The sequence below is a fragment of the Catharus ustulatus genome, chromosome 3, assembly GCF_009819885.2.
Source record: "Catharus ustulatus isolate bCatUst1 chromosome 3, bCatUst1.pri.v2, whole genome shotgun sequence".
Lineage (NCBI taxonomy): Eukaryota > Metazoa > Chordata > Aves > Passeriformes > Turdidae > Catharus > Catharus ustulatus.
This window is the reverse complement of record NC_046223.1, coordinates 66,056,519-66,128,607: the sequence shown is the minus strand read 5'-3', so window position 1 is coordinate 66,128,607 and position 72,089 is coordinate 66,056,519. Positions and strand designations below refer to the sequence as shown.

General features: G+C 38.7%; 1 protein-coding gene across 1 annotated transcript; it reads left to right on the top strand.

Moving 5' to 3' along the window:
• The first annotated feature begins 13,187 nt into the window (after positions 1-13,187).
• GJA1 (gap junction protein alpha 1) lies at positions 13,188-22,492 on the top strand. The gene is made up of 2 exons (XM_033055720.1): positions 13,188-13,442; positions 19,409-22,492. The coding sequence occupies exon 2, from the start codon at positions 19,425-19,427 to the stop codon at positions 20,568-20,570; it is 1,146 nt and encodes a 381-aa protein (XP_032911611.1). The 5' UTR covers positions 13,188-13,442; positions 19,409-19,424; the 3' UTR covers positions 20,571-22,492.
• Positions 22,493-72,089: the final 49,597 nt, after the last annotated feature.

Here is a 72,089-nt window from a genome sequence, read left to right as displayed (position 1 = left end):
TTTCTCCACATCATCACTGGACCTCCGGAGGGGAACTGCACCTTGTACAGGAGCACTGCTCCGACTGAATCACATCTGTCACTGCAGGAGGATGCAGCCACCATTTAATGGGACTGCTACCAACACCCTGCCTGACGGGGTGTCAGGTTGTACTCTGACTTTGCCAGGGTTTGGGGATTGTTTCTTTGTAGTACTGTATTTCTATTTTCATTTCCCTAATAAAGAACTGTTATTCCTAATTCCCATATCTTTGCCTGAGAGCCGCTTGATTTCAAAATTATAATAATTTGGAGGGAGGGGGTTTACATTCTCCATTTTCCAAGAGAGGCTCCTGCCTTTCTTAGCAGACACCTGTCCTCCAAACTAGAACACAGGAAAATCCTAAACATTACCACTATCTTTCATTTCTATGTGTATTACTGGTTTGGAGTTTAGACTGCACTGTTTTGTCTAGTATCTTATGCTTTATTCTACATTTCCTTCAGGACATACATACAGGATAAGTCCTATTATCAGTTTGGGGTTTTTTTTCTGAAAACCAAATAATAGAAACAAATTTATATGGGTGTGTACATGTCTTTTTTTCAGGGGTGAACAAGCAGAGTACACATTCTGGAAGGTCCTTTGTGGGTTTAAGAAGTCTATCAATATAGCAACCACAAACTGTAGTTTACAAATAAGTCATGCTGGAAATAAAGAGCTGGAATTACATGTTACAGGAGCATTCCCAAGCTATTCCTAAGATACATTAAATATATTAATGTAAATATTTAAATCGAGAGTGTTGAGCAATGGATACTTTTGCAATTGTCAAACTTTGCCTGGAAATATCATATACATATCTAAACAAATTGCCTAAATTAATTAGATATTCAATTTACTATGTTTATAATTTACTATTTCGTGACTGCTACAACAACTTAAGACTAATGGAAGTGTTAATTTTTTGTGGAATTCTTGACTTTTTGTTAATTTATTTACTGCAAAATTAACTTGTATCTGCAGTACAAGTGGAGGGCCTCCTGTGCTTTGATTATTCTATAAAGAGCAATAAGAAAGCATTTAAACTCCTGCTGCTTACATCCACCAGTGACTCCACATGTTACCTAAGATTATTTACCTTTGAGCTTGATTTGGCTTTTTTCTCCCAAATGCATTTAGTGCACTTTCTAGAAGTGACATCAGGTGGGAACCTGTCCTCAAGTATCATTACCAGTTGACATTTTTTAATATTAACTTACTGTAAAGGAATTTCAATGCTTCTAGAGATAATTAGATCTCGAGTGATCTAAGTACTCTTTTTTCTGCAGGTAAACATAATCTCAAGAGCAAAACACAAAGGCTTGACATAAAGTCTCTGAAATAGAAATTGTTGTTAAAACAATTGCTCTATCATATTTCCCAGAAGGAATTGACAAAATCAATTACTAGTGATCACTCACTTTCTGTGCAACTGACTGACACTTCTAATGACAAATGTTTGTGTTGTAGGTTTATTGACGGAAGTATTCAACGTATTGTTCCCAGAAGAACCAGAACATTTTAATAGAGTAATATGAATGACAGGAAAGAACCAAGAAAACAATTAATGACAGTTAATTAGTTGTACTAATAGACCTTGAAAACCCTGGGATACTAGCCAAATCACTACACCATGTAAATGGTAAATGTGTTCTGGGGTGCACCAGGCACAGCATCACCAGCCAGGCAAGGAGGGGATTGTCCTGCTCTTCTCTGCACTGGGGCAGCCTCACCTCCAGTGCTGGGGGCAGTCTGGGGTGACGTAATATAAAAAAGAGATTAATTCATTATATAGCATCCTTGAGGGCAGCTGCATGAGGAGCAGCTGAGGTTACTTGTTCTGTTCAGCTAGGAGAAGAAGGGACTGAGGGGAGACCTCACTGCAGTTGCAACATCCTTGTGAGGGGAAGAGGAAAGGCAAGCACTGATCTCTCCTCTGTGGTGACAGTGACAGGACCAAAGAGAATGGATTCGAGTTGTGTCAGGGAAGATTTAGGTTGGATATTAGAAAAGGTTCTTCACCCAGAGGGTTTCTGGGCACTGGGACAGATTCCCCAGGGAAGTGCTCACAGCACCAAGCCTGACAGAACTCAAAAAGTGTTTGGATAGCACTCTCAGGCACATGGTGTGACTCTTGGGGTGTCCTGTGCAGGGTTGGGAGCTAGACTCAAATGCTTGAGGATCCCTTCCAACTCAACTTATTCTATGATTCTGTGACACGAGTTAAAAACAAGGACTAACTTTCTGAGATGTATTCTCTTTGTTGAAAGGGAATTGATTCTGCAGATAATCCACGATGATAGATAGCCAAGCAAGCATTCTGTCAACTTATCTTGGCTTTTACGGGAAAACCAGAACCAAACACAACATTGTTGGCCAGTTTTGCCAAACCTGCCCCGTTCCCACCCATTCCCGAGCCGGCCGCAGGGCTCCCTGTCTCACACCGCCCCCTGGCGGCACCTGCCGGAAACGCCGAGTCCTTCCTCATTCTAAACCCTTAGTCTCGCATAAATCAAAATGCCCATCTTTAAATTATTTAGTGCCACAATATAGACATTAAAAAATCCTTTAAAATGTATTTTGAAATCTTTATTTCGATCGCTGTGGTTTTATGTATATTTTATTTTTATGAATATTTATTATATATTTTTTATGTATATTTTTCCCCTAAGTATAGAGCTTATTTTATAGTTAGATTAAGGGCAGATCTCAATAGTAAATGTAAAATGTAAAAACTCATATGTTATGTCCTTCAATGTCTTCGAGGCTAATTTGCTGTATTGGCAGATTATGCCTCTTTCTAGCCACCAAAACTTCAAACCCTGGTTAGGATTGGGATGTCAGAACAGTCCTTTGGGCTTTTTGCCCAGCAGCAGTTATTCTTCTTGGCACAATGTGAAAATTGTGTCTTAATATCTCTTTGCAACCTTGGTCTGCAGAGCTGCTTAGAAATGTGAGCTTGTTGTAAAACCAGTAACTAACAGGGACAGAAAGAAAGATTACGTCTCAGCATAACATTTGGAATTAAGTAGAAGATTTTTGGATTAAAGACACACAATGTTTCTGATGCTGAATTATATTTTAGGCGTTTCTTTCCTGCTGTAGTAGCCTGGAAGCTCCAAGCCAGCAACTGCCATGTCTGGAGGCACCTCATTTTCTGAGAAGTCATTAATTGCTTCCTGCTGAGACTGCTGAGGGGCATGCTGGTCTCCAGAGAACAAAGCTTTGTGGTGCCTCAGTCTGTGTAAGGAGAGCACCTTTCTGAGCAAAAGCAGGGCTTTGAATAGGTTCTGTTTGTGGTGGTCAGCAATGTGGCCATACAGACCAGTCCTGGGGGGTAAGGGTCCCTTTCATGGATTTAATCTGCAAAGATTCTTGCTATGCCTCTTTCCTGAATAGCCTTAGTATCTTCAAGAGGGAAAAAAAAAGGGCAATGATGTTATAATTTTTGTTCATGCTTTTGTTGCTTTTGTTGCTATTTTTTTCATCCCTAAGTTGAAAACACTGGCAAGCACTCATAATTTTACGGGAATAAACCTTCCTCAGGGCAATTTATAGGACAAAAGAAGTAATATTCTTTTCCCTATCAGTCCTGCTCTCAGAAGTTCATAAAGGAGCCAAAAGATGTTTCACACATTTTTAAGTGCATATTGTTGCCTTAATGTGTTTACCTAAATTACATGAATATTCAGAATAATTGCACTCAATAAATACTTATTTCCCAGATGGCTGTCTTATAATAAATCTACACATATCTACATCATCAGAGCAAAACACTTCTTTTAAAACTCATGGTGAGTTGTTACAGCAGACACCAGTGGTAGTGAGCTGTTTTATGGAGGTATATACAGCAGCAGGGTTCCCAACACATGCACTTCTCAGATGCAGTCTGCAAGTCAAGCAGATTGCATATCAAGGACTTTTACAATTTCACACTGAGACTTTTACATTTCCATTTCAAAGGCTGCTAGAGACCCTATTTGTTCTTGATGTAGAATTCCTTCTTGAAATCAAATGGTATTGAGGGCAGGGAACAAAGGCTGAATAGGTAGCGAAGAGCTGTTTATGAGCCATTGAAGAGCAAAAAATTTGTGCAAGTGCATCTGTATCACTTTAATGAATTCATAAAAGCATCTGTGTTTTATATAGTCATTCATGAACTAGTCCAGTGAGATTTCACTTCTGTTTTAGCATTTAACTTGCAGTTTATGATGTATTTATCTGTCCTGTACCCAAGATTAGCCCTTCTTTTCTGGCTCACTTGGCTAATCAGCAGGATCTTCCTTCATCAGTAAACATTTTCAGCAGTATCTTCTACAGATATCACCTTAACTGGCTTCATACCCATGAGTGCTTTCCAGGTTTAAGAATTTACTCAGAGGAGTATAAACAGTGAATAAAGAAGTTCATCTAAATAAAGAAGTTCATTCAAAATGTAGTAGTCACAATTTCCACAGAATAGTGTGCAGTGGGTGACCCAAGGGGTTCTCAGGTTTATGTAGATAGTACTTACTTTGTGCTGTGATAGACAGAATAAATTTACTTTTGTTAACACTGTGTTATGAATTCTTATCCCATTTTTGGGACTATTTTTGAAAAAGGTGTTTCGAAAAAATGGGAGGTTTTCTCAATTATTTCTCATGTTATTGAACTTTTCAATTCTTTTTCTTATATTCATTGAATGGTTTGGGCTGGAAGGGATAATAAAAATCATCTAGTTCCAACCTCATACAATTATTAAGGTTGGAAGACATCTTTATTGAGTCCAACAATAAATCCAGCATGGGCAAGCTCACTGCTAAACCACAGTTTTCCTTCAGTTGTCCTCAGTTTTTATATTTAGAGCAGTGGCTTTGAAAGCTAAATATATAGTTTTGAACTTTACAGTCTCAGAAGGGCTTGCAAGTAAGTTTATCACTTTGGGAGCAAGTGTTCTGATCACAAAATAATTAGCAAAATCTCAGCAGCTGCAGCAGCAGCAGCAGAATCACAAACAGCCTCATCCAGAGAGAACAGGAAGGTGCAAGGAGTCCCACATGGCAGCTCATCCTGAGCTGCTTCAGATAATATGAGACCAAACAGGGCCTTTCTGGGGAGGGAGGTGGGAGCACCTCTGGTATTTTGGGGTTTCTGGCCAGAGAAAGGATGGGAGGGCGCTCTGGGCAGCACAGTGTGGGGTGGTTGTGGGCATATCGAGCACCATGGGTACTTCCTGAGCTCTGCAGCAATCTCTGCTTTTCCAGAGCTTGGTGACCACTGAAGAAAGGCAGCTGGACCAGAAACTAGGACTTGTGTGCCTCAGTTCTCCATGGCTGTACTAGGACCTAAATTCTGTGTTCATTCTCGTCCTCACTGCTGACAGCCCTAGGTCACCATTAACATGCTATTGTATAAGAACTTTTTTTTCCATAGGAGATAACATCTTACAGGCATTGTCTACCATTTTTCACTTAGATTTTAGACAGAATTTGCCACGTATAACCTTGGTTGTGAGAATTCTGATTTAATTCTTACATTCCATCTTCTAAAAATATCTTGTACAAATGGAAAAGTCTGATATTATTAGTAACCATTTGGAGTTTTATTGTGATCAAGTGTACAAGAACCACAGTTTTTTATAATGCACCGGTGTCAGTTTTTAGGGCAGGTAATTGAGAGTTGTTTATTTTGAATACAGCCTCAGAAAGTTGTAAAGCTGCTGGGTTTTACTATTCAAATTTGACATGTAAAAGAAAACCCTTAGTTTAATACTCAGTACATTACAACTACTTTTTCTCACATTAGTGAACATGATTTTAGCATATTTTTGATACAATGTACTTTGTATTGAAGTTTAATAGCTGAAAGCTATTGTTATCTTTTATGTGATGTTTTCCCTTATGCACCTATGTTCATGTTTGCTGAACAGTGTTGGCAATAACTAATGAGTAATTCCCAGCCTAAACTGTGGAGTCAGGGATTCTTATGTTCTTTATTCATCATTTGTACATGTCATTAGATTACTGATAGACTGTGTGACTTGACTACATTTCTTTTTCAGTTCAGTTAATCCAAAAATTTCTGAGAAATTAAATTAATGAATGTACACACATTTAAATTCAAAGCAGATTTCTGGGCTTGATGTTCATTACTGCCTAAGAAAATGACTCATGGATTATACCAAAAGATCCCCTTCTGGGAAAATCTTATAACAGAAACTGCTAATTCCAGTAGATTAATTTTCCAGTTGTTTTCCCAAAACTGTTCTTATGGGAACCCCTTAATAAGTAGTATATTTTAAATCAATTTTTACCAGCAGTCTACCCTATTAATAATTTTTACTTTCCTTTTGTGTAGAATTTCTTGACGTTTAGTTCTTTGCAGACCCTTTCATGTCCACACCACCATTAATCCTGCAGTCTGCCAAAAGAAAGAAGCAGTTATGCTCCTCAAGTGATTCTGTCCAACATATATGCAGCTGTACAGCAAATGGCAACAGAGTGGTGTAGGGCAGATGAGTGAGAAGCCTTGAAATGTTAATGTCCTCAAACAACCCTGTGGTGCTATCAAGAAACCCAGTGAGTGCGCCTCTCTTTCAGCCAGGAGCATCTCACTCACTCTGCCTCTGATTTTCAGATTTTTTTTAAATAGTGTGCTTCAGGTCCATTCTCTTAGATGACATTAAATTTCTCTTTTCTGCAAGCAAAAACCCTCTTAAAGTGAGAGGAAAGATAAACCTCTTTGTTTCCTTGGCAGTCACGTGGGGAGAAGAATTTAAAATATGGTCTATCTGAAGGTGAGTCAGCAGAGGCAGACAGTGAAATGTGAATGAAGCCATATGTCAGACTAAAAATAATTGTATCTACAGGAAAAGGCTTCCCAAAAGCATTCTTTAATCTTGTGAGGAATAAAAAAAACCCCAAACAGTCACAATTACAATGTGATTAACACATTTTATTCTAATGCATGACGTAGTAAGACAGCCTATAAAATAGTTTCTTTCTATGTAGGAATTGATCAAAAAATGAACTTTTTTCCTAAATATCAATGTGTAGGCAAACGATAAAATATGTTCATTTTGATGTTCTAGAAAAAATTCCTTTTAGTTGGATATCAATGCTTATTCAAATATTGAATTCGCTGTAACCAATTATATTGCCTAGCTAAATGTAAAAATAATGTTCTGACAGTAAAACACAGTGACTCTCATTAATAAATTTACTCACATGGTGGTGAATCTGGAATTATTTAAATAAGATAAAAAAGTCAAAATTAGATAAAACTCGAGGATATTCCGAAAACAGGATTGAAAAGGCTTGGTTTCTTGAGGGGAAAGAAGCTCACCCATTTCCTCTTTGCTCCTCTAAAAGTAGCCAAACTTTCTGCCCCTCAGTTCAGCCACATGTGGAAAACTCATCAATCTCTATAAGATTTCTAAGGAACAGTTTCTGTTTGCAAATCCTGGATAAAAAGTATTAGAATTATGTCAAAACAACTCACTTATTTTAAACATCCAAAGCCCAACGATTATTGCACAGCTTTTTTTTTTTTTATAATAAAGTATTTTTTTGTCAATAAAGGTACAAAAGTATTTTCAACTGGGTATTAATTTTGGGGACTTACCTACTCTGATTTTTTTTCATTTGTGAAGATTGCTATTTTGTAGTTTGGTTGTACAACCTTTATTTATATTGCTGGATAATATTTTATGTGTGCAAATTTATTGTCTTCTGTGACATTTCCCATAAGACTAAGTAGTAAATAATGTCAAAAACAATGTCAATACTTATCCTTACATTTTCTTTTATTTCACTGTTAATATATTTCATCATTCCCAGGCCTCCTGAAGAATATAAAGACAGTTTTGTGAAAGACAATGTTACACTTAGTCTATGTTACTCTATGGTTTGAAAAAATGAAATGGCCATATTTGTTTTTAAATCCCCCATTCTTTGGGACCAAAGTACTTGGAAGTCTCACCACCATCAATAGGGAGAAACAAAAGCTCACAAAATACTGTAAGACCATCTCACTGCTGCATTTTTTAATGTGAAATGAAAAATAAAATAAACAAAAAGATTACCTGGCATTCAAGATCCAATATAATTCATGTTTATTTTCACTGTGTACAGAAGGTGGAGCCAAATTCATAAGGATCTGTGAACTCATACTTCAGTCTTTGTTTGAATACCTTTTTAATGTCTTTCTGGAGGGGCAACTAGTTTGGAGGGTGTATTGATCGTAATCAGTCACAATCTTGGGATAAATCCTTTTCAGACCAACTTTTCTGATATTTAAGCTGTGTTTAATGAGGTTTAGAAGTTTCTTGGCACAGCTGAAGAGCATCTGAGCCTTCATGTATTATCCTTCTCCCTTTCTCTGTCAGTGACACAGGAGTGAATTCATATTTCTAAACGTAGCATGTGAAAGTGAGCAAGCTGAGTATCTCCATGAAGTTGTGGTGAGACCTTAGTGGTATCAAGTGGCAAGTACCAACCAGCACAAAGAACAGAAAGGAAACAATCACCCTGAGTTTTGAGCACTTTATTTTCCTTCTCTGTGATCCTCATAAATTTTAAAAAGAAACTCACACTTAGTTGTTTGTCTGGGTAGCTGGTATTCCAAAATGCAACTAGAGAACAAATCAGAGTAATTTGAGGCGTAAAAGATGGATCCTGGCATTAAGAAATTTTGCTTCTCATTCTGGTTGTGCCGTGAGCTGTCTATGACTCAGAAGAGCTGCTGATATTCTCCATGACAAATTTTCCAAGTCCATAAAAGTTACTGTAACGTAACTTCCCCTATGATAATATTTATAAAGCACTCTGAGATTGCAGACAGATGACTGTACAACAGTGCAATGTATTTCCAGAGAATGGTGACCATTCCTTAGGGTGGGCTCTGAAGTTTCATAGGAAACTTCTCACTTCAATTTTGGGTGCTTCAGTCTGGTGTTTTTTCCAGCAGGGTCTCTTTTAAAGCAGCAATTACTTTCTTTTGCAGGCAGTAAGAGCAGAATCTGTCTTATGCTGACTAAGACTCCCTTTCCCCTGAGGAATATCTAGCTTTGAATTAAATGAATCTGACAGACCTGTTTCAACGAGGAATGGAAAGTGAACTCACTAAGAGGCAGTCTTGTGATTATCCTCTTTTTATTATTGCTTTCCTTAAAATTATTAGAAAATATGCTTATAGACTATGCACTGTGCCACTCAAGTGGGACCAGATACCGCCCTGAAGGATGGCAATTGACTTTAACTGTCTCTTTTGAACAAGCAATGACCCTTTGAAACTTGGGGCAGGGCTGTGTTTCTCAGACTCAAGGGTGTGCTGAGTGCATCAGTGGGCTCCAACCCAGTCATCCCAGCTGAAAGAGTGTGCAAACACTGTGGTCAGCTACTTCAAAAGGGAGTTGGATTTCTATGTGACGTAAATTCCTTAAATAAGCAAAAAAAAAAAAAAAAAAAAAGCATTAGTCTGCACATTTATGTGCTTAGGTAATCATGAAATACTATATTATTGTTCCTTGGATGTCCTGAAAAGCTTTACTTCCACAGGCCATGAAACAAGGCCATGCATTATTCACAAGTTTGTCTTCAAAACCGAATGTGTGAGAAGGGATATTAGTGAAAATCTGCCAAAACTTATGTGCCATCCAGGGACATCCCAGACTGCACAGCTACCTTGAAAGCACCCAAGAGAATCTACACTGCCTGTGTATATTAATCTCCATTTACTGTATATTCAGCTTATGTTACTTGGTCTGTGGATTTCTCTCCCAAGCCGCACAGGACGAGGACAGTGCCATGCATGGAAGCACTGGGAAGGGAATTTTGCAAGCAAATTGAAAACAAGTGAAGGCTTGTGATTCACTTTAAGAGCTCCACAAACTACAGACATGCTTAATTGAAAGTAGACCATGAACCCTGCTGTTATCCATGGGAGATTTGGTAATGGTCAGAAGACTGGATGGTCTTCTAAATGTAGTATTCACTAGGGTTTTTCTAGTGAATCAGGTTGCTCAAATATTATGGAGGGATTATTCAGAAGAAATATAAGGAACAAAAGGTTTTTCATAAAATGTTGCAGTGTGTTAAGGTAATAACTACAAAGAAAATAGTGGAGTGAGTTCTGTATTAAGCATGAATATGTGCCAAAAGCTGGAAATAGTAAATAATCCAAATTTTGGTTCCCTTTGATAAATCCGCATAGAAAAGCAGCAGCAGTGGGCAGTGTGGACTCTGAATTATTTCATGATTTAGCTGAGGGTCCAGCAGAGAGTGGACAGAAGAACTGTGGAAGTCATTGCGAGGTTCAGCCTTAGAGATGCACTCGGCAGAGGCTGGGCTCCCACACTGTACATGGGTCACAGTGCGACTGTGCCCTTGCAGACTGTGCTACTAAAACAAAGGCAAGCAGGTTCTGGACTCCTTGCACTGACAAGATGGTGCTGTTTGCTCCAAAAGGCAAAGTGACAATGGATGGCAAGAGAGTTCCAAGACAGTTCAATGCCCCAAAATATTTCTTTTTTTAATGTGAAATTTTTTCTACAATGTATGACTTCAAAATTAACTGTGATCTTCTTACCCCTCTCTTAGTGCATAATTATGAACAGATTTACAAATATTTCTCATCTGACAGCCCTGTGCTTTCCTGTTGAACAGAATTTCTGCTGAAGAAGGGTTGTGTGTGAGGACATTTGCTCCATCTGAAACAATTGTTTCCATTGCAAGGCAAACGAATGGCAGATTTTCTCGTAACCTTATGAGGGGGTAGATCATTGCACCACCTGAAGCTGGTAATAGGCTGTAAAATGTGATCATGGAGACATATTTCCTAACTCTAAGAGACATTTCCAAGTAGTTCTTACTGGGACAGATAATAGTCCTTCCTAATTCTACACAGTATCGTGGTGGAGACTTGTCAAACTTGCCCTTTTGCATGTAGATAATACCTTAGCAAACCAAGTTATATGCTTAATATGGCTTCAAAACCATTCTTCCGTTGTTGTAATATACACATTTTCCAAAGTGGGCTTTAAGATTACTGGGCTTCTCACAAATACTGGAGTTTTTTATTTCAGTAGAGAAATACTTCTTCTTCCTTGCTTCCAAACCATAATGTTTGAAAAATTGGAAAGCTTATACTGTAAGATAATGTGAAAATGCAAGATCAGGCAAGCTGGACCCTGTGATCTTGTGATCTTGCAATCTTGCCAGCTTCAACAGGGAATGATAGCTTTGTATTCTTGCATATTATAATTCAAGGGTTTATTCCTGGCATAATTCTGCTTTCCTAAGGAGCGATTTTTTCAGGACTAACATATACAACACCCAAAATGTCCTCAATGTCTCAACATTGCCACACATAGTCACGTTGACAGAGTTTCATACTTTGCTCCAGAACAGTCAGTGTTTTACAGACAGTAGCAGGAGCCTTAAGTATGCTCTGCTCACTGTCGATACCACAGTCATGAAGACAGTGAAACACTAGGATTTGTATATTGCAATTTATCCTTTTATCCAATTTATGTTGCAATTTATCCATTCTCAAGAAGAAGGACCCACAGCCTGTGCAGCACAAAGCTCCAATTCTCCCTTAATGTGATGAGAAAAGGCAACCTGAAAACTACCTTCAGAAAACATGAAGTTTCTTTCTGCCATATGGCTTGGACAACTGTAAAAACAAGAGTGGGGGGAAAGAAAAGTCAAAGCTAACAAACTAACAGCCACTATCAAAGGAAGGAGAGGAAACTGAGCAAACCAGTTGTCTCCGTCTGCAACTGGAAGAAGGGGAATGGAAGGTGTGCATTGTAGTGTACTAGCTCTTTTTGTCAAACAGGAGGCAGTGTGGGCTGCTATTCATTGCTCCAGAGCAAGAACCAGGATGGGTGTGTTCAGCTTCTCACTTCAAAGCTCCCTGCTGAGTATATTTCTACAAAGGTCTTGTCTTACATCTCTTCTCTGGAGAGAACTGGGTGAAAAACACTAGGGAAGAACTGTGAAAAAATAAGCAGTAATCCCTAGGTTGTGTTGCAGAGTGTAACTTCCATTATTTCAAAAATAAACTGTAAATGTGACCTTTACCTAGGAATAGTTCCATACCCATTACTGAACTTCTCCCCTTCAAAGAGCAAAAAACGCTTATCCATGCTAGTGAGCCCAGAAATAACTCTTGAGAATAACATGAGTTGAAACCCAAGTTAGCCTGGTACAACCCAAAGTGTGAAACTTCATGGAAAACTATCTGACCAGGAACACTTCTAGAGAAGCTCTTAAGAAGTCCCATGGAGCAGTTAATACTCCATGACATGAACAAGGACATGACCAATTCCTAATGGCGTTTGAACTCCATGTGTGAGGAGCTTAACACAGAGAAATAAATTAATCTCTGTTCTACAGACAAGGCATTTTTTAAGGAACGTTTAACCACAGTATAGGCAGGAGCAAAGCCAAACTAGTTTTGTTCCAATTGCATAGATCAGTTTTGAAGCATGCTTTAACTCTGTAGAATGTCTTCAAAAATTATCAAGAACATTTCTCACTCTCTGCAGTATGCTTTATTTTCTGAAGTTTCCTGGAAAGAGTTTCCTGGAATGTGCGATCATTTCTTAATTTCTCCCGTGGGACAGACACACGCACTCATGCACACACAAATAATAGTAAAAAAATATGTGATGTGTATCTCCCGTGGAAACAAACACGGTGCTCCTGGTGTGTACTTTCATGTGTGGCACGTAAAGGAAATTGACCTCAGTAAACAAGGCTGTGTTCTCAACGAAAAGGTGGAGAGGGCTTGGGAGAGCTTCCTCTCCCGAGTGGTGGCTAGCGGACAGCAGCCCCTGCATCCAGGAGCTCCACGCAGGTTGCCCATTAATGCCTCACTGCATTTCTGCCTTTCCCTGCAGCGAAACTCCCGGCGCACACCAGGAACCAACTTGTTGCATCTCTCAGCGAGCCCAGATCGGGGCACCGTGCCACCCAGGTGCCCCAGGGACCGGGGGCTGCGGGGCAGCTGCTGACTACCGTGTATTTGTTTTGTTACATCAGCAAGAGCGGGCTTCCATGCTCTCCGACTTTCCCGGGCTGGTTTTTTTTTTTGCTGTGCCTTCAATCCCTGCTCCCTCCTCCTCCCCCAGCTCCGCGCTCTCCGCCCGCAGCGCGCCCCTCCTCCCGGGCTGCCTCCCCTCCCTCTCCCCTCCTCTCGCACAGTCAGAGGCTAGAAAACTTGTTAAAAGCTCTCCCAGCGTTCCAAGTTAGAAAAAACTTTTACGAGGTATCAGCACTTTTCTTTCATTAGTGGGGAAGGAAGGATGAAAAATACAAAACTGCAGTAGACTTTTAAAGTTTAAATAGACAGGTCTGAGTGCCTGAGTGCTCTTCCATTTTAGTTTAACCCTCCAAAGAAGTACTCTGATCCATTTTCACTGCTGATCAGCAAGGGTAAGTTGGAAGTTTTCCTTTTTGAAGATTTTGTGTATCTTTTTTTTTTTTTTTTCCCCTCTGGAAACACTTCTTCTCTTCTCTTTTCTTTTTTTTTTTTTTTCTTTTTTTTCCCTTTTTTTTTCCCCCTAAGAATTCTGTTATTGCGTTGAGGGCTGAACTTGTTGAAAAACACACATCTCTAAGCGTAGATTCTCTTAAAGTGCTAAGTTCCAGCTGGGAGGAATTCTTTGCTTTCTTTTGTCACATTTCTATACATTTCTAGAAGTGCTACACTTTTACAACTTGTAACCTTGTTCAGCCGAAGGAGGAGCTGAGCCGAAGTTGAGAGCGAGCTGCAGATTTGTTGCTGCTGAGAGGGATCTCTCCCCTCCGCAGCCTTTGGGCAAACTCAGCCCCTTTAAAGAAAAAGCCGAGGTGCGCTTCACTCTCCTCTGCCGTACCAAAATTGCATCAGAAGTTAGTAACAAGGAGACCTTGCTTTGGATGCGTCCCATTCCTTCCTCACACGCTTTGCTTTCATATGGAAATCCTGATTGATGCCTGATAGTTTGAGCAGAGCAAGCTTCTTAATTAGATGCCTTGTTAAATGCTGCAGCTACTGAAGTGGTGACTTTCACGTGGTCTTCCTGATAAGTTTTTTCCCCCTTTTCTTTTAAAATAGATGTGATACAATCCAGACACGGGTTATGGTTTTTTAACCTGGTTTGTATATAGTTACTCTGTTTTAGCAACCTCAGTGAGGGATTTTAGAGAAGGAATGTGGGATATCATGATATGCCTTACCACGTTGGCAATGTCTGTGAAAGTCTTGGGTAGATATAAATGAAAGTTGTCTAGGAAGGACTGTACATAATCCCCATATGACACATTCCCTGTATAATACCTTGAAGACCTAATTGTCAAAATGCAGAGGAAAAAATACTTGAACAGGATCTCTTGGAGAACTAAAAACCTTTTCATGTTGTGAGACTTGGAGTGATTTCTTGTAGCAGTTGTTGCCTGCTGCTCACCAGTAGTCAAAAAGCAGCATGAGGAAGGAGAAAAAAGATCCTTCAGCTGAAAGACAGACAAAACAGAGTCTATCTTATCGAGTAACACACGGACAAGAATATTGTGTGCTTATATGTGTCCTCATATTTTGCCTTGAGATAACCAGCAAGCCTCATGAAGCAACATTTTTCCTCTGAGGATTTCCTTTTCATTTTTGTACGTGATACTTATGAGGAAAAGCCTGGTAATGAGCACAGACACCTTTTTCCTGACGTCCCCATGTGTGCAGGCGCGCGCGTGTGTGCATAGGGAGCGAGTTAGAGGACTTTGTGTGAAGCTTTCATCCTGCCATTTTTAACATCTGGACAGCACACTACGCGGCAGAATTTAAGCCTCTAGTCTTTGGGATGTTTACTGAAGTGTTTCCTTCAGAAACTTCAAAGCCAAACACTGGTGCTGACCGACGATACTTAACAAGCATTCGAATGGGGAAAAGGCAAGGAGCAGGCTAGGATCAGGAGAGAGAAGAGAGGGATGGACACAAGGGATTTGTTTTGCGACATAAAGCCGAATGCTTATACACACAGGAGCGCAGACAGATTCAACTCTCTAAAGTTATCTCAGCTCTCTTATTATGCAAGCCCCAGAGATTAATTTTATTTGTCTCTGCAATGAACCAGGGCCAAGGATTCCTGTGGACATGGGGAAGGTTAGGGGACATTGAGCAATGCATCTGTTTCATTAGATATTGCTCTCTTCTCCCAATCTCTGGTATCTCCTTCCTGTGTTACTCACAGAACCTGTCTCATGTAGAGGCACCTTGGCTGTTGTTTGTACCATTTATGTATTTAGACATTCAGATTTCAAGATCCTCAAGCAGGAGCATCAGAGGGCCTGAGGTCCCCTCAGGGAATTCAGCGTTCCTTCCCTTAATTCCAAAGTGAGTCAGGAAAGGGATGAATCTGAGCATTAACACAGAGGATAGACCTAACTTGTACAATTAGAGAATGTTTAAAAAAATGCTTGCAGTTGCTTTTGCAAATATGCTTTAAAATTAAATTAGGTGTGAAGGGTACAAGATGGGAGAGGCAGAGGCTGGGGGGGGTAGATCTGGTAGTGACTGACCACCAGCAGTGCTGGCAGACAAAGGAAAAACCATGGTTGTGACATTTTAAATTCTAGTTACTGCAACCATTTTGTGCGTAACCTTTGTCCGGTGACTTAAATGAACTGTAGCCCATCTGCAGACCTGTATATGAACTACACCTTCCCAAGGGAATGTCTGCAAGGCATTGGCTTATTTTTATAAGACTTTAGAAAGCTAGCCTTCCCTGTTCCAACAGGTCCAAACGCAATGAGTTGTATGTCTCAGCTGCTTTCTCTGCAATGCATGTTGCTTTTGGGAAATGCTCAACTTAATTTGTGTTCAGGGTCCAGAGCATTCTCTTTTGCTGTCTAGGTGCGTGTGAGCACAAATAAAAAGATAGAAAAAGATGGAAACCCAAAGTTTTGGCTTTTTTCCCAATTACTTCAATCCCATTTTAGATCCCACTCTAACCCTTGCTGCTCTTCCATCCCCTAGCATGTGACTTTCTAACACTATAGTCAGACCTAGGACATTACCACAGCACTGATTTTGCATTATTCTTCTTGGAAAATATGAAACAGATGATATGATGAATGCTGTCCATAAAAAATAGCTCTAGAATTTCTTAATTGTGGCTTACAAATCAAATGTCTTATATATGTGGTCATCCCAAACCCATGCAGATGAATGCTGTCAGATCTCCTGCTCCTCTATGTATTCTTTCCCCTGCCTTTACCCACACACAGTAGGACCTGGAAGAAATCCATCTTTTAAGGAGTGCTATATTTTAATGCTAGGCCAGCATTAGTCTGCCTCAGAGAAGGTTATGATCCTGTAAAGTATTAATCAATAGGAACTCATGAAATGCACGTACTCAATATCAACCATATCCTTAAACTCCTGAAGTACTGAATTTGTATCAATTCAATAGGCCAGCCTGTGTCATTCAGCAGACTCATTTAAGGTATTTAGAAGTGCTAAAACAAGCTGAAGTCCAGAACACTAAAGAGCTATTTTTAAAGGTTGTCTGCCAGCCATTTCAAACTACTTACAAAGCTAAGTACCTGTTTGATACAAAACCTCTTTTTATACCTGGTAAACAGATTTGTAATCAGTTAATAAAACTGGTCTTTCAGTGCCCTGAAAGTAAACAAGTTAGATCCGATGAATGAATTTTTCTCTATAACAAAGCAAAGTACTGTGTTTCATAAAGCAATGGAATCCACTTAAGAAAAGGAATAATATATTTGTGCCACCACAAGGTTATCTGATTAACAGTACAATGTTTTGAATTGATGTGGAGTTTTTATCACTGGAAAAGGCTAGCATGTAACTGATCTCTTTTATTTAAAGTTGCTTTTCAGAACTATGTATGAGTAATTCAAGCATGGAATGTTTCCTCCTGGAGTTTATATTGCCAGCGGACACAAATGGAACCTAGCAATTTTGCATGCTGAAGCAAATTAAAAAATAGGTAGTAAATTCTCCAAATATTGCAGGTGTGGGATTAAGTAGGTCAAAACTGAAATAAATCATATTGCATTAATGAACCAGAGAGGAGTGTAATTAGAAAACAAACAACACATAACTGCCTAGAAATAACATATCCTCTGTTTTCTTAATCAGGCTTTCAATCTGAAATAACATTTAGACAGTAAAAAAGTACATTGAGTCTGAGGAAAGTCTGTTAACCCAATAGTTTCTAGTCACTGGAAGCTGACTAATTAAATCAAGAAACTGTTACTTGAAAAAGGCTCCTTCTGTCCACTTGCACATTTAGGACATCGGGCAAATAGCTTGCCTTTAAAACAAACTTCACGTGTTGTATAGTTACAGGCTGTTCTCTGTTTTAACAATCCCTGCCTGAGGAGGAACGTGGTCACATTTCATTCCAGTCTTTCCAGGGACCTCCACACTTCTCTGCCTGACTCCTTCTATGTCGCTCCAGCCCAAAAAGACAAACTCACTTTTTCTGGAAGGGATGAAATCTGAGGGGATGTGTCAGAGACAAACGTGCTCTGTGTGCTCCTCTGGGCAGAGGCTTCCAGTTTTAAAAACTTTAAAGCAGGCCTGATCCTTTGATGGGGCTTCATTCATGAGAAGAGCTAATTACATGAGGAAGGGTCAACAGGCTGCAGTGCCTGCACTTGAGAACCAGCTGTTTAGGCAGACGGAGGAAACGGCCCTGGGATATTTTTCAGGGGTTCAAAGATAATGGACATCTCAGAGCTATCAGAACGAGTACTTTAAATACTCATCTCCCATTACTCTCTCAGATTCGGTGGCAGGAATGGTGTGTTTTTATTTGGCATCTATTGTTACATTTGAGTTTTCCAGCTTTATAATCTTGTGTTCCCAGTGACTCACTGCTCTTGAAAGCAAGTCTCCTTGGTGCTAAAATTTCCTATTTTATGAATTATCCAAAAAGCGCTTGTTCTATAAATGACCTTCACTAGGGAATATATCCATGATGCAGTTGGAAGGAAATAATTTGGACATTATCAAAACTGTTAATACCAGGAAGGGATTACTCAGCATCCATGGAACAAATATCTATCCCCAGCAGCATTCACTTTAAAAGGACAACTTCATTATTATTTTTCCTTTTTAAGTTCCTGATTTCATGTGATTTCAGGCTTTTTTCATGTCGGGCAAGTTAAAATGTAAGTTTTTATAAGATTGCCGTTCTCCAGTGGATAAAAATCTATAGTGAAATTTGTTTTCCCTAGGAATCTAGAACATCAAGCAAAGAATTTCATTTCTTTCATCCTGTGTATTTCCAGATATCCTGAGAAGCTGCCTGTGTCCTAGAAACGCGTGCTTTAAAACTCAAGTCAGGAAACTTTAAACTTGCAGTGTTCAACACTTGGAATGCAAACTGCAAGCCAGGAGTCACCTTACAAACAGAACATATTTACGTTTTTTATTTTCCTTTCTAAAACTTTTCCTTTCAAAACAAAGAAGGAATTTAAATACAAAAAGATGCAAATACAAACCTGAAACTCCAGTGAATTAAGCAAATCACAGATAAACAGGAAACCAGTTCCTCCAATATGGTAACATGATCTTAGCTGTGTTTCATGTATTTAATATTTTTCATTCCTTCATAAAATTATAGGTAAAGAATGTTTTCTTTGATCTTTGTGAGGTAAATACTAATGTGTAAGCTTAATTTAGACAGCAAACACTTTTTCTGTAGTTGAATAGAGCGTGAACTTGGCATCATTAGGAACTATACTCTTAGAAGTATTTCATGCTATGACATGATAAGCAGGAGCTCAGTTTAATATTACTGAGTAGGAAAAACTGTGTATTTTGCAAAGGTAGAATTTTAGCTATGTGACCCTAATATTAACTTAAGGTAACCTATTGTATTAAGTTGTACTGTGGTTTGCTTTTTTAGTATCTGAAAGAGTGAAATTAAAATTGCATCAAATGATCAATCCACACTGAAATGTAGAAACCTTTCATATATTCCTAGCATATTTAGGCAGTGCTACTACTTAGTTCCACACCTTGCTTCAGCTGTGTGTCACAGCTCTTTTTCACCTGAGGCAGGTATCAGTCATTGAACTGAGGCTGCCATCAAGGAAGCTGTGCCAACCACAGTGGTCATTGAGGGTTATGGACTTCCTGAAAACTGGAGTGAAATTAGGAACTTTTTCGATTGTTCTCTGAGACATTATATATTACTTTTTCTTTTCAGTTTCCCCGATTTCCCACTTCACCTGCAGACTAACTAAAACTCCAGTTTCTCTTCAGATTGTATAAAATACCTTAATTACAACAAAGCTGACACCACTGCTCAGATTAGTGATTTAGTGCATCAAAGGTATTAAAACTCTGACCTAACCTTTGCTATTTTTTCCTTTGTGTCCTTATTTAGCCAGCATCCTGTGAAGATGGGTGATTGGAGTGCCTTGGGAAAACTTCTTGACAAAGTTCAAGCCTATTCTACTGCAGGAGGGAAAGTGTGGCTGTCTGTCCTCTTCATTTTTCGAATCTTGCTATTGGGAACAGCAGTCGAATCTGCCTGGGGAGATGAGCAGTCTGCATTCCGGTGTAACACTCAACAACCTGGTTGTGAGAACGTCTGCTATGACAAGTCTTTTCCTATCTCCCATGTACGCTTTTGGGTTCTGCAGATCATATTTGTGTCTGTACCTACCCTTTTGTACCTGGCACATGTGTTCTACGTAATGAGGAAAGAAGAGAAGCTGAACAAAAGAGAGGAAGAGCTTAAGGTAGTTGCAAATGATGGTGTGAATGTGGATATGCATCTCAAGCAAATAGAAATTAAGAAATTCAAGTATGGTATCGAAGAGCATGGCAAAGTGAAGATGCGTGGGGGACTGCTCCGTACTTATATCATTAGCATCCTGTTTAAATCTGTCTTCGAGGTGGCTTTCCTGCTGATTCAGTGGTACATTTATGGGTTTAGCCTGAATGCCATCTACACCTGTGAGCGAGACCCATGCCCACACAGAGTGGACTGCTTCCTCTCCCGTCCAACTGAGAAAACCATCTTCATCCTCTTCATGCTGGTGGTGTCCTTGGTGTCTCTTGCCTTGAACATCATTGAGCTTTTCTACGTGTTCTTCAAGGGTGTCAAGGATCGTGTGAAAGGGAAAACAGACCCCTACTCCCACAGTGGTGCCATGAGCCCTTCCAAGGACTGTGGCTCCCCCAAATATGCTTATTACAATGGCTGCTCGTCACCAACCGCCCCCCTGTCTCCCATGTCTCCCCCAGGCTACAAGCTTGTTACTGGAGACAGGAACAATTCCTCCTGTCGTAACTACAATAAGCAAGCCAGCGAGCAAAACTGGGCCAACTACAGTGCGGAGCAGAACAGAATGGGGCAGGCTGGCAGCACCATCTCCAACTCGCACGCCCAGCCCTTCGACTTCTCCGATGAACACCAGAACACGAAAAAACTGGCGTCGGGACATGAGCTGCAGCCCCTCACCATTGTGGACCAGAGGCCCCCCAGCAGAGCCAGCAGCCGAGCCAGCAGCAGGCCTCGACCTGACGACCTGGAGATCTAAGCTTCTTGATGCAGTACTTGCTCAACTACGAAATGACGTGCATTGGAAGATGCCGTCAGTGCTGATCTTGTTCCAGTGGAGGTGGTACTTAACAGTCTCAAGCAGGAGATTTTAACAATCATTAAAAAAAAAAAAAAAAAAAGCAAAACAAACAAGTGAACAAACTTTTAAAACATTTGCTGGTTCTTTGGGGGGTGTGGGGTTGGTGTGGGGTGGTACAGTACACATTGATATTTAATGTAGCTGGTTTAAAGAATTTAAATACTAAAAAACAGGAAAAAAGGTAGTACTAAGGTAAAGGGCTGTTTTTCTAGAAAGGCTGTAAATATCTGAGTGTATGTGTATGTGTGTACTATCATGTTTGTTTCTAAAGAATCTTCTGTAATACTAAAACCCAATAATAACTGAACTCACATTTGTCAGGGTGAAGTGCTACCTGAAGATGAAAACACTTTTTCCTATTCAACAAGCAAAAAAGTCCAGGATTGCCTCTGATCATTTCCCTGTCAAGAACATTCCATTCTTAGAAAGTGCACTTTGAAGGTAAACTTTCCTACATGGTCCTCCGAGTTGTTGGAAGGCTCCTGTGAGGACAATTTACAGTCTTTGAGTCGTTCAATTCAAATTTCAGGCATGGCCCACCAAGAAATAGTTTGGTCACCTGCTCTTCCAGCCCTTCATGCAGGTGTATTTTGTGATGTGCGTAGATGGGATGGCTCCACACACGTGGAACCAGCAACGACACAGTCTTGCCCACAGTGATACCTGTGTCCTGATACCTATATAGAGTCTCTTTAGTATTATATAAAACACAGTTTGCTGCCACTTGCAGATTTAAGCATCAAGACAAGCAAGCAACTGACTTTAGTGAATTTTATCACACCTTTATGTGTACTAAGGGTGTACGTATGTGTGTGGATGTGGAGGCAAAAGTATACACAAAACACCCTCAGAAGCATAGGCTGAGAAATAAACGCACACAGGTTACTTACAGTTGACACTTTCTCATGGATGTTGTGAAGATGTGGGCCACTATGGTGTTTACATTCTCTGGTTCCTTCAATGTAAGTGAAGCACACGTTGTTATATTTTTTTAATTCTATAAAATCTTTTCCATGTATCCTAAATGGATGCTCTTTTAAAAATAAAAAAAATCTAAAGGGCCTAATCCTGGATGTCTTGCTCTGGAAAATCTCTCTTTAAAGCTGTTGGGAGTTTTGCCTCAACAAATCTGCAGGATCAAGCCCAAGATGTAGCGAACCATGTTCTTGCTGGCATGAATGATTTTCTTTTTTTAGAAGATAGGGGTGGGAAAGACCCATTAGGTCATCTAGTCATTCTCCCTGATAGGTAATAATGATGCTTGAATGATAGAAGATGTAGTACTGTAAGCAAGCTTTAGTCTTTTATGTGAGAAACTTAGAAGAAGTGCTTTGTGCTGGATTAATAATAAAATATGCCTAAATGGCTTTTGCAGTAACTGGTATTTTTCTTGTTCTAAATATTCACATTTACTGAACTGCAATGTCCACTGAGTTTGACAGTTAGGTCTTTCTAGATGGCTCTAGCAACTTTAGTGTTTACAGTTAGATTATGTTTGAAATGCAAGTGAAGTTGAAAGGATTTTTAAAGAGTACAGCTCTAACTAATTTATTTGAAATATATGCTAAAGAAATCTACCAGTTTCTTCAAATGCATTGCCTCTTAGCTGAACACAAATTGACCAAGGAAATGCATAACTTGGTTTCATTTTGCAGCAACACAGATAAATTGTTTCATTTAATACATTATATTAATTTGTTTGACATTCCATGTTAAACTACTGTTGTCTTCAACTTCATTGCATGTATGCGACCATAGTTTGTCAGATCATGTTGTCTGGAGGACATTAGTCAATAAAGTTTTAATTTAGTATAAATACATTTTCTAATTGTCTTTTACTGTTTCATATGTCCATATGTATCTTTAGTTTCAGTCTGATAATCCAAACTCATTCCTCCCTTTTTCTTTTTTTCCCCAGTCACTCTCCATTTCAGAAGCATCCTTTATTTAATCCATCTGGATTTGCTTTGAACTGAAATTCCACAGGGCCACATTCAGACACCCTCACAACAACTGGAAAAACAAGCATTGTCTCTGCCACTCCTGAAACAAAGTAATGTTCAGCATGAACAAATCTTGCCATGAGTCACAGAAAATGTATATTTATTTGCAAACTATTATAAAAACTATTATAAAAACTATTATAAAAAAAGACAGTACTAAAATATTGCCACATATTTTTTCAAGCAATTTTTATATATGGCTTAGATTTAACATTACGAAATAATTGCATCTATTTTACATTTCCCCATGTCATCAGATTGCTCAAGTGAGAGTCAGTTTCAATTTCTGAAATTAAAACCTCATTTCTTCAAACTCAATAGGAGAAAGGCACTGATTTTGATAAAACTGGGATTTTGCATATTGCCTCTCCTTCCTCACCCTTTATTCCCCCATCACTAATAAAGTCATACAGTGCTTGGCTTTTCAGGATTGGACTCTAGATGTAAGGTGGTTCAACTCCTCTTTTGATTTGAAAAATCAAAATATAATGCTCATGTGATTATCATAAAAGTTTTTACTTCCAAATTTGATTGTTATTTTAAGTCTAAATCCTTCCCCTTCTTATTAATAAAGATGGGGGAAAAGCAGGGCAGTGGTAGTGGATTTACAGCTCTGAGAGATACTACAAAAGTACCAGCACAAGGACTGACTCCTTGAAGTTTTCCTTAAATATTAACAATGAATCATATTTAAGCTGCCCTGTCCTAGTTTGTCTGTACAAACAGAAGGGCATTCCAAGCATTTTGTAAGGATCATGCCTTTGGAAAGGTGGACACTGAAGCATTCAGAGAAGGGCTCACCCTCAGATAAAATGTAGTGTCTCCTAGACAGGCTGATTGTCAGGTATGTCCCATGGGGCATCTCGGTCAACCGAAATAATTTAGTGCTTCAGTGCCAAAGCTCTCAGGGATTTTTTTTTGGTGGTAATGCATGTGTGTGCATGTGGTAAAACTTCCCACAGGCAATTTCCCCCACCTAGATTTATTTCTGTGAACAGCATTTATAATACACTTCAAAGCCATCATAATTTTGTATGCCATTCATCTAGCTCTTTAGACTTTTTCTCCCAGTGCATCCCTGCAGCAGCATTTGCTTTGTCTGCAGATGACACAAAATAAGCAGTGATACGTTAGCACACACTTCTCAGCCTTTGTAGAAGGATATTTTAGATACTGACTTCAAACTGGAAAAGATGCAAAATTACAATCTCTGAAGGTAATTAAAGCAAAAACATAAAACCCAAATTCACATCCTGTTAATTATTTTAAAACTGTGTTTGTGTTTTGTGTAGCAGTATTTTGCAAAAGAGGCAAATCATCAGAAGGCCTCCACCCTGTCCTAGTAATTTGAAATGTTTTCAAAGAACAAAGTTAGAAGGAAAATTTATAGACCTAAAAATCTATATGCATATCATGTAATTTCAAGATGTTTTAAATATAGTCAGCACATACTGAAAGTTATTTTCTAATTTAGAAATTCAATTTCCATTTTTAAAGTGGAAGCTACAGTAATAGTTTGAGAACTGGAACAAATTATGGGAGCGTCTCACCTGTCTCACCCACTGAAATCCATCATTTTTAAGCAATGCACTTGTGTCACTGGTCCAGAGCCACATCTCCCACATGTGTCTGCAGCACCCCTGTGCTACTCAGCAGTAGCACACTGGCTCAGCTGCGCACTACTACCATGCTGCCTTTCCCTCAGACTTTCTCAACAGCTTGTTATTGATTAAAATGGAGGGGAAAAAAAAGTGATGTAAGAAGTAGAGTTTTTCAAGTCAGATGTAGGAGTTCTGAAGTTACCTTGACTGCTTAATCCAGAGTTCTGAGTATGTCAGATCAAAACCTCCTCCAGTTTTGGTGGTGTCTGCTTCTATTCTGCTGAGACAGAACTACTTTTAATTCTTCCTGTAATTCCTCCATGATTACCACTGCTCTCTTTTCAAGAATTTAACCAAAATAGGGCATAAAATAGGATTTATTTTCCTCCTGTAGAACTTTTCCTTTCTATTTATCCCTAATCCAAACCTAGCAGGACCGAGCATTCTACTGAGTTTGACAAACATTTTTTTAATGCACTATTATTCAAATAGTCAGATTTTCCATAATCTCCTTGAAGATATCTCAACTTCTCATGCTACTCATGAGAAGTCATGCTTCTCTAGCCATTTGCAGTTAGATCTACCGAAGAACTCAGATGACAGAGGTAGGGTGGATGGCCCTTGAGGATTTCTCTGGCAAAAATACAGTCCTTTGATGATACAGAGCTACTCTTTACATTACTTCCATTTCTACTGTCAACATAGACAATAAAGTCAAAAACATAAGTCATGTCCCAGAAATCACTGCCTAGATATATTATCTGCCTCAGTTGCATGAAATCATTTGAGTATCCTCAATTTTATTTAACTCGTTCAAACATAATGGCTTCAGAAACATTGGGCTGTAAAATCAACTCTGCAAAGAGACAACTGCCTTTCCCTGACTCAAGTCATATGCTTTTGACTGTGCCCAAGGATATATTCACACCCAGACTCGGCCAGTCTTGGAAAAGTGTGTCAGAAGTAAATTACATGATGCTAGCACATCACTAGATTGAAACAGGAAGAGCTTATTTGTTCCTGTTCCTATTTAAAAGGTATTTTGATAGAAACAAATTAAAAACAATAAAAGAAAAAGAATGCTTGTCTTAAACTTATCTTAGATACTTCCTAACCTGGAGCACTACCAAAGACCCTATGAAGATGATGTACATGTAAACAACTTGAGTATTATCAATGGATACCACAAATACAAACAGCTTAAATAGATCCAGCTGGTCAGTAATGCGGTAAAACCAGCCTCCCCTAAAATGGCTGCCCTCAGTCTTTGTGCCTGGCAGCCAAAATGCTGAATCTGGCTTCCTAGCTTTCTGGTATTTGAAGTGCAAAAGCACCTTGGACAAAGGCAGGCATGTTTTTACAGCAATTGTTTTGCGTTAACTCCTTGTAAGTGCTGAAGAAGCTGAGTGCTGAGGGCTGGAGGCAGAGAATCTGGGACAGTCTGTACTGGGTTAGTAATACACAGCCAGGGTAGTCACTGGTGAAAAGTAATAGCTTTTTGGGGATTGTAGCCTCTCCCATCACTTAAAAAGGTCTCTGCAACTGTGTTGAGGAAATTTGTGGAACAAAATGAGACATGTGAGCTTAGACCAGTATAAAAGGGAAAATGTTCAGACATTTAAATTGCTCCTTGAAACAAGCCTAGACCACAGTGACATGCTTCCCATTAAAACTGACAGAAAATGCTCACATGAGTTCCAGGATTTCAGTCATTTAAATCAATGCTAAAATTCTTTTCAACATCAAACATAAACAGATTGGACCCAGAAAGATGTATTATGACATTTAATTTTCATTTATATAACTGCAGGGGGAAAGCTGATGAATATAAACTATGAAATCTTGGAAGGTGACTACTTAAATATGTGTAATCATACTATTTCCTCACACTGTCTTTTTACTGTAACTTGGTCTAGAGGCAAATTTATGAAAAGTAGTCTAAATGTTTGCGTTTCTTACGAAGAGACGTGAATTCTGTAAATATAATTAAGTACATTTACACGATGTCCATGTCAAATTTATGCAGGATTACATAAGGGAGTGTGGTGTAATATATAACATGCATCTAACTCTTCTGGGTTAGGCAGCTGGGAAGTGAAATATTTACTTTGTCTTTCCTTACCCTTGTTAGAAAGTTTTTCATATCCTAAACACCTGAGCAGTCTCTCTAGAACCTTTGCTTGGGTAGGCATCTTAGCATCTTCATTCCCTTCTTTTTCCATCTGTAGTATAAATTCCATGCTGGAAAACAGAAGTGGTCCCAATATATAACTAAATGCAATCACAGTTGATAACAAAACATTACAATCGGGGAATAGGTAGAAGTTCTCTTTTGCATGTCTGCAACTAACTCAATAAGAGAGCATCATGGAAAATAGTTTAAGGCGTTAGAAAATCCTCTGGATACTTTAGCATCTGAAATCTACTGGTCCTTGCTGAAACAGGCCTTTTCAGGCTCGGCTTCTGCTGAGTCACGGAGTTTTCCGCCTTTGAAGACTGAAGTACCTTGGCTCAAAATCGAAGTTGTTCTGGAAAAGTTCAGACCTTCCTTAATGACCTATTTGCATGCTATTCTCGGTAGAATTTACATATAATAGGACACCCTCCACAGGAAGGCTTCTTCAAAACACAGGCTCTGCTTACACTTTGAATTTCCCTATTCAAAAGGGAGTATTCAAAATTATCTATGCATAACTACTTCAAAGTGTTTCGCTGGGAGTACTCTGACATATATTTGGGAGACTCATCATAGTTGTTTCAAAGCTGAATATATAGCCAGCTGTAAGATTGCCACCTGAGTTTTGTGTGTGGAGGCAAAGAAGTATTACTCAGGCAAGAATCCTACCTGGCCTGACCTAGCATACTTTTGTTGAGGACAAGGAGTTTCTATTGAGTGATGTGCCATGAAAACTCTTCTCTGAACTTTACTTAGCTCCTTCTTTTATTCAAGTCCCTGAAGGGGTTTTTTTTTAAGCACACAGAGGATCTAACCATGAATCGATGAGCCTGTCTAGGATAACCTCTGAGGAATTTCTTCTGGTTCCACTTTGGCTGTTCCAGCTTTGTGAACTTTGAATGGACTGTAGTGCTCCTAGAGTAGCTGCTGATGGCAAAGGCCATGCAAGTAGAGAAAGTGAGTCTGGACTGTTTCCCATAGGATTTCCTATAGAATCAAGGCAAGCTGGTCAATCGTCCTTCCTTGTCCTGAAAAGTCAGACTGCAAAGGTGTGAAAGGGTTCCTGAATTCTGACAGAGCCTTCAACTGTGTGCTGCAGTTTCCTCATAATCTCTGTCACCTTCCTCACTCCTCTCATGGAGCTATCTTCTCTCACTACCCGCTTCTTTTCTGCATATCACTTATGCCACAGGTATTTAGTGTTTTGTTCTAAAAATGCCTTCCATATGACTATTTTTTTTCCTTGTGTTGTGTGCTGGGGACCACTCAAATTTCTTAGAATAACTCGCTCTGTTAAATCTCTATTAATTAACAAGCTGGTGTATCTTCTACTTCATTTATTTAGAATGAATGCTAACTACTAAAAGTTTTGCCTGACAGCTTAGGAAGTAATTTTGTGTTTCATAGGAGCATACATTTGCTTCAATCACTTTCTTTTTATACTATTTTACAATTAAGAAAGACAGCAGAGGAACTCAGAATTCTAGTTATCCACCTTAACAAGGTGCAGTGAAAGTGCCGGGACATGGAGTTTGTCCAAATCTTCCTCCCACCTTAGTCCTAAAGGGACTCATATCTGGGCTCCCACTAATGGTTATGTATGCTATATAAACAATAATAATAATAATACTTAGAGTTGCACTGATGCAGTGCCTTTCATCTTCAAAGTGCTCTGAGAACCCTATGTAATTAGTTTGCTCTGGAGTCATCACTGACGATACTGCATGAACCCCAGTGCTACCCACTGTGAGAGTCAAAGAGACTGTCTGAACAGTCACAAAGACCATACATAACCTCCATATCACTGCTAAAATAAATTGAAAATGCTGAACAAGTATATTGTAACTCTACACACAGGAGAAGGATCCACAACCAGCAGGAAGCCAGTCTCCCTGTGATAAGGAAACAGGAATGTTTTCTTTGCTGGTAATCTACTACTTCAGATCTCTAAACATATTCTAAAACATTTTACCTTGAACTATGTCTCAGTCAAGCTGGCAGAAGATCAGAAGATCACAAGTAGATTATCTCATTGCATGGAATCTTCATCTTCATGCAACTAGAATATATCCATTTTTTAAAATTTAAAAAGTCTTGATGAATCCAGAAGGGATGCAGATATAATAAATATAACATTAAATAGGTTTTTATAAACTTCAGTAGGACTCTGGGGGAACAATTTATCTAGAGTAGGCCATTGGCAATTGACAGTCCAGCTGAGTAAAATTTTAATATCATAGTATTTCTTCACGTATTTCCAGTGAGCTTACAACAAGTCCTTGTCAATGTCTAGGAATTTGTTCTTTAAATCAACTTGGCATTTGCTGGAGATTATCATCCCAACATACATTTGTAAACAGCCTTTTCAAAACTATATAATTAAAAAAAGAGAAGGGAAAAAAAAGCATAAGAGGCTGTTCAAATTTGTGAGAATAAGAATGCAGAGGAACAGAGCATTGTTTTATAAAGGATGCCTGGAGTAACTCTGAACTAATTTTTATTTGTCTCACTCTAGTACACTGCCTAGCATTTATTTTCTCAGCACAAAACCTAATGTGCTTTATTACCTTTTCCAAATAAATTTTTCTTTTGGAAGATTCCATAGGACAAAAGGACACCATTTTACATCATTGTATATATTAATGGTCAAATGAAGAATAATCTTGAGACTAATTTTGAAAAGTTGGCAGAGTTACTGGACAGGCAGAAGCAACTCTGCTTCCCATGCAGTTAATGGATACGTGCACTCACATGTCTTGATTTTTGCTCCATTTAAAGATCACTGTTTTTTTGTTTTTTTTTTTAAATTGGTGTTCTTCCCTGTTATATTAAAATATCACACAAAACCATAAACGTAACCATATGTCAGAATGAGGGTTTTACTGATGAATGATGGCTTGGACTCAGACTCTGCTTTTATTTTTACTGCTTATTCCATTAGTTTTAATTGAAATGTATTCTCTGCGTATGTTACATTCAGCATATTTTTAGATACTCTTGGACAGTTTAAGGAAAAGTCAGCACATGACCTCAAGATTATGAGAGATGCCTACCAAAGTTGCCTTTTCTCTCTCCCATGGTGCATCAGTACAGCTTCATTAACACAGCCACCATTTAACAACTGTAACATCCACCTATCCTCAAACAAGAAATACTGTTTTGGAAAAACAGCAAAACAAGGAAAAGGGCTGGGGAAGAGCAGTGAGATGAATGATTTGGGTAGTCCTTCCAGATTTCAAGCAATCACAGCTGTTTCATTTCTGTAGCAAGAGAAGTTAGCCTTCCACACCATCTATTTTTACAGTGGTGAAGCTGCAGGTCTTGAAGCAGGAGGAAGGAAAGGGAGTGACAAGGCACAGCTACATAAGAGGTGGTGTAGGAAAAAAGGTGACAACCGGAAAACGGATGTTTCAAAAGGAAGAGTTGCGCTAAAGTAGATGTTCTCTGATCTTCCCATATATAACAATAAAGGAACTTTGAATTTGAGATTGTAGTGTGGAAAGTATTGGAGGTGAGAAGCTGGGAGCTTAAGAGTCTCCCGGAATTCATGGAGTTTCTCTGGGCTTGACTGTACTCTTTTGAAACATATGATAAAAAAATATCTCAGCAGAGAAATGTGGTTTACTTCACAATTCTGCCAGGCAGTACACAGCCACTCCAAGGGAAAATGTCCACTTCAAGGGTAGGAGGAGGAAACTCATCCTCTTTTTTTTTTGTTTTTTTCAAATTCAGACTTCTCATTTTCAAAGCCCTATGTTCCTCTTTCCCACTATCATTCCCTGTTGAAGCTTTGTTTGCCCCTATTTTTATTATTTGTCTGACATTGCTCCCTTGTTCTTTGCTCAGTGACCAGGTATACTCGTATGTCTGAGCACGGGGTACACCCATTCAGAGGCACAGCCAGCCCCGGGGCTTGGGGCAATATTTCCACATCCTAGTGTCACTGTGGCTGATTCAGTGTGTCCAACAGAGAAGGTGATGTTAGTAAGCAGGTCTGAGCGCCACAGCAGTGCGGCTGCCACGCTTCTGGAGCTGTCACACCCCGCTGTGCTGAGTCACCAGCAGGCACTGGCCCAGGCTGGTGCTGACTCAAGGACAGGAAATCTCAGGGAAGAGCAGCACCAGGCTGCTGTGCGCAGCAGACCTGCCCAGCATTTTTGTCCACACTGTTCCTTCTCTTAGGTTTTAATTGTACTTTTGGTTCCCACCTGACCTCTGACACATCTTGCCCTATTTTCCATTGCTCTGGGCTGTATTCTGGCAAGCTTTTCAAACTGTGAGCTTTTCAGGTATTCCCTATCACATGTAAATAGAGCATTTGTAGAAGCACACAAACTGAGTAGTTGCTCTGTTGATGGTTAGATGCTTTTGGCAAAGGAGGAGGGATAATTTCGCAGCTTTTTAGAACCAGAGTGTCAGAAATTATTGTTTTGGCACCCATGTGTTATTGGGCTCTTTAATAAATTTACAAGTGAATGAACTGGAAGTATCATGTAGCTTTTTGCAGGAAATATTCATCACAAACATACATATTTCTCATAGATTTTTTTTACTTCCTTTATTCAAGTCTAAAAATACTTCAAATTGTTAAACATTTTCTAAAGTTTTTAGTGAAATTGATAAAATTTGTTGTAGTGACCTGATGTCACATTGGAACTTATCTGAGCCAATAGTAGTGACTACAAAAGAATCACCAGAAGACGACTCAGGAAATCTCCAGTCTGTGACTGAATGACCTTTACAGTTGGATTTCCTTTCCAAAAAATGTCGATTGTACTCCCTTCCCTTGTCTGCCCTATATAGATAAATTGTAAGGTTTGTGGAAAAGGAGATTACTGATTACTGGAAAGGAGAACTAGGCTCATCTGCGACATAGGAAGGGTGCACCTTTGGAGAACAGTCATTGCCCTGGTCTGTCCACCAGGTCCTCAGGGCAGCAAGATGTGGTCCACTGAGCAGTCAGTTCCTGCAGAGATTTTGTGTGCATACCAGCATTATAAAGCCAGTTCTAATCAGTAATAATATAAACCAAATCTCCCTGTAACCCAGTGTCTTAGGAGCAGATGCATGAGTTGTTCTCTTCTTTGTGCAGTGCAGGTGAAGTAGGCAGCTGAGCGCCTTGCCTGTCATCCTTAGTGACAACACCATCATTTATCTGTCCAAAGCATAGAGACAGAAATTCAGCACCAAAAAGCCCTCTTGTGTTTGAGTACAGTTGGCCAGAAAGTCTTGTGTTTTCCATAGGCATTTAGATTCTCGGGAGCAAAAATGAAAGTGGAATTCAGTGGAATGCTGCACTGAAAGTTGTAGTGAAAAACCATCACAATCATTAAGAAAAGCATCGCTAGATCTTTACAGTAGTTGCTGTCTGGAAGTTCTCCTGGTTGGCTTTTAGGCTTCTTTAAAGGCCTCATAATGCACCATGGCCAGGCCTCTCATCTGTTATCACGGTGCATCTTGGAAAATCCAAAATAAGTTGCACCAGGAGGAATATTCTTTTCAATTTGTAAAAATTCACAAATACTTAAAACACAAACTGATCATGGAACCCAATATGTAAAATGTTTTTTTTTTTTGTTGTTATTGTTGTTTTGTTTTGGTTTTTTTTGTTAAATGCTCTGATTAACTTACATGTCTTAATCAAAAACAATAACAGCTTTGTGTTTAAGGCTGACGACTGAAAGTAAGTAGAAAACAGCACAAGGTGAAACAACTTCAGAGAAACCATCTTTGCCATCTGGATTCATGGCATCTTTTGCTTGCTGAGGTTTTACTTTGGCACAGAAAAACAAAACTCAGCATCAAAAGCTACAAACAAAACTAAGAAATAAAATCCTTTCTACTATTGCTTCATTTCTAAACAGCTGCTTCACAGGTGGAGAAATATTGCGCACAGTGGTTTTCATGCTGAGTGCCAGACTTACCACAGGTAGCTCGATGAGAATCTTGTATCTCCATGGAGAATCTGATTGGAGGGGAAGCAGGTGGCTGAAGTGCAAAGAGAAGGAAACAGGTCTAACTCAAGCTGGGAACTCCAGCTGCAGGGTGGGGAGAGTCGGTGGCCATGCTTACGTGCCTGAAAGCTCGCCAGCGCTGGTCGTCTGGTTGCTCTTGCACTTGATGAATTGGCTCTCAGACTCCCTCCTGCACATACCTTTTCTCAAGGCTTTGAGTTAGTGCTACCTCAGTCTATTTTTAACAGTTACATTTTCCATGATTAGATATTAATGCTATTTATTTATTTAAACTGAACCAAACAATTCCACATAAGCTGAACATTCCAGTGGGCATCACTCTTGGCCATGCAGAGGATTCTAAATCTAGTTTAAATTGCATTCCTTGAATGGTAGAAAAAGCTGGGTCATGTGCTGAAGCTTGGTGATGAATAATAAAGTCATTCTTTCACAGATTGCAAACACTTTATTAAGTAAAGATAAACAGGTTAAAGGTCATTCGATGACTGCATTGTCTATACATAGCAATTTCCACTCACTTTTTCCCTCTTCAGCTCCTAGTTGAATGTGTATCACTTACTCTCACCATCTGCCATAACTGAGGCAGGTCCTTGGTATTCTCACTGAAGTTAAAGGGAATGAAGAACTTGGGATAATTAGACTCAGTGTCTCTGTCAGTTTATTGCAATTATCTGGGAGTATGAAGTTTTTAGGTCCCTCCATCCTGCATGGATAGCAAAGGCAGGTATGAAAATTTGGCTTCTCTCAAAAACACCTTTTCACAGACAAAGAGATAATTTCCACAAATCTGTGGCATAGCTGCTTCTGAATGTTTGCACTAGGCTTCCAAGACTTCCTGGTAGGAAGGGAGAGTGTGCTTCCCAGTTGCATTCATGTTAATAAAATAAATCACTTGTATTAAAATTAGCAGTGGGCAAACTGTTTCAGTTAGAACAAGAATTGTCCTGGATTGATGCCAATCCTCAAAATTAATTCCAGACAATTTTATTTTTAGGTTTTAAAAGTAATAAAAAATAGTAAGCATGCAATGTATATATAGACATACACACAGAGAATAGCTCAGGGATTAGAAAAAGATGCATTTTGCATCTGGAGCCTTAGCTTTGCATATGGATACAAGCAACTTCATTTATGTGAATTATCCCCTGGTACCATACATTAGTTCCTTTCTAATCAGGCAGCAATATATACATAAGACTTTAGTGCATAAGGGTGCTATAACCTGCAGGACATCACCATTTGTGCATCTAGTGAAGAAAGAGGACACTTGTTAATAGGACAAAGCTGGCTCCAATTAAACCATATCCAGCACATCGACTCCACTTTCTGGAAACAGAGTCATCCCCAAATATTGTGTTAGGAAGTATAGCCAGCCCTCCCTACAGCAGGATGTGGCTTCCAAATACCATGTGTTGCATATAATTTATTGCGCAAATTAAAGTGGGGGGATGAAGGGTGGGAGGGATGAGGCTTCACTGGGCTGTGGCCTCAGAGAGGAAGATCAGTTTGGTTTACATGGGCAGCATGGGGGTTATTTTGAGGAGTTGGAGAAAGGGAGTGTTGTCCATGTACAATTTTTCATACATCACAAACTTCATTTCTTGGAATTTTTTTTAGCAGCCCAGAAGCAGATCATTCCCCTGTGAGGTTTAACAGCACCAAACTGTGAACATAAGGCTTAGGGCTTTTGTTTGGATTGTTTTGTTTTCATCTTCAACCCTCTTCTTCAATGGCTGCAGGAGGTGTTTACTTGTTCAGTCTTGTGCAGGTGCAATAGTCACACATGAGGTGAGGGTGTGAGGATGCTATCTTAAGTTTAGACTGACTACCTAAACTTTAATGAAAATTGTTTCACTGCTTAGGTAGCTCTGACCTGGCCTATGCAGTGATACATAGTGCCATCCAGCACACCCAGATATCTCACTCTTGTATGCTTTATCTTCCTAGGAACAGGTCAACAGGGATATTGTACAGGATGTACCATAAGCTTTCAGGAAAATGCACATTTTTTACAGGCTCATACACACTTTTGCCACAATAGTTGTCTTTTTTTTGCACCAAACTTATGGCCCTCCACAGCTCTTGTTTAGATATATCTTCTAGAATGGAAACAGAATTTTGCAGTCACCTTCTTTCAAATTCACCGTGAGTATCCTTCACACGTTCCTGTTCTTCTAAGAATAGCACTGTGTGTCTTGGTGAGAAGCAACAATGGAGCTTGCTAGAAGGGGCCCCCAAAGACACAGTTCTAACTTGTCTTGAAAATGCCAACACACATGAAAAGTTGCTTTTGTGGCTGTGAGGAAATGCTGGATAAATTACTTGAGGTTCATGAAAGTATTGGCAAATTTCCTTTGTACCAACTGTACAGGAGCGAGGACACTCAGAGATGGGCTCCCAATAGTGAAAGAACAGGAACCTTTAGATCTGCTAGGGGTCTGGGTGATGTAATGATATTCTGTGGTTTACATCTCAGTAAGTCAGACTGCCAGATTATGCTAAGCAACAATTATTATCTTCCTTTGTACACTTGCCATTCTGGAACAGTCAATACTATGAACCAGCTTCTTCTTGAACAGCTGTCACCCCACTTTAGTATGTACAATACATGGGAAACATAGTTTGGTTTTTGTCCAAAAAGTTAATAAAGATAATAAAACTGCAAGAGACCAATTAGTAAAATAAAACTGAATCCTGCCTGAGGACCTCCCTGGAACAAGCTGAGTTACAACACTTCAAATGCGTATTAACCGGGCCATATGGTCCAGTATTTAAGCAAAGGCATTTGTTTGGCCACAGTGTTCAGGTGATACTTAAGGTCAAAACCTTCACGGGTCTGATGAAATCTGTGATCAGCTGATGGAAATGCTTACCTTACAATAAACTTGAAAGACTGTCCTGCACAGAAATGACACACAGGAGTTTGTTGTTGGGCAGCTCTGTGAAACCAGCTACAGTGTCCATATATGTTTTGTTATCCCCAAGTCCCTTGCAGAAGACTGACAGACTGCTGAGGCACTGGTTAGAAGAAAGGCTGCTGCAGGATTCATCTCACTTGATGCAGGCATGCAGAAGAAGGCGTCTTCCAGGAGCCTGCCTGCCACAGGCTGTCATGCTGCATCTCTGATGGGCTCTGCGGAAGACAGGTTGTGGTACTTCAGCCCCTGAACAACATCACTGGTCCCCCATCTCTATTTCATGGTCTTTAAGACTATCCCACAGTGACAGTGGGATGGTGTGAGCTGCATTTGTTTCGTCTTGCACAATGAAGATCAGACAAGACCAGTGAGGAAGACCATCTTCACCAGACCAGAGAACAAATTAGTCCAAACTGAGCAGTCCATTGTGGAAGCCCTTATGCTGCCCGTGAATGAAGGCAGACTGGGGAGTACCAAGGGGATGGCTGTTGCAGGCTGAACCTATAAGCTGCTCACTCTCCCATCAGACTGGTAACCCCCACAGCGAGAACATTCATGTACGCTCTATGGTGAATAGGCTACCTTGTCTACTTGATGTTATGGACACATGGGAGAACCAGTGGAAGCAAAACTTATCAGGATCTTTTCCTAACATCTCTGCAAATCCAAGAATTATACCTTTTTGTCTTAGGTTCATTAGGTAACTCAGTGTGTTATGCATTTAATGTATTTCACATGGACAATGTTACATCTCTTTTCAGTAAATAAGTTGAAAGAGCTGTTCATGTCATGCAAGACACAAACAGTTTGTCTGTAATCCAGTGTCTTAGATCCTCATCAACTTTGTTACATTTTCTTGTTTTCAAATTCCTCATGTTAAAAATATGAGTCAACATAGCTTTGAATCTTTTTGTTACCTTATTAACCAATGATGGGTGACTCTACTCATAAAATATTTACGTAGACAACAGTCTTGTGCTCGTAATGTATTTTCACATTACTTAGTAATTTAAAACATGCCAAACCTTTCCAAAGAGTAGAAACAATCCAAACATGAAACTGATGTTGACCTTAAAAGGCTGCTACTTTTTAAGTCAAGCAACAATTGTTACCACAGATTATTCACTGTGCATTCTTCATAAAACTCTTTATCAGCAATGACCACAAATAGAACTCTGAATCAAAAGAGATAAAGTGGACAGAAAGGGATTATTTACATCAGCAGCATGACTTGTAAGGGAGTTTGTGGAAGACCATATGGAAAATATACAATTTAACATTTAAGGTTACATATCAATGAGGTAAATCAATTATACATATCTATTTTAGCAAGTTGCTGAGTTGTGTTTGACTGAATCTGCATCTGATCATTCTTTGCATTATAAGAGTATGTATGAGTATGCAAATGCATCTATTGGTATTGACTATGTATACTCATGCATGAAGGTTTTTATATCATTTATGTGTGTATTGGATATAGTTTTTGGGTTTTTTTGTTTTCAGGTCCTGCTTCTCTTATTAGGGTACTAGGTGATAGTATAGAGAGCATTTAGTGTATGTTCTGGGGTACACTATGGCTGTACTATAACCTAGGTGACCTAGACTCCTTAAAATATTATCCTCTTTTTTTTAATTTCCCATTATGATCAGTAGAAATTAATTTCAGCTCCCCAGGTCGCAGGACACAGCCATGGTATGAGCTAGGGCTGGTGAAAGAATAGATAAAATTAACATTCTTATTTATCATGTGGATATTTATGTAATACGTAACATTTTCAGTGTGTTCTGTGGCAAAAGATGGCAATCCCCATGATGTATAATAAATGACATGTGTCTTCTTTGGCAGACACTTAATCCATTCAGCTAACTAACTATTTACAATGCTTTACTTATGAAAAAAAAAGAAAGAACAATAACAAAAATTCACAACAATCTACTGTTTCTTCCTGTCTCTCAGAACACTTTTCCAGGGTGAGCCATGTAACTTGGAGAGCTGTTCACTAAAGGTAATATCTTAATCACACTGTTCCCTACAGACTGGAGCAGATCAAAGAAACAATAAAACCTCTGTCAAGTACGGGACAGAAAACCTGATCACACCATGCTTCTCAGGTGACCGGCAGGTGTTGAAGATTTTTGGGACAGCATTTGTGACTAATTGCTCAGTTTCTGTACCTCAAGTTTGTTATATACATTAATGTTGAAAAAAAAGTCTTTTACAAGATTTCCTTTTTCACTTCTAACTTTGTATTTCACTTGTAGTGGCATGGAAATTAAATACGGTATTTTATAGAGGACATGTAGTACTCAAGAGAACAAATATCAATTTTCACTTGGGATTTTATCTTTTTTTCCCTCTTTCTTTTCAATATTATTATTATTACCATTATTAGTCAGACTTTTACTGGTTTTCATCTTGAGCAAATAGCCCATTAAATGATTGAAATGTAGGAAAATATTCATATTTGCTTCAAAGTTCTTTTAAAGAAAGCAGAGACATTGCTATTGGCCCTGATATGTAAAGCTGCACTGTCTGTTCTGTGATAAATCAAGCCCACTCACACTGAACCTGATAGCAGGCAGGGTGCTTGATGGCTATAGTAAGAGGAATGAATGGGATAGTAAGGAATCTGCAGGGATTTTTTTGAAAATACCATTACTTGACCCAAGGGCAGAGAGCAACAAAGACCCCTCCGGTGGAGGGGTGTCAGTCTCTAGGATGTGACAGGCTAATCCCTCCTTGCAATGAACTTTTCATGTCAGTATTAATATCTATGGTATATTTCTATTTTTCTTTTTTTTTTTTTTTTTAATCTGTCAGACAGTATTTTTCTCAATGCTGGTAAGTGTTCTGGTCTTAGGCTGGAGTTTGGATGATGAGACTAGTAAAGTTTTTAAAGATTCTTGTTGGATCAAGTCCTTGGAAGAGAACATATGTGGTCGATTTTTTAAAACTTGTTTGTTAAGTTATAAAATTTATGATCTAGAAAATTTCACACTGAAATAAAACCTGCAGAGACATGTATTGTAATCATGGTGTTTAGCAGGTACAGCAGTTATAGAAGATCACAATAGTTTTAGGTGTAAAATAAGGTAGAACTGTGTGTTCAGATTAACTGAAAGGCTGTCAAGCACTTTTCAAGCACCTATCAGTCCAACAGTCCTATTCTTCTAAAGAAAAGTCCAGTTTTCCTTACTTTACTTATCATTCCAGGCCTATTCCATGTGGTTGCTTTTGACTTGGCTTGGATTTGCAAGATATGAGGCAGCTTCCAACAGAATGCAAGGGTGACAGAGCATGGGAACACGCTGTCCAGAAAGTTTGTGGAGTCTCCTTCCCTGGAGATATTCAAAATCTACCAGGACATGATCTTTCAAAACCTGCTCTAGGTAAGCCTGCTTTAGCAGGGAGTTGAACTAGGTGATGACCAAAGGTCCTTTCCAACCCCAACTATTCCATGATGCTGTGATTCCATGATTCCGTGGTTTTGTGATTATGTGAATTGATGGCACACTATTTTATTTCAATGCAGAAAATCATCACATAGGAGGAAGCCTAGTGAGTATCCTTCACAGCAGAGTTCTCCTTGTTGTAAATTAAGAAGGCCAAAGGCTGCTTCTTATTGAAGATGGCAAGAGTAAGATGTGGTGTGGTGTAACTGGGAGATTCCCATCTGTGGGGAGACAGAGTGGCGCAAGGAGGGGAAGGTGGGACATAGGGCATGGAGTTTGGAGCCTGCTGCAACTTCTGTTGGTCATGTGTGATAAATGACTGCAAATTATTATCCCTTGACTTTTCCTCTTGTTAAAGGTAGGAATTAAGTCTTCCCAACATATACTGAGTGAAACCTGACCCAATAAAGCAGATGCCATTCTCTCCCAAAATATGTGGGGAGGAGTATCAGGAGGTTTTCATTATTGACTGACTGGTAGATGAATGAATGCTCCCCATGCCAGTCCCAAACTTCTCTTTCACCTGCCTGATTCCTTCAGTTGAAGGTCTGAAACCTTTCATACCATCTCCCCTGTTTTCCAAGGGTATGGCAGAAATAAACATGGGGTTAAACAACTTGGCCTAGTATTTTCTACTACTCCTAGAAATACCTATGATAAATTTGCTAAAACCTTTTTGAGCTCTGGCAGTGTACAAGGTAAGGCTCAAACAGTCATTCTACCTTTTGTTGTCAGTTCTTGAGCTGTGGTGGAATCTCTTGGAATAGGAACATTCTGGAGGAGGAGAAAAGTGGTGGTATCAGCAGCTGAAAACAAAACCTATCTTAAAAGATGTAGATGAGTAAGACTACCAAGTGTCATACTAATGCCAGGATATGAGGGTGAATTACTTACCTTACTTATACACGATAATTTGATTATATGTTCACATACCATTTTAAGAGGATCCTTGCCTGATTCAGTGTACCTGATAGCATAGCATACCAAGCAATGCTCAGCTGCATTCTCCTTGTTCAATGTGTGGCTGGATGGCTGGATGCCTTATTTACTGCATTCCCTTCTAAAATTAGAATTATAAATTTTCTCACAGACTTTGCTGTGGTATTTGTGGGGATATTCGAGAGATTAAAAAACTAATTAGTGTATGTCTTTATCACACTGCTGTGAAACAAACTGGATTTATTTCCATTTAGAGATGAGGAACCAGAGCACGGACAGAATAAGCTAGAATATATTCTTTGTTTTTTGAGCTTGATTGAAGGTAACTAAAATACTATTTTTAAGTACCGTTTTTATTATATATTATAACAAGAATTGCAGGTGCCACCTTCACAAAGATTTCCTAGGAGTGGCTCCAAAATCCATTTAAAGTGATTAGCAGAACTAAACATGGTTAATGTTCTGACTTCCACATATAGGGATAGTCTGTGTTTTGTTTTATTCATCACTTTAATGCCATGCGGCATTTAATGTTAAATAGATTTCCCACCTACCTTTGGTATTTATAAAGGTTTTTGTTCTGCTTGTCCAGAATTTCCAACACGTGATTGGAAAGGTCCCAAATCTACTGTTTATCTGCCAAATGCTTACTTGGTGGAAAACAAGTAACAGGTGACCTTTCAACAATATCTTCCCCTTTTACTGGTATCAAGTATGTTTATCTAATATGTTTTGATACAAATAATCCATTCCTACATGCTTAAAAGTTTAATTCCTTAGGTATAAGGTATTTGCAACTATTGTCTATAGTAAAAGGAAAGGTGTTTTCTTTCCTTTGTGTTTGAAGTAATTTTACCATGCATTAGAGACAGACACTTTGCACTTTTACACTGAATGAAAAGAGAGCAATCACATCTCAGCAGCCATGACCTGATGCAGGGACATCTAGGGACAATGACCTTTGGGCATAAAGGACAGAGATTAAGGCAGGGCAAGAAGTCTGTGGAGTACCACAGGAAAGGCAGCACATGGTAAATGAACCAGCATGAAGTTCACTGGTCATTATTTTTTAACACAGTTGATCTGGCACTGTGAACTGATATCAAATCAGTGCTTTGGACTATGTGGCAAGTATGAGGAACCCTAAAACTGGATTTTCAATTTCATGGAGATGTAGCCTGGGATTTTACGTTGTGATTGTTACCACAGACAAGCTAATGTGTGTCACAGGTTTAGATCTTAATAGCAACTTCACAGCATCTCTTGGGCAACTTGTGTTGGTGCTTGGTCACTCTCTCAGTGGAAAATGTGTTTTCTGATGTTCAGGGGAAATGTCCTGTGTTTCAGGCCCTTTGCCTCTGATCCTGTTACTGGGAACCACTCAGAGAAAAGACTCACCTCCATCCTCTCTGCATCTTCCCTTTAGGTATTTATGTGTACATTAAGAACCCTGTGAGCATTCTCCAAGGTGACAATTCCCAGCTCCTTCAACCTTTTCTTATAGGAGAGACACTCTAGACCCTTAATAATTAAGAGGCTCCTGTCAACCTATTTTTCCAGCCTTTTGAGGTCCCTCTCGATGACTGTATGACCCTCTTATTCATCAGCCATTTGCCCCAGTTCTGTGTTACCTGAAAACTTGCTGGGGGGACACTCTGCTCCATCACCCGGGTAATTAATGAAGATGCCAAATAGAATCAGAAACAGTCATGGCCCTGGCGTACCCCACTAGCTACCAACATCCAACTGGACTTCATCCAGTTGACTGATCACCCCTCTGGGTGTGGCAGTTTAGGAATTTTTCAGCCCATACTTCATCAGATTCAGTAGGAGAGTGGGAGACAGTGGCAAAAGCCTTTTTCAAGGCAGAAAATAGCCACTGCTCTCCCCTTGTCTACTATGGCAGCCACCTCATGACAAAAGGCTATCAGGTTGTTTGAGCATGACTTGCCATTTATTAAACCATGCTGACTATTCCTGATCACCTTCTTGTCCTTTGCATGCCTAGCAGTGGTCTCCAGGATCAGCTGCTCCATCATGTTGCCAGGCACTGAGTCAAGGCTGACCTGGCTGTAGTTCCCTGGCTCCTTCTTCAAGGTGAGAACAACACCAGTCTTTGGGCACCTTTTCCAGTCACTATGATCAAACAAAGATTATCATTAGTAGATCAAAGACTATTGAGAATTTTGAACAGGCTTTAAAATATTATAGCCATTAGGTGAACACAGCATAATTGATCAATTTAATCTCAGTAGCCCTTTATCCAATGAAGACAAAATTGAAAGTTTTTACTATTACAGTAAAAAAAAAAAAAAAGTCAGATGGGAAAAAAAAAGATTATTAGTATAACTGCAGAATTAAGTGATTTTTTTTTCTTTAAATTTCATTGATTTTGATGTATTTGTCATGCTGTCTTTTGCAATTCTGATGACTACAGTACTGACGATGAAAATAAAACCTGGCATTCGCTGCTTAAACCTGAACAAATTTTGTATTTGCTTTCAAGTTTGAACAAATCTCGGTGTTTTCATCAAAATAAATTGATTGTGAAGGAAGTGTTGGAGCAGATTATTTTCCAGGCCCTGCTGATTCTGTTTATTATCAATATTTGCTGAAAGCAATCTAATTCCTGCTGAGCTGTAACCAGAAAGTTACTTCACTGTCCAAATATTGGCAGCAGTTAGGAAAAAAGTTCTAGTTTATTCCACTCTCTTGAGTTTGTCATTTTATTATAGACCTACATTTGTAATGATTAGATTATTGGTCATCTTTTTTTAATACGAGTAATAAATGACACTTGAAAGTTTGTTTTTATCTAAGGTTTCCTTAGGTTATCTGCACCTTATTTCTTTCATTATAAAACTGATCTATGTGATGAGATTTTTATCATTCCTGTCATTTCTTATGACAATAAAACCAAACCTTTTTCTAAGTGACATTGAACACTGGTGTTATGACTTCATATTGAAAATAAAAAAAATAATCTTAGCTATTTTGTTGGAAATCTGCATGAAGATCCAGTTTAGAAATGTATGGTTGTAGCAAAGGGCTGTGGCAGTGAATTGAATCCTTTACCAGCATCACACATGCTAAATGATTACATCCAATCTCAATCATCCTTTCCACTCCTTCTGTGGCTAACAGTTATGATATGTGAATGAAGAATTTTTTAATTTTCTTGAAACTTTGATATAGCCACTGCTCCCTAATCTCTTCATTGGGAAAGATGGTGCCAGAAATGGATATACATACTGTTCAGAGACAGGTGATCTTCCCTTTCTTACAACAAACTACTCCGACCTTGATAATTTATTTAATGCTCTTTGCAACATACACAATGTAGGCAAATTAATGTATGGAGAGGCTTCTAAGAGAGAATCTGAATAGAACAGAATCATTTAGGTTAGAGAAAATCTTTATGATCATCAAGTCCAACCCTTAACTCAGCACTGCCAAGGCCACCACTAAAGCATGTCCCAAATACCATATCTACCTGTCTTTTAAATGCTTTCAGGGATGGTGACTGCACCACTTCTCTGAGCAACTTCTTCCAGTGCTGAACAACCTTTTCCACAAAGAAATTTTTCCTAACATCTAACTTAAACCTCCACTGATGCACATCAAGGTCCTGTGCTCTTGTCCTATTGCCTGGGAGAACCTTCACTTCAGTACAACGTCCTTTCAGGTAGTTGTAGAGAGTGATAAGGTCTCCCCCTGAGCCTTTTCTCACAAATGTGTTTGGTGTTCAATTCCTATGGATCTTCACTGATACTCGAGAGGGAATTTGCCTTTCTTCAAAATACACTCCTCTACACTATTTAAGGGGATAAATGCAATGCAACACTATTTTCTGGGGGAAAAACAAAAAAGAAAAAACTAAACAAACAGCCTTGAATTCTGCTTACAGCATCTTTTTCTATGGCTTGCTCAGTGTATTTGGCCAATTATCAGCTATTCAGGAAGGTTGTTACACAAATTTTAGCCACTGTTATTTAGAGTCATACCAAAAACTTCTTTACAGTTACTTGAGAGCTATGTTTAAAATGCCACCATCCAGTCAGCAAAGATAAACTGTGCATGTGGTTTAGTTGACTAAACTCACAAAAGAAATAGTGAAGAGTCATAAAAAGGCCATAAAAACCATAAGGTCATAAAAACATCAAAAATTGTAAATATATTATCAGAAATGTTTCATAACTACTTAAAGAGTAGCTAGATGGTATGCACTACTAATAATTTGCCTTTGCTATTAATAGATCCATAAATTTGACTGATGAACCTCAAAGGAGTATTATGGGCTTCACAACAGAGACTGAGAGTGAGTAGTACTTTTTTTCAAAAGTACATAACTTAGTGGAATTGTACAAACTGAACAGTTTATTCAGTTGAAGTTAGAGTACCAAAATCTGGCCATTCATGAATTAGGGTCAGATCAAGCCTCCCTTTGACCTCAGTGGGAGTTTTGCCATTTGCATCAATGAAAGTAGAATCAAGCTATCAGTGCTTTAAAATGGTTCAACAGGGAGTGTTATTGAAATGCAAATGTACATGTTCTTTTAATCTGAACTTCCCATCTCCCCATTCAGAGCTGTTTCTAGAGAGTTTTATTATGGGTTGTTACTCTGGGACCTGAGTTAGACAAAGATTTTCATGTGCTCATTAGAGAAATACCCTGTAGTTTAGGGGAATATAACTTCCAATTTTATAACTATAACTCTAAGTAAATCTTTTGACTTAAGCCTTGCTGTATCACCAAGACTGAACAAAGGTGAAGTTAACTATCCTAATCCATTTAGTTGAGTAGAGTATGTTCACTTAACACTTAGTGTGAGTTGACCTGGTTGATGTAATGAAAAAGAAAATCTTTCAGATATTCAATTGCCAGGAGACACTATTTGCAATGGTCTCACATAACATGTAAAACTACCTAAGACTTGCGTAGTGAAAACAGAAGTTTGAGCTCATGTATTTGATATAATTTAGTGCTAGATCAGTTTCATTCTTTGTGGATCAAATGTTGTCAGCATAAATGAGTGGATGAACCAAACAGGCTCCATTTTGTTCAAACTGAACCATACCTGTCTTTCTCCTGCCTACCACAAACCCCCTTCCTATTGCAAATGCTTGGCTTTCTCTTCCTCCTCACCAGCAACAGTAATTACACCAAACCAGTTTCACTGGGGAGCAGACATAACCTGTTCAGCTTGCTTGAGATCTTGAAAAGCAGACCAGAGCTTTCAGCTGCAGCCAGCAGGCCAGCCTACATACTTGTTCTAGGCCCAGTCAGGAGTGGACACACTTAGACACAGTTGGTTGCTTGCCCAGGCAGGAAATGCACACCTTCTAACTGGTGGCTTTGAGGCAAAGTCTCATATCCAGCCTCTAAGCAGGACAGATGTCAGCATCACTCTCATTGGGAAAAGACCAAAGGAATTATTTTGTGAGAGATGTGTTACACAGATCCACATCAGGTATTTCCTGGAGCTCTTTGAATACAGCAGTTAAGATAAAAGAAAGAAAAGCAACACCTTCTCCTCCACCCCCAAAAGAAAACTGACAACTCTCCACCCCGCCAACAAAACAGCCAAACAAAAAAATTTAAAATCCAATTGCAACTGCTTCATGGTGTAGTGATGGAAGAAAAGAGGTAAATGGATTAGGTCAAGCTCTAACTTTTTCCCTACTAGGTATTGATTCAATAACTTCACTGGGACATAAGGGCAGTTCTGTTCAGGTTAGTCTGTTACTATTGCATATGGCAATTGTTGCAAATTTAACCTTTGTTCTAGGTATGTAGCAAGCTAATTAAAAAGACAGATAGCTTGCTCATTGTTATTAAAGCACTACTAATAATGTCTCTTATTTCCCTATCAATAGTATTTTAATTGCCAAGGACACATGGCAGGTCACAGTGCCACCTACACATTTTACAGGGACCAGAGGTTGCATCCTTACTGTCATATAAAAGACACAAGCGTGCTTATTCTCACATAACTATCCATTTTGTTTAGTTTTTAACCTACTTTCTGGCATGGGTTTGGCCTTGTTCCTCAGATGTGTCCTAGATACAACTTGTTAAGAAGTATAGGTTAAGAACCACCTGCTATTGACTGATGAATGGTTGAAGTTATCATGTCCAAAGTTGGCAGAGAGGCAGAAGAAGCCAAACAGAAAGTGTGAAAACCATGAGTTCACATTTATTCTTGAGAACAGAGAATGATCCCTAAATAGTTTTGTTTACTTTACTAGATCTAGAGTATAAATTCCCACTGTCATGATACTTGTCATTCCCTTCAGAACAAGTCTTGATCTTTCAATACCAATAATTCTCTGTAAAGAAGAAGCAGAGGGCAGAAAAGCTTTCACAGGGTTATTTAAACAAACATATTCATTCTGCTTACACCCTCTTTCTGTACTTTTGCCCACAAGTCATTTTTGTGCAGGTGGAGAGGACTGTAAGTGCATGAAAGTGATTTTACAACTCTAGAAGATGCAAAAGATCCTGGACGGCCCTGGGCCACAGTGAAATTTAGAGGAGAGATGTCATTTCATGCACTTCAATTCACTCCACATTATGAAACTGGAAAATTTTTGGGGGCACTTTGGGTATACTGAGCACTTTTCCAGGTGATACCTACATACCTGTATGCTTACACCTACGATAATAGAGCAGTATCTTCCACCATCACTTGGTTTAGATACTAGTTGAAGTAATTTTTCTAGTAGCATAACTGTTCCTAAGATCCAGCATGAGTCCATGGGTCTGAGAGGAAAGCTACTTCCGCTCCTATTAAACACTGCTTGCAAGCACTGCAAGCCCTTGTGCTGGTCTTGGAAAACTCCCCATTGAGTAACTATGCTAAGGAGGATTAGTCCTGCTTAGTTTATGAGATCCAGCATAATCACAGCTGTGATGATGTTGCACCTAACCAAGAGAACAAAGCAACCACGTCTTGCATGTATGTCTATTTGGCAAAAAAAGAAAAAGAAAGGAAAGTGAACTAATTGAGTTTTTTTTTTTTTTTTCAGGATTTTCCCCTTTTATTTATAATTAACTACATTTTGTTCACCATTTTGAGGGGATTTATTTTTAAACTTGGTTGAAACTCTTTTGTACAGAAGTCTGTGTTATATATATTCCAGGTTTAGTTAGCAATGAATTAAGTTGTGGGAGACTCTGACCTTGTGATACTACCATGTTTCTGCTAAACAAAGTCCAGTATGCCAAACAAAGATGTAGCAAGTAGTTACGAAATGGCACGGTTATTACACATGCTTTTGATTCTCATTGTCTGGTGTTTATTTTGGGATAATTCTGTTTTGAGAGTGGAAAAACCAGACTGCAAATAAAAGGGAGGCCTACGATAAATGCATTATGCTACACACTTCTCAAAAGACTAATGGAGGGCTCTTCAGTGAGAGCCAAGGAAATAGGAAAATTATTTTCAACAGTGAAAGAAAAAGGTAAGAATATTCTGGGGCACTGTGACAAGTCAGAAAAATAGTTATTCACCCCCTTGCGCAAAGCCTGAGTAATTTACTGTTGCAGCTCACAGTCTGTTGTTTCTCTCCTGTGTAAGGTTTCTAGGTCACAGTCTCTGGTGCTGTTCTAAACCATGTAGCTTCACTCCCAGCATACCATTCTCCTGCTGGACAGTGGGAGAATCTCTATTGCAGCTTCCAGGAGATGTTTGAGTTAGTTGGGACTGCACTTCCACTCCTGACTTCTCTCTGAGCCTACCCCACCCATGAAACCAGATGATAGGAAAGGAAAGAAGAGGGAAGGGAACAAGTCAGACTGAAAGTCAAATGAACCCAAAGACTTAAAAGAGTGCAATAATAATTATCCAAAATCATAGTCCAAGAGATACCAATGTCATTTTAAGATGAAACTTTAGTTAGTGACGTGGATTCATCCCCTAGTCCCAGAAAGCATAATCTTAGTTATTTACTTGTAGTTTTATAGCTCTATAAATCTTTGAGGCCAAATTCTGTCCTTCTACACATGTAGGAGTCCATTTATTCCATGGGGAGTTCCACTCCTATATCAGAGGGTAAAATCTGGTTATATTTTCTAGATAGCAATAGGAAAAAGGGGAGGTCTTTCACTTTTAAAAACATTTACTGTATCCTAGCAATGTGCACCAATGCTATGCAAGCCCAACAACAGACAAATGATATTAAGAGATATTAAACCTTTAAGAAGATGATGTGATAATCTTTTGGAATCTGTAGGTAGGGCAAGTTTGAAACATTGATTCTGAGCACAAAGCAACTAAGGCAATATAGAAGGAAATATCTTCAACCCTTGTGTCGAGATTGATGCAAACCTCAAGAAAATATAACTGCCCAGAAATATAAACAGACAGGGGAATTAGGAGAAGCAAACATTTTGTTCTCAAGGTTTTGTAACTAGAAAAATATATATCTACCTTTTTTTTTCTATCATGTGTAGGCTGCGTTTGCAAAATCTTAGTTTGAGATTGTTGTTTTATAGCTTAGAGCTTAAGTGATTTTAAAGTTCTTAAAAGCAACAACTAAACTCTCTCCGTAAGCAAATAAAGTATGAATCAGCTATTTAATTCTCCAGGATAAAAAAATTAAAGCAACAGGAAGAAATGTACTAAAAGAACAGTTATATGATCTTGTTAGCTACAAAGTATAGCTAATTAGAGAAAACATTCTGAATTTAAACTTTGCTGGAATGAGAAATTGTTATTCACAAAGGCCCAGTATAGCTGTGCATGCAGCCTGCCACTATTTATGATGCCAAGTTGAGTCTTGAATAGGTTGTGCAATTATGAGCAGAGGAGAGAGAAATGGGAGTCTGAAGATGACAAATACTCCTGGCTTCCATAATCTCAACTTCTTTCAGCCATATTTACCAATTTACAGAAACATGAACTGCGAACAGAGTAAAAGGAAAATGGCACTGCTGGAAGCTTTTCTATGGAAACCTTGAAACAACTTCATTTCCGTCCTCTAAAACACCATAGTATGTGTTCTTAGTCTTTGTGACAAGGTTCTGCCTCTTCAGCAACTTACCTTCTTCCAGTTACAGGAATTACCATTTGATCAGAATTTATTGTAATTCATTAGGTGCTCTACCAAAATCTTTCAAAGGAAGTTCATCCAAAAGTAATTGTTAAGAAGTATGAATGAAATATCAGACAGGAAAAGATTTGTTTATAGTCCTGCAAATGCAGCATCTTGGTGCATCTTCATGTTTTGTTGCTTTGCATACTTCCGACTTGACAACATCCTGCTCTGGAGGTTGTCTGTAGAGACCAAGGGAAGGAACAGAGTTTCCAGAAGGAATTGCAGCACATCCAGCTGTGGTGGTAGGACAGTCTGCTTGACCCTTTGAGCAGAGCTGATGCAACTTTTGAAACAATTTCATCTCCTGTCCCTGTTGAAGAGTCCAGCAATCATAAATGAAGAATGAGAGAGTGGAACTTGAATCAGTTTTCTATTGCATAGCTCAGCAATGGATGCAACGTTTTGACAAGGATTATATGCTAGTATTTTAAATGGCAGTTACAAAATATTTGCAAAAATTATTACTCATATCCAACTGTCTTAATATAATTAACAAATAGCTTAAAATTTACACTAACAAAAAAATAAAAAAGAATTGCAGTGTTCAAGACTTCTTTATTACAAAACCACTGGGGAGAGATAAGAAAAAGTCCTTTATGGAAACCTTTAAGAAATCCTCTAGTTGCTGTACATTTTGGTTCTTGAAGAGGAGACAACAGCATGGTTCTTCATTTACAGACATTTTTGCAGCTACTGAATGGCTAGTCTGAAGCCATTATGGTTGAGACCCTATCTCATGATGAGTCCTTACTGCTGCCTTCTGCTGCAAATGAGAGCAATGTCTGAGGCCTTTTTTTACCTAGATTCCTTTCCTTCTCACGAGTTTACCAGTGAATTGGGTCATTCTCTGTGCCCAGTGGTTTTGTGGCAACTCATTGGTTTAGAATCCTCCAGAATGATATCTTTAATTCACTTACGAAACTTCTTCACCAGTAAAATATGTGGGCTAAGCCCAAAACCAACACTAGCACATCTGGGGTATCTATATTTTCTGGCATCACTTTCCAGTACAGCCACATAATAATTAAATATCTAGCTGATATCATAGCCAGTCTGGATAGCTGTTTTATCAGATGTTAAATAGCAGGAAAACATACAAAAATAGCAATGGTGAGCTCTGCTTTATATGATAACCTCAGAATGCATCATAAAAAATATGACATTATTAGCTCTTACTGCTGGTTGAAATAACATTCGCATTTATGTTGAAGTGAAGTCCCTTAACTGACAGCAATAGAGTCCTAATAATTGGTTTCTGTGAATTCCCTGAGACGCTCTGGTGTTGAAGATAGGTATTCCCAAAGGAAGCCATGGCGGAGAGGGATGGTATGTCAGTGGGGTGACATTTCTTCATCAGTGACCAAGGGAATGTGTTACATCTGACATAGCCAAGTCAGTTTCTTTGCGCAGACTCTGTTTCTTTGTGTAAGAAACATAGCCCTCGTGTTTCTCACTTAAATCTGTGTCTCATGGACCATTTCTAAGTTGCTAGTCATCACAGCCAATCTAATTGTCATCCTCCTTTTCACTGACTTATGGTTGAACAAGATTAATCACAGGCCATTTAATCAAGCCAGATCCTCTAACTTCAGTTTGCATTTTTGGTTTTTTGATAAGAATTATCTGCATTAGTTCCCTACTCCAGTACTGTGTCCTATCCATTCACAGCAGACACAGTGCCCCACAGGGCCCAATGTCTCTGGACAGCAAATTCTTCAGCTTTGTCATGGTTCTACCACTTCCTTTTCATGTAAATCTGCTGTACCTCCATCTGCCACCTGTGGAACAGGGTTAATTAAATCTGCCTCATATGCTGGGGCTGCTGGGTAGGGCTTAATTCCCTGGGTGTGTCTCTACTGATGCTTTATTTTGGATGAGGCTTTTGAAGTGGACTTCTTGGTCTTCTCTGATTACCACACTTCGGTTCATCTTGGAGCACGTCTCGCCATATGCTTCTTGAGTCCTTCCTTGTGCTCAGCTTCACAAGTGATGCTGTTCAATCAACAGGAATGGAATAAAGCTAGTCTGAACTGAAACCTTCATAATATTTACCATAAGGGATATTGAGTCTCTGGTACTCTTTTGCTCTGCAGGTCCCTTCCTATTCCATGCAGGCCATGGTATATAATGAAAGCATGGATATTATTATAACTGATGGCTGCCTTTGTGATCCTTGGATGAAGAGAACAGCAAAAGCACGAAGTTTTGTGTGCATTTCAGAGAATAAATGCAGCCTTTGTGTTTTAATTGCAAATTTTGGCTTTATTTCACTGTACTATTTTAGTGGGAGATTCCATAGTTTATATAAGAAAGTTTACCTTAGAAGATCTAATAGCAAATGGAACCTGCTTCTGCACTTATGTAAATAAAATCTGTTCATGCTGAGCTCATTCTGGTTCATGGACATTAACCAGAAATGTTTATTTTTTTATACCTGGCAAATTTCCCTGAAATTTTCATTTGGAATCAATGCAGAAGGTTAACACCAGTAGTTTATTTTGATACACACTATATACACATCCTCAGATACTAAGCTACATTTGGGGTTACAGCAAACTTAGTTTTTAAGACCTCCACAGCAATATTCCCCTAACCCCACCATACGCTTGAAATGAAAATATAAATGCAAAAGAACTCTTGTACACATCATTCCCTTGCTGGTCTTCTGTGTTTTAGAGCACACAGTTTTTACTGATGCAATCTTGTGGTTGATTCTTATTCCACTCTAATATATTTTATTCTGATATGATTCTGATTGTCTCTGCAGTATTACTTTCACTATAAATAAGCATATGAATAATGAGGCTGAGAGAAATAATTTTTGTTACTTGCTCAAGTAAGTGGGTTCTCTTTCATCCTGTACAAACCTGTTGGGTTGTTTTTTGTTTACCACCCCTATTGACAACACTACAGAAACCCCTGGCTTTTTGCATTGTGGCAAAGTATCACTCACTTTTGTGCACATTATTTTATAGGCCAGCTATGCTCAGTCAGTCCTCATTCCAATAAAAGTCTCTCCATGTCCTTTAGCCAGCAGGAGGTGCTGAGGAATGATGCAACAAATATCTTTTCACTGAGACAGTCGGGTTCCCTCTGTGCTCAACACAAAGATTTTCACTAACTTGTGAGATAGATCTAAGCATTGTCACATCAAAGTAAGGATTTTAGTTCTATTTTTAGGATGGCATTTGGCTGGAGTAGGGACATTCTTCTTTTGCTCTTGTTTTAATTAAATAACCTTTAAGACAAGTGAGCAGGAACATTCAATCCAAAGCAATGCTTTGTGTTACTCCAAGAGGGAGCAGTGTGAATACATAGCATTTATTAAAAACTTGGCTCTTTTTGATCTACTTGGGATAAATGACAATAAATTACAATGATGGAGGTGAGATAACCAATAAAGAGAGGAAATATTGCTAATCCTTAAACTAACTAGTAAGATAAACTGCAATCACGAACTTCAAATGATATTTTATGTTAAATAGTGATCAAAGAAAACCCAGAGGAGGTAAGTAAATATAGAAGGATTTTCTTGCTGCCAAATTAGTGACAACTGGTTATCATTCACCCCTAAAAAATCCCCTACATATTTGTTAGCAGTAGTCCTAACATAACTAAAATCACTACTGAACCCTTGAAACAGGAATGCTCACTCTACTTGCAGTGGCAAATTTCCATGCAATGACTGAGTAAATATCTTCAGTACTCTTCTAGGGAGCTGTTAGTCAGGGCTGGAAAATACATATTACTTCTCATGTCGCTGTATTCCTTCAATTTCTTGGATGTTTCAGTTCTCAGTGTATGATGTGGACACCTTTCTTCCAGTAAGATCTATGAAACCAGATAATCATTGAACACAAACACTTTATTAACAAGGACAGGCACATGCAACTTGGACTATTTAATCAGCTACAAAAGCAATCACTGAATCAGCAATGAGTAGTTTAAAGAAAATATGGAATACCATGGAAGACACAAGGGTAAGAGAATATATACTGTAATTCCCATCCATGAAAATGGAAGCCTAATAAATTATAAATGCCTAGAAAGATAATGCTGCTTCCAAATCAATCCTACAACACTACAGTGTATAATCACTTTGTGGACACTTAAAATATTTTTACAGTGATAAAAAAGCATTGCATGGATTTAGCAGAAACAAATCCATCTAATTTTTCTTTGACAGATTAATTGGCCAAGGGTATAAGGATGAAGCATAGACTTGTTAGATCTTGATTTTGAGAAAGTTTTCCACACAGTCTTACACATTTTCTGAAAAATAAACCGGAAAAATGCAGTGTAGATGAGTTCACCATAACATGCATGTGGACAGATATCACTTGTTAGTCTAGTTCTAATAATTATTTTCATGAATGGCTTGAAATATAAAGCAGTGGATCTTCAAGTTACACCAGGAGATGGGAAGTGCCGGCACTTTCAGAGGACCGTGTTAGAGCCTGGAGGGACAATCTGATACGAGTGGTACAAATTCAGAAAAAATAACAAGTGTAGTTTGCCACAGATATCAACTGCATGAGTACAACATGGGAGATGTTTATGTGCTATGCAATAATATATGCAATATTGCTAGGACAATAAAGAAACCTGAAGACTATACAGCCCCTAAGCTAAGTAAGAGTAAGCTGCATTATATGGCTGAGGAAAGATGAATCGCACTGCAGAGAATCCTAGTAAGACTGCCTTATACTCTGTTTTACTCTGCTGTCCCTGGGGAAACTCAGTTTGAGTACTTTGTCCTGTTTTGGGCACCACACGATAAAATTATAGATAGATACACAGAAACAACCTGGAGAGAGGTCAGACGAGAAGAAGAATGATAAGCAGTATGGAAAATACACAGCATGAGGAAAGCTCAAGACAACTGGTAGTGTTTAGTCTAGAGAGAGAAGATGAGAACAACGTGCCAGCAGCTTTCCTGCACACAGAGCTAGCTGTTCACCATGTCCACAACAGGAAGACAAGGAGGTGATAATTTAATTTCCAGCAAAAAGTTTTGCTGCCCTGTTGGGGAAAAGCTATGAGTTGGAGGGCAGTGATATGGTAGAGTAAGTAGGTCTCCAATAGAGCTTGCAAAATCCAGTGCACAGGACAGATTTTTGCGGGGGTGAGGTGTCCCTGCAGCATGGTCCAAGGGACTGAGGATGCCTGAAAGCAGAGACAACTTTTGTCTGCCAGTCTGATCATGCTTTCTGTCATTCAGCTTTCTAACCAGAAAAGAAATTCCCACTGGATTTCAGCTTGTGACAAAGAGTTTTAGTATTTCTGTGTTCTTTAAAGGATATTTATTTATCCAGTTTCCATTTATTTCAGTGTCCTCTCTTCTTGCTCTGGCTGCTCCTCAAAACTCATAACAAAATGTATGTTGCTATCACTATTTCACGTGGAGTTTATTGCTCACACTCCCATTTTGTGTAATGTGAAAAAAAATTCTCATATTTAGGAGTATGCACTATACTGATAACAGTTTAAAAGGAAAATATTGACATTAGTCTGGCTGTGATAATGTGAGTAAATATTTAGCTGACTATTTAGTGGCTAGATAGTCAAGAAATGCTGTACAACCCAAAATCAGATGTTTAACAAGAAGATTCTGTTTCCCTTACTCCTTTCCTGGCTCCAGAAATAGGTACTAGCACAGAAGCAGTGACTTAGCTGCTTTCTACGTGTCTGGACATGTCAGTGTCTCAACTCATCTTATTTCAAATGCCACTTTAAAACACATCTGTGCTGTAATGCATAAAAGGAACCTGCTGTGCAATAACGTCTTATGTAAATCGTGACTTGTGGTTGTTGCTACAGCTCCACTAAGCATTATGAGCATATTTCATCCCTACACTTTAACTGGCTACTGCTTGTCTTAAACACCTGCCTTGTGTTTGAGATTGCAAACTTTTCAGGTCAGAGTTTACCTGATATCTGTACAGTGCCTCACACATTGCCCTCCTGCCTGTCATTCTCATTTGTACTCTAAGTATTGTCCACATTATCTACTTTAGTTCTACAAATCCAAGCTATGTCTAAACTCTTCTGTGTAATACCCATAAATTTCCAATTCTGAGTTTTCCTCTGGGACTTTTATTAATCTACCATGAACCTTTTTACTACTATATTAACTTCCTGTCCTTTGGCAAAAGCAATGCTGCCCTACTTCTATTCCAAGAGGCTTCTGCAGTGATTATTTGCCTGTTCCTACAGCCCTGTCTGCTCTTCCACTGGCTCCTCCTTCACCACCACATCAAATGAACTACCCCTTACTCTTCTTAGGCAGTCTAATGGCTTGCTGCCATATTGCAAGCAGCTAGTTCTGTTCTGTCTCTTGGCCAGCTTTCATCACCCACATCCTAGATTTTCAGACATGTACTTGCACATTCCCAGCTCAAGGTTTCTCAGTAGGTAGGCAAAATCAGATTTTGCTATCCCAGCAAGTTGACTGCTGGCACGTTGGCACTGTTGATAATGCTTCTTGATAGTTTCTCCTACTCTCTTTAGTACGGCCTGTCCATATCAATCTCCTCTCTCCCATATTCTCCGTTTTCCTCTCCCAATGCCCTTTTAGGTTAGAAATTTATGGGGGAAGGAATCATTTACTTGTTTCTCGATCCAGCACAATAGGGTCTTGGCCAATGACTGGAACTCACAGATAAATCATTCAGTCTTCATTAGCATCTCAAAGTTTCTGCCTTCCATTGCAACACACATTCTCTTTAACAAGATCAACAAAGTTACTCCCAAACTACCGATCATTAGGCATTTCTCCATTTTCTTTTAACTCTGACAGATCCATGTCTCATTTCTTTATCAGTTTAGTCTCTTAAAATCTGTGCCTTTTAAGAACTGTATAAGATTTTCTATTTTCCCTTTTCTTTGTTGATTGATTTGTCTTCCCGAACAGAGGATCCTTGATTCGTAGTTTATCCTACTTGTTCATTTTACCATTCCAAATTATATTACCAACATTTTTCAGCCCTTTAAATCATATAATCAGTCACTACTGTCAAATTCGAAGGGCATTATATGCTCAGAGGAATTGTCCACATTTTTTATATGTACAGAAGCTCACTGGAGTCTGTGGTGACCTCTAATGGTTGTAAAAACCTAGAGCAAGAACACGGGGATTTCTGGATTTCTCATCTTTCTCTTCACCTACAAAGAGCACATTTACTCAAACTGATGATTCTGTCAGTAGAATGAATCAAATATACTTTTTACTGTTGCTTATCTTGTTCAACTATTATTTGAATACCCTGGAGAAAATCCCATAAACCTCTAGAAGGTCAGCAGTATGCAGTTACTCTCAACCATGCATCTTTTTTCACTCCCAGTGCTGCAAATAAGACGCCTGAACACCTGGCTGAAATTAGCACATTCATAAAGGTCAACTGGCTGAAATTCACAGAGAGCAAAACAGAAGCAATAGTTTCAGGAAATGGAAAATATTTGGCAGAACTAGCCACAACATTTCTCACCATGGGTAACACTGCTCTGTCAAATAGTTATTATCTTTATGGATTTCCAGAAGCCTGTTGGTTTTTTTAGTGAGTGGCAGAAGTGCTAGAGGTACATATCTGGCAATTTGGTCACAGTGATTTCCCTGTTGGATGGGACTCCTGGCAACTTTCAGCATATTTACTGCAGCCTACTGTGCTTGGGAAGAAGTCAATCCATCCTGGAAAGACTCACACCACAGCATTTGTGCCTGCAGCAAGACTGGAGATCTCATTGCTCTGCTTGTTTTGCCAGATGACTGCTGTATGACAACCTGCTTTGAAGTCTCAGGTCTCCATCTGGAATGAAGAATCTTCAGGCAAGGTGTACCTGCTATGTGCAACACAGCATGTAAGCTGTTAATAAGGGCTCTTAGTAAGAAGTCTTTTCATTTATTAAAATATAACTACATGTACAGGCAGTGGCAAATGAAAAGGAGGATCAAGCAGAAAGTGCAGTTGGCATTTTACCACTATGGCACACAGATGAAAAAAACCCAACCTAACCAGAAGTCAGGAAAGACCATACTTGGTGAGTCACACTAAAGTCTGTGGCTAGGACAGAAAATGAGAATTATTGTTACCATATAGAAGGTTGGACTTTGTGGGAAATCATAAGGATTGTTTTGGAATTATGAAACTGCAGACCTTCTTGGTGTTTGGCCAAGTCCCGAAAAACCCAGTTCAAATTTCACTGTCTGAAGGCCACTTTGATTAAAGAAGGAGACTAAACTCAAATGACTTGACTTATGATTTGCTCTGTTCTATCTTCTTGATCATCTTGCCATCCTGTAAGAAAAATTTTGGAGTATATGAATGATTTCTAGAGAAAAACAAAGCAAAACAAAACAATTTTTTTCTTTGCCTTTGTTTTTTGCTCAAATAGAGGTAAAATAGTTAAACTCGGTAAAATTCATCATTCATTGTTGGATAAACACTACAAAATATATCTGAAATATTTTCTTAATTGTAAAGATTTGTCAGGTATTATGTATTTGTTTGCTACTTGGTTTTGAGATCTCAAAAGTCCCAGGTCCAATCTCTTGGTTTGAAAGAAGGTTGCTTTAAGAAAACAAGATTAGCAATCCCCTCTGATTTTTCAGAAAGCTACAATGTGCTCCTTAAATGATGGGACTCATCTCCTATCCTTTTCCAGACCACTTTTCTTCAGTATTCTAATGATCCAGTTTTACTGGCAATAAAATTCCTGGAAAACAAATACACTGGTAGTAGTTTCAATATATATTTGCAGTTCTGGAAAAAGTTTCAAACAGCAATTTGAACTGTACAGGAAATCCTCAGATGTGAGTGTGAGCTAAAAATGGCACCGCTTGGGATAGTGGTTTGGTTCAGAAGCACTGGGCAGATAAAAGATTTCATACTCAGGGTAACAAAAAAAAAAGGGAAAAAATTTCGAAAAAGAGTTAGACATTTAAACAGACCTGAAAGTTTTATATTTTAGTTAATGCAGAAAAAACCTCAAAATTGTAAAAGACTTGAAGATAATAAGTGGGTTTTTTTAATGACAGAAACCAATTAAAAAAACATCCTTAGACCATTTATAAAGAAGGTTATTCATTAAAAGGAACTATAAATAAGATTTGGGCTGCAAAAATTTATTGAGAAAAGACTCATTACCACCTGATTGGACACTCTTGATTTATGGTATGTCAGGAAAAGTTTTCAGAAGTATGATAAACAAGTAGAAATTTATGTGATGTGGCTGCCTACATGAAAATTGTTCATCATTCGATTAATGTGTGGAAGCTCTTAATAACTCTTAATAAGCCAAACTTTGCAAAGATGGGGATTTCTTAAAGGTATAAGTAGAACTGAAGAGTTCAAAGGCTTCAATGTGGGTGCCAGATGAACTTTTTTATGTCACATGGAACAGGAAATATGTCAATTCACAAGTCCACTTGAAAAGACTTATAGAGAAATGCTCCTAACCTGATTCAAACACAGATTTAGAGATAAGAATCAAAAAAGGTTTTATCAGCAAAAAAATCTCATGCTTTAAAGGCTGGAAAATGTCAAGCATTGGGTTAGTGGAAAAGTGAATATTGCTAGATGCTAAGTGAAGTACAAATTTGCAAAGAAAACCAGAGCAACAGCAAAATTTTTTCACTTATATAAAGAGCAAGGAAAGAAGAGGCTTCTCATTAAACCTGTGGCAGTTATTAGTAAGCCAGGGCAGAGAACACATGTTAGACCCTTAAAATAATTTGCCTCTGAGTTTGGTGGGAAGGATAATGTTGGGCATGAAGGCTGGGGTGGAGGAGTTAATGAAACCAGATGTGGGAAGGAAGAGGTGTGGAAGACTTGGTTTGTTCAGAGCCTCCAGAAAGCTCAAACAAATGGGAGAGAGCAAATAGTACTCTATCTTCAGTACAGCAACAGTGACTGTCCGTATTTTAAGAATACCTTCATAGCACTGAATTTGGCTATGCCAGGCACTGCTGAAGTCACAACTGTAGTGTTGGGCAGCTGCCTAATGGAAGGAGTTTGCTGCTCCTTATCCCAATTCTCTCCCACACAAAAGCATATGTATTTCGAAAACACCTTTTCCACTGGCATCCTCCCTGGCATGGCCAGTGCCTTGGGTGAGCATGAATGCTGGAGTCACTCGTAACCAGCTGGTAAAATTTTAAAAGAAAACATCTGCTTGCTGCTTGCTATTTGTATTTCTTTAAATGATCAGAATAGCAGAAAACTGTGGACTGTAAAGGTATAAGCTTATCAGAATTGCACATTTTAAGAGTTTCCTTTCAGAGGAGTCATTCAAATGTTCTTTTAGAAGGAAGAACCTGCATTTAAAATGTTTTAAAGCAACCATGCAACAAAATACTGAAGAAATATTTAAAAGAACAGCAAGTACAGTGGAATAATTTTAACAAATAATAGAAACAATTAAGATAAAATAAATATAAACAAAGCTGAAAAGAATTATGGCATTAAATACACATGGATGCTATGACTAATGTAAAGGGAGATTGCATATTCTCTTATAAATGTTTAATGCTTTTATTTTTAACATTGTGGTTTACATTATGGCTATAATAGCCTTTCAGAAATGGCAGATAAATGATAATTTCAAGCTAAGAATTTTTCAACTACTTAAGGAAAGTTTGAATGCCAAGTTTTCTTATGATTTTTATTGCAGTATATTTACATTAAAAGCTTGAGATATATAAACTAGAGCAAAGAACCCTTTACTCAGAAATATAATTTGTTTGGAATTCCTATGGCTCTGCTCTCTTACAGCAATATGCATATATTTAAATGACAATAATAAATCTTACGAATAAAATCTCAATGCTAACAGATTAAGATACACAATATTTTAATATAATATTTTATTTTGAAAGTTAATTTTACAATTCAACTGATACAAAAAAAGTCATACAAACATTTCTAAGTGCCTATCTATTTAAATAAAACCCCTTTCCTAGGATATTGTTTATGGTTACAAACTAATGGTCAGTTTTGTGCATTTTTGCAAACATATGTGTGCTCTATTGATGACTTTGTATTTTTGCATTACTATGGTTTTTATTTAATCTCCTTTCAAGACTGGAGCAAACAAACGAACTGGTAATCTGATAAGAGAAAATACATTGCTGTATCATATAAGATGGGCATTATTTTTTTCAGCTTGCTTGAGAATATTTGCCAGAACAATGAAATAGACATATTTGGAGAGCATGTTATTGCTATGAAATTCAAAGCCCAGTTTGGGAGACTTTTTGCATAAAAATACCAACTCTTAGAACCATGGAAATGTAAAATGGGCACCATTGTGATTACAGATATTGTGAAAGATGCAGGTTAAACTTAATAGTCCCACTGAGTAATTCAATTTCACAGAGATCTTCAACTGCAGTGAATTAATGTGATCACTGTACTGAATTTTTCTGTGGAATGAATTTTTCATGGACCAGCTGAGCTGCTCTATTATGACGCTGCTGCAGTGGTGACATGAATTCAGAGCAAAGTGTTGGACTGAACTACAAAATGCAAATTATAACAAAATGTTTTGTGTATCTGCAAGTGTTTGTCTGCTGCCTGGAGTTTAATATACCTTCTCAAATTTTATGTTTCCTGATGGTACTTGATCTGGAGTTAGGAGAGATGCCATCATGTGCTGGAACTCTCTTGGTGTGCTATGAATGACATAATTCACCCCGATATGAAAGTTCATAGTGAGGAATAGAAAGCTACTCTGCTTTTGATCAGTCTGTTATGCTGTTGTCTAAGGCATTACATAAAGCCTCTTGGGCAGAGCAATTAAACTAGTCAAAGCACTTGAACATGACTGGTTTGCTGGAAGCACTGTGAGGTGGCCTCATGGGGTCACACACTAGATTTATGATGATCTAATTCAAACTCATGCAGCTGCAGGACTTTTTATAACTTTACTTGCTTTATGCTGGGTTATGTGTGGTGCCATTTCTCTTGGACTGGCAGATTAGCTTGGAGGAGGATCTGTTATTGTCTTTCCAGTGTTTTAAATACCTTTTTTATATTTGGAAATGGCTGAGCTTACATTAGGATAAAAATCTCTAGAGTGAAAAAGTAATGAAAACGACAAGCAAAGTCGATAAATTTACCTACTCCATCAGTGATTTTGGTTTCCAAGTGTTTATAAGTCTCTGGCCAGAGTGCTTATCCTTAACTGTGGCTGATGTTCCCTAATTAACTGTTTCTATAGTGATGTCCTTCAGCCTCCCTTTAATGAACATCTGTTGTGCAAGTACTGGCAGTGGCAAGACAGCTGCATTGCAATGACACTGCACTTGCACCAAGTGGGACTTGTGCAAAGGGCAGGAGGATGATACTGCAGATTTTCACCTAGAGTATACCAGGACTTATGTCTAATGATGTTGTGTGTTACTTCATCACTGACACCAGTCTTGATGAGGGAAAAACAACTAAGGACTCTGATCTTTACACACTTAATGTTGTGTTCTATATTCAGAAAGGACTGTTAAAAATTAAATTCTAAATAAGGTAAAAGTATTAAAAAGCACAAAACTCACTATTTTTCAGTAGATTGTAGGTCTGGACTTTTTTCTGGAGTGAAGGAGTCCGTGGAGTTGCGAATGCAATCAGACACATGCAATGAGGAACTAAGAGCAACACAAGCAGCCATCCATACTTCCCCCCACCCAAGGTGGGCATGGAAAGGACTGAGAAAAGTGGGTTCCTATTGCCAAAGAAAATAGATTGCAGTTTGTAGACAAGGCTACATTTTCAATCAGTATACAATGCTTCATTGTCCCTCTTTGTTTAATGTCTTTTAAGCAGCAGATAAACTGGTTAACTGCTTTCCAAATGAGTTATGTTTGCAGAGGATTTAGTGCTCTTAAGGAATCAGCCTGCTTCCTTAAGATCTGTGTAAAGAAGAGGCTGGTATCAGTTTCTGTGCTCACTGATCTATGTATTTTTCGTGGGATTAATTTGAAGTGCTTTACATGTTTCAGTTTTATTTCTTGAATTATTTCTTGCTGGTGTGTGCTTTATGAAGTTTTCATCTGGAGTGATTAATTGGAGACTAGGCTACAGCTAAGGTATGGGAGGCGGATTTGTTAATGAGATTTGCTTTTCCAAAAGCCTCCTTCCTGTTCTCATAGGATAGATAGGTTTTATAGCCCAGCTGTCATGATTACTAAGGTGATATCAAAGCTGTTGATCAGAGACAAACCTGACACCTCAGGGAAGGCTTGGTAGCTTTACCTGGGTTTGGCCAGAAACTTAGTAATACTCCAACAATATGACCTGCTCCAGGCAGGAACTTGGTCTCAGTACTCAGCACACTAAGAAAATTAGAATTCCTTGTTAATATAGTCTGTTTTCTTATTCTGTGCAGTATTAGGATGGCTGAGTCTCTTAGTGAGTGGAGCTAATCATACATAAAAAGTTTTAATTGTAAGTCTTTTCAAGAAATTGCTATGGGGTTAAAATTTCTGTGCTCAGCTCAGTTCAGAAATACTCATGCATGGCTGCTAACTTCAGTGGAATTTTCTGTGGCATGGATGCTTTTTCCAGCCTGCTTGCTTAAGAGGATGATAAGAATAGGTAAACACAAGTGTTTTGCTGAATAAGAGTAGCACTTAAATGATTGTGTTGAGTGAGTGCCTCCAAAATAAAACTTATGTTTCCCATGACCTTGTCCATATTATTGAATTTTCACTTTCCTAGCAAGATAATGCTTTGAAGACTGGAGTAAACAAATCAAAGTCCTTGAACACAGATTTGTAGGATGGCTTTGTTTTTTCTATTTCACGGGATTTGCAATTTTCTCCACAGCGTCATGTAATGGAAAATATTAGCAGAGGTGCCCTCAGATGGTAATCTGTATTCTCCACAAAATCAAGCAGTTTGAGTGAAGGCTGGAGAATGACAGCAGAAGCATCTCAAAATGAGCACTGAGTAACTTCAATCTGTTTTGTCCCCATTAATGGATTACCTGCTGCAGAGTGAGCTTGAGACAGTTTTCTGAAACAATTGCAAAAGTGGCAGAGGTACTGAGAGAATAAAGCCTAAAAGCTACATACCATCAGCTCAGGAATAGCTTGGGGTAGCAGGCTATCTTGATGGCCAAAAAACGTGAAATCCAGGGCTTTATTGGCACAGTTACCCTCAGACTGGACACCCTTCACTTTCACATGCATGCATACTTACAGATCAATACACTATACTCATAAAGGAAGGAATACTATAAGGGAAATGTGATGGAACTAGACATGTTTGCACTCTGAAGGATATTAGGATGAAATGTAATAATAGCACAAATTCATCTCCTCTAAACAAAGCTCTGATGAAAACGGATGTATTGAAAAACCTGAGCTGCTGCTCACGATGGTGATCCACAGCCAGGCAGGCCAAGGTCAGCATGAAGACAAAAAGATGAGTTGAGCTGCCTGTAGTTCCCAAAAATTGTTCACTACCTGTGAACATATGTACATATACAATCCTTCTTTTTTTAAGGCTAGAGGAACAGAGTCTCCCTAGTGCCCTGCTAGCTTTAGTGGGTAAGGAGCCAGACACATGGGACAAATGCATTTTTGTAATCATAAGTATGGACCTCTAATAAAACAGAACAATTAAATATCTGCTGCCAAGTGTCTCTTTTGGACTACTGGTTATAATTTAATGGTAAATGATAAAAATGTTAGGTGTTCCAGCAGCACCTGTCAATGCTCAAGATGTGAGTAAATATTATCTTAATAAACACACTTGAGAGAGTCACTGATTAATATCTGTGTCATTCCCAAACAGAAAGAGCACACCTGGCTTAAACAAATACAACTGTCCTTGAAGCTAGTGGGAGCTGCTGTGATAGCCAGAGCTGAATGTGGCCTGATGTGACTAATCTCTGAGCACTGAACAGAAAACACCTATTACCAGTCTCATTCTTTAACCACAAGAACATCCACTTTACCAGGAAAAAGTATCCCCTTTTGTATAATCTGACAAATGTGTCTTATTCCAAAGAAAATGTTTTTTTGGGGAGAGAAAAAAAAAAGTGTGGAAAAATCCAATTGGTATTACTTAATCTTCCTCCTTTCATCTGGATATTCTCAACTCATTGATATTACACAGGCTGCAATAGAACAAACAAATCAATCACACCATGGCACTGTTACTGGCTCAGCCTCTCTCCAGCCAATTATAAATTACTTTCCATCTCCCTTTTAGCAAGTGCATTTCTTCCTAGTGGGGGGAGCACCATCAGTCTTACTAATGTCAGTGTAGGTGGAGGCACTCCATAGTGCCATCCTTCCCTCTACAAATACCCCCATCTACTTACAGAAAAGCTAAATACTAAGTAGTGTTTCCCACTCTGTGCTGGGATTCTTCTTACTGGGCAATCAATAAATAATAGTACTGGAATTGTAAGATATAATGAAGCAGGAGAAAAGAAGCAAGGAGGGCAAACTGAGGCTTTCTTTTCAAGCCAGGAAATCAAAGTCCCTACCAAGCCACGTTCTGCAGGAGGACCCTCACTCTTGTCTGCAATGCTAAGTGGTTGCTGAATAATACTGCTTTTGGTGCTAACCCGGCAAAAGTTGTTTTCTTTTTCTTTTTTTGAGATGTCCCCTACTGTTCTGGTGAGCTCTGCCTGTGTAAGAAATGTGAACTTCTTTCTTCATTCTTTCTTCATCTTAAACTGTTCAGCTGATTGAGTTGCCTTCTTCTTCTTCTTCTTCTTCTTCTGCTTCTTCTTCTTCTCCTTCTCCTCCTCCTCCTCAATTTTTTTAACAAATCAAAATATATATTAGAGCTAGAAAAGTTGGGATATTAGATTTACATGCTACTTTCTTGTATAAAAATACATAAAGAGAGTCTAATTCATTGGAAAAATGGCATAATCTGAATAATTTGGTGTGTTATATATTAGATTATATACGTTCATATATACGTGCAAAAGATTGCATTTATTTTTTTTTAACTTTTCTTTGACATGTGTACTCTGCTCTGAAAACTTTAAAAGTTCAATAATATCTACTCTAATAAAACAGAAAACATGCCAAATTCTAACATTTCCTTCTGCTTCCCAACTAGAGAGTGAGTCTCTCCTGTGTGGTCTGAAACACAAGGCACTTGTTTGTGGACCTCTCCTTCTGTGGATCCAACCAAAATGTTCCTGTGCTCACTTGTCCCATAGCTCCACTGTTGCTTGTGCTCCCACATGGCCACTGGCAGCTGTAGGTAAGCTTCATCTTGTGGCCCTGCAGAAAGAAGTTACAAAATACAAAGTGGGAGTTAGGCTATCTGAGGCAACACTTGGCTATTACGTGTGATGAGCTAAGGTCTGGTCACAGAGCACTCCAGCTGATGTCTCCTCCAGTTTTCCCTGTTCCAGTTGGGCCTGATTGCTCTTTGGAGCTTTCCACTGTACTTTGCTACAGTGGGAGCAAATTACTGCATGCTCCAAATTTTTGCCATGTGGTTTTACTTCTGCTCTGCAGAATGTGTCCAACCTAGAGATGGTTTTTTTTCTCAAGCAGTGTTACAAGTTATATTTGGATTCTAAACCTACATGTGTTTCAGCAATCCTGGTCTATGACTGGGTCCTACAGATCCCAAATTGATGTGGCTGGTTCTCAGATTTTCTTGTCTTGGACTGTTTTTCAATCAGTACTTCTTGTAATAGCCTTCACTTGTTGATTGTTTTCTGAGTGCCTTGGGAGTCACAGAAACTAAGGATCAGCATCCATCAGCTTTAATTAATGCATAATACCCCCCTAGATACCTTTGAAAGGAGAAGAGTAGAAGTGAACAAATTTGAAGTGTAGTTTTTCAGTATTGGCCAACTAACACATGACAAAACAATGGAAAAATCTTGGACACAAATGATGTATTCTGCCCAAGATTCTGTTCTCACACATTTCTTGCTACATCTTATCACTGCCCACAGAAAAGGCATTCTTCATAACAGCAAAAGAGAGGGTTATAATCTGTGGTTGGCCTTTGATGGAGATAATGATACATTTTCTTTCAAAATCTGTGTGAGGCAGAGTTATTCATAGTTCATAAAAATGTCCTGTTTAAAAACAGTACATTGTTTCAAGTTTAAAAAAAAAATCATACTTGATTATAGTTTACAAATGTCACAATCCTGCCTCGCACACAACAGTGGAGTTATGTTGATGTGGAGATTTGACAAGAACCCCTATGGAACAAGAAGTTGAAGAGGCTGGGATCAGTTTTAAATGTAAAAATAAATACATTAAAAACAAAAAACCCAAACAACAAAGCAGGAGAAAGTTCATGGTTTTAAGTTTAGAACTGGACCCATCAGATAAACATATGAGTGGAGAAAACGTGTCATAAGACTTTGTATGCTCTGCAGTATTTCGATCAGAAAGCTCTCCCTGGATCATCTGACACAAGTTTGGTGCTTTCAAAATTCCAGTGGTGCTTCATATAATTTATTTTTCCGAGGTGTTTTTCTCATCATATAAGGCACATTATCTACCTTTCATCTTGGAACAATATTTTATGTAGCAGCCCTGATCTGTACAATGATTCTGAAGGGCACAGCTGTGGTCAAACTCTCCCCGTAGGACCAGTCAATATTAAAATCAAGCTGGAGTTTACCTGAAGATCCCAACATCAAACTGTTCATTAATTACTCCTGTTCAACTCTGAAACTTTTTATTGCATTAAACATTCCTGTTAGCAATTAAAATACAAGTAAATATGCTGGGAGACTGATTTTATGGGCAAAACTGGTCGTAATATTTATTTCCCTCAGTTGTTCAGACTTGTTAATTTTCCTGATGTTCTGCAATACCTCCTTCAGCTAGTGGCTTTTTTTTTAAATGGTATGACAGGCGCAAAAAAAATACAAAAGGGCAGTTTGTGTTTCCAGTAGTAGAGTAGTAGAGTTTTATTTGTCTGGCAGTCAAAGGTAGATTTCAATGTTTAAACATATTTGTAAAACGCTGCATTAGCTTAAATATTGAAAGGGACACTTGGAGAATGCAGGCTACCCATATGTTTCATCACAAACACTGATTAAAATGAATTTCATAAGGAAAAGTCTATTAATGAAAGTGTTTAGGAGCTTCTGCATTGTTAATGTTTCTTGTTAAGCTTCTGGTATGATCCAAACATTTTGTTCTTGTGAACACATGAAGTATTCAGGGGATGAAGGAAAGGGGATGGAGGAAACTGGAATAGGGAACGGAAATTTTGTGTTCCTGGACTGTTCAGGAGGGGGATTTCGATAAACAGTAGCCATAAGTGACTGCAAAAATAATGAGCATTAGGATACATGCTAAGACAAATTTTAGGAGTGATTAAAATGTCAGCGCTATCACCCAGTCTATGTAAATAGGGCAGGCTGTTCAGGCCTCTGGGTTGCTGGATCTGATATTTTACTGTGACATGATTTACAGCTGTTCTAAAGAAGTATAAACTAGGTATGAGATCCTACCACATAATTTTCTGGGAAATATGACCTCTTGCTTGAAAACTAAAGGAAGAATTTATTTAGGTTTGTAGAAGCATACATTTAAGTACTTTATGAGCAAGGATAGATTTCTGAATCATTGTGCTGGGCAAAGACTAATTAGGCTTCTAATATGCTGTGTGCAGTAGAAGTAGTACACTCTCTCTGACACACAAACTAAAGCTAGAAAATAATTTATTTCAACACATGCACGTCTGTTTCTCAGGGATACAGACATCCAAAAAAGTTCATAATATTGTATTTATTGTAGTTTCATTTAGATATCAAGTTAAAAATAAAAAGCTATCAAACCCTGATGAAATATCCTATGTAAGTTTACACAGACACACCACTTTGATGGTCCTGGAATCCATTTCCTATTCTTTTCAAAGACATACCTGAGAAATATTTTGCTAAATAAAAAGTCATGATTTTTATCCTTCTTTTGGTCAGGATGTAGTTCACAGATAAATATAGCATTTTATAAAGATTTTGTCCAGACTTCAGTATAAACTCAGAAAAAAAGGGCAACCAGGAGTGGATGGGAAATGATCCACCAAAATAATGATTATGTGGTGCCTTTTCATGCAACAGAAAATGAAGGGTTCAGTTTTCTCAAGCAAAAAAGGAAAACAAATACATTTGTGCAGTTTCTCAGCTGCTGCAAATAGATTCAGCTTCACTGACCTCAGCAGCAAAAGCAGGGCCTGTATTTCACTTTATTATTCACATTATAGGATCACCATGAAGATATAAAATGGTCCAAAGGTAGAAGAGAGATAGTAAGGGGGGAGCCCTTTCTCAAAGACAAATCACGAAGGCAAAGCCTGGGCAGAGGGACAAAGAGTAGAGTTTGTAGATACTTTCTGCTGGCCCTGTACCACAGTGAAAGGTTGTGCAGCTCAGAGCTCAAGTGCCAGCTGTGGGTTAGAAGTGTGGGTTAGAAGTATGGAAACACCATCCAGAACAAGCATGAAAACACGGAGTTGTGATCCTTCCAGCAGCAAAATCCTGGATGAACTTTCCCCCTTTAAACACCACTTTTGATTTTACCCTCTCTTGGGCCCCTGAGGCTGTAGTTCTACAAAGCAGAGCATGGACTTTCTCCATACATGTCCAGAGCTGTCCCAGTCTTGACAGGAACAAGCAGCTCCAAGTTAGTGCCTCATGAATTTTTTGCTGTACTGCAGCTCATTTTCTTTGGGGAAGGTGGGTGGAAAGTTTTATTCCTATCTCCTAGACTGATATGCAGGCTGCTTTTCTGAGGGTCGTGGGTTTGAACCCCTCAGGCTAAGAAGGGAAATTAATTCCATTATTTTACCTTTGGGATTGTATATTTGGGGAAAAAAAAAACAAAACAAAACACCCCTCCCCCCTGCCCCCCACAAAAATAAACTCAGCCAAAAACAAACCCCAAAAAGTAAGAAATCAGTGTGATTAGCAGTTTTTTTATTAAAGATAGTTGCAAGGAGAACTGTTTGGTTTTTTGAAGGAGTTTCACCTCCTGGCTTTCTCCAGGCTGGGACAGCACCAGTGACAGACACGGCCTCCTGCAGTTCTCTTATCCTGCCCTTAGCACTCCCTAAAAAGTGGGATTCAGCAGCTGCCTGCTGAACCTACTGATCTCAGGTAAGTCCAAGGTTAGCATGTTGATAGTTTTGAATTTCATTAAGGAGTGCCTGACTCTCCTCTAAAGATACATGGTGGTAAAGATTTCACTGCAGGACCTAAGCTGGCAGCCTGTGCTTTCCTGGAGCTAACATTTATGTGTGCCTTGAGAAAGAAGCTGGGATTAAAGCCAACACTTAAATAGACATTCCTTTTAAAATACTTGTGAATTTTTGCAGGAAAAAAGCAGGAGCAATCCACAAATTCAGTCTTCTTCTGCAAATATGTCTTTTGTGAAAATAGGCACAAAATGCTTCATCTGTGTTCTTTTGTGTGCAGCATGCACACAAGGTCTGAGTCTGCTGTACTGGAAAAAGTAAAAAGGTCGTTGTTTAAAACTTACATCATACTCTAAAGCTGCTGTATATTTTTACCTGTGTCTGAAGATCCATCTGCCTTCAATAATAGTTATCACAGACTAATTCATTCATAAAAGAAGATCACATTTTTGCCACTTTATCTTTTACCAGGAGTACTTTTACAGAACTGGTAGTCTGTATTCTAAACTGATTTAAACCATCTCACCTTAATAGATTTGTTGGTTTTTTCTTGCTTAAGTTCCTGCACCAAAGTATCTGCTGCCCTTTAGGTAACAGTTCTGCAGTGTTCTGAAGGGAGAGCAGCTCTCTTGAAAGAACAGATATAGTAATTTCTGATGGAAATTTCATGAAAATGGAATTATTTTGAAAAGCAAAATGATCATTCCTTAGCTGAAGGGATTTTTTTGTTCAGATGTCATTGCTAGTTTGTTCTTTCTCATGTAAATATAGTGTTTCCTAAAAATAAAGGGACACAGTATCTCATCTCTGTAGGATCTAACATTCATGCAGCTTTTCTAGTTAATTCTACAGAGAGTTTCCAGATGTTGTACTTGATGACCTGAGAGGTCTTTTCCAACCTTAATAATCAAATTCTATTTCTCAAGGTATGAGATTATGTAGGATGTTACAAAAATCAGTTGATCTGTAATCTTACATGAAAAAAGGGAGCAGTGATTTTAATCTTCCACTACCAAAGCTAGATTATGAATCAGTTTTATAAGAGCTACTTAATGACAAACAAATAGAATAACAACAAACCTAGTTTAAAGCCTTATGAAGTACCACTTTCCTGTCAGAGCTCATTTTTCACAGCTAGCTCGTTTTCTTCATAGAATAAAAGAAACATGGAATCACATAATGGTTTGGAATGGAAGGGAATTTAAAGATCATCTAGCTCCAACCAGCCATGGGCAGAGCCATCTTTCACCACACCAGGTTGCTCAAAATCCTGTCCAGTCTGATTCTGAGCACTTTCAGGGATGAGGCATCTACAGCTTCTCCAGGATGCCTGTTTCAATGTCTCACCACCCTCATAGTACAGAATTTCTTCCTTATGTTCAATGTAAACCTCCCTCTTCCTACTTAACCCTAATTCTTGCCCTCTAAGTACAACCTCGGTAAAAAGTCTCTCTCCAGGTTTCTTATAAGCCATCCTTAAGTATTGAAAGGCTGCAATAAAATTTCCCCAGAGCCTCCCCTTCTCCAGGCTGAACACCCCTAACCCTCTCAGCCTATCTCCACAGGAGCAGTGTTCCAGTCCTCTGATCATCTTCATGTCTCTTCTCTGGACTTGCTCCAGTAGGTCCACATCCCTTTTATGCTGGAAGCCCCAGATCTGGATGGAGTATCCCAGGTGGGGTCACACAAGAGCAGAGTAGAGGGGGAAAATCACCTCCCTCAACCTACTGGCCACTCTGCTTTCTAAGCAGCCCAGAATATGAAGCCAAAAAATATTTTCTAGGCAGTAGAATAGAATATTTTCTAGTAGAAAATAGAAGTTTAAAACAATTAGCTCTTTGACACTTTATTTGTGGGGACATTTCTCTTTCAACTGAAAAAAACATTTACTGCTTTTATTATTATCTCTAGGTATCAGGAAGCCGCTCTAACTTGAGGTGTGCAGGTATTCAGTGCATAAAAATAACAAAAAGCACAGCTGAGTTGTGTATAAAGGAGCACAGTTACAAAAGCTTCATGCTTCATTCCAACCACAGGCCTGGGCTTTTTCAGGCCATCCTCTCCCCCTTAATGGGTCCTGGAGGGACAGTGCTCTGCAGGGCTGGACATCTAGAAACCAGCTGGTCATGGTCCTCAGCTCTGAGAGGTTACTCAGCTACTCAGGACACTAGGAGTAAAGCAAGAGGAGCTGCACACTGCTGGAGATGATAGAAGCCCTGCCTGAGCTAAAATGTTCTAGAAGTCCAAAGGCCCACTGGAGGAGGAATAAACAGTAATTCACTGTACATGCCAGCAGTACATGCCAGCTCAGGAGAAGATATGCAGAACACAGTCTTCTTTCAACAACAGTTGATTCTGCAGCATTAAGTATTTAGAAAAAGTTTCAGTTCAGTCACATAGAGGAGGCTAGCATAAAATTTTGGTAATGAAATGTGAAACATCTGTTTCTGTAGAGCAGCACTAAGATCCCTGAGCTACTTTTAAACAGGCTTTGATATTGGCAACAACTTGGCCATAGCAGCCCCAAGCTCAGCACATGCTGATTTATCCTTGTCAGGGGGAGTATTTGGAAGTGGTTATAGTCTAGTCAACTTCTATAACAGAAAAAAGTCATGAATTCTGCAAACCACAGGAAAAACAAAACATGTATGACTATTGTACTCAGAGAATACTGAAGTTGGAGAGACAGCATTGCAGCTACTTTGTAGGGAAAAGGGTTAAAATTAGATGAACATATCCCTTCTAAACAAACAAATCAAAATGAATTCCAGAAACTGTGTTGCATAGTTATTTATGGGGTGGGTATGGGTCCCTAGCATTAGCAATATACCCAGAACAGCTCCTGAGGTAGCTATGAATGATTGCCTCCAGCCAGGTCCAGCCCTTGTCCTCAGCTGGTAAACTGCAGAGGAAGCACTCGTAAACCTGTTTGTGCAGTGCCTGCCCTCTCAAGTACCACCCCCAGCTCTGTCACTAGCCCTGCAAAAATTAATTCTCTGAGTGAGGACATTATGAAGACTTCTTTCCTACCTGTTTCATTCTGTCAGTTAACTTGTTTTAATGACCTTTTCTGTTACTGTGGCACATCCCTAATGTGCTTCTAAAGAGAATGTTGGCA

Bases quoted from the DNA above. Each gene is read 5' to 3' on its own strand.
- GJA1 (XM_033055720.1), top strand. From the start codon at position 19,425: ATGGGTGATTGGAGTGCCTTGGGAAAACTTCTTGACAAAGTTCAAGCC.